Source organism: Humulus lupulus, chromosome 3 (assembly GCF_963169125.1).
Source record: "Humulus lupulus chromosome 3, drHumLupu1.1, whole genome shotgun sequence".
NCBI classification, from domain to species: Eukaryota; Viridiplantae; Streptophyta; class Magnoliopsida; order Rosales; family Cannabaceae; genus Humulus; species Humulus lupulus.
In genome coordinates, this window is record NC_084795.1 from 144844479 (window position 1) to 144916567 (window position 72089).

General features: G+C 36.1%; 1 long non-coding RNA gene across 1 annotated transcript; it reads right to left on the reverse strand.

Annotated features, from left to right (window-relative positions):
• Nucleotides 1-25491: 25491 nt before the first annotated feature.
• Nucleotides 25492-29184, reverse strand: LOC133821395 (uncharacterized). The gene is made up of 2 exons (XR_009887536.1): nucleotides 28733-29184; nucleotides 25492-25767 (listed from the first exon to the last, which is right to left on the reverse strand). It is a non-coding gene; the product is annotated as an uncharacterized LOC133821395 (long non-coding RNA).
• Nucleotides 29185-72089: the final 42905 nt, after the last annotated feature.

Consider the following 72089-nt stretch of genomic DNA (forward strand, 5'->3'; position numbering starts at 1 on the left):
CTTGGGGTTATTTATCTGTCCACATTTCCTCTTGTTTCCAGCTTTCGAAGATGAAGCGTGGTTAGCTTCAGCCTTAGCTAGATGTGCAGCAACATCAGTAGTCTTATTTTCACCTCCTTTACTAGGTCCACCCATGACAGGTTCAATAATCTAAAGCTCGTTCATGAGCTGCGTCAGACCATAGTTGAGTTGAGCACGAACGTGCAGACACAGTGCCATCCGAGAACTTACGGTGCCATCACGAACGTGCAAAGATGGTGCTATCCAAGCATTTACGGTACCATCACGAGCATTAACGGTGCCATCACTAACGTGCGGACACGGTGCTCGTTCTGGGGATTCCTCAATCATGACGAATTCAGAGTTGTCACCAATCAACTCTATTTTGATATTCTGCTTCCAATTAAGGAAGTTTTCTCCAGTGAGTTTCTCCATCGAAAGTTGAGAAAGGATGGGAGTAGACACAGACACTACTTAACTTAAAACTACAAATTACCTATAAAATAGAAATCAATCACATTTGCTCAATAAAACTTCTATTCACACAAAATTCAAGAAATAGCACAACATATACCAAAAATATGTAAGATATGAGAAAAAAATACAAAAAACAATCATATCTCTATTTCTTTAGGTTTTTAACTAATCTATGATATCCCTTTCCCGGTTGGCGAGAGTCAAAAAATATCACTAGTTAAATAGAGTTGTAAACTCATTTAATAATGGACACCATTATTAACAACCTACTATTCGATCAAAATAAGAAAACAAAATCTCTTATTTTATGAGCTAGACCCACGGTTTCAATAATCATAGATTTAGTCCTAGTAGTCACCGTAGGGGTGAGTCTAGTAGAATTTGACCTATAATTATCTATCTTTCGAAATCTAACCTTGTCAAAATAACTAATGAACACCTTCCGTAGGGGGACGAATCAAAGCGCCTCGAGGCCCCATTAAGCTACTGACTATGTTAAACCAACGGTGGAGATCGAATAAAATTCTTAAAATAAGCTCATTATAAAATTAAAATTAGTATTTTTATTATATATTTTTAGAAAATTAATGACTATGGTTTTCCAAAAAAAATTAAACAGATTAAAATTTTTAAAACCAAAGTCCTATAATTTCTTATTAATTCTAAATTGTCACATTGAAACAAATTCAATTAATTTAGAATTAATTTGTTGCTAATCAATATTTAGGTTTAACTAATATAATGAACCTGCACAATTAAGTCCAACCCAGGTAAATGGGCCTTAACAATTTGGCTTGTATGGAGGAGGGCTGGGTCCAGTATGTCGTTCCCACTACAAAGGCCCCCTATCTTCCATACAAGGTCCAAAAGACAGGAATTTAAACCTTCGTTTTATTAATTGTTATTAATTGATTAGGCCCACTATAGTCATGCAAAGAAAATGGGCCTTCACAAGTGGAATCACCCACAAGAGAGGAATTTAAACTTTACATTTTCTAATGGGCCCAAATAAAACCTATCATTTTATGAATATTTTATTTGGCAAAATACCATATATCTAACAAACATATGGGCCACTATATGCATCTAAGCCCAATTGCAAAAATACCACATATAGTGCAAACAGACATGTTATAATTGGATGGGTCTAATCATGTTACTATATGAGCAATTCTATGAATTTATGCAAAAATACCACAATTTATTTCATTTGCAAAAATACCACAATTAATTATCTAGAATTTATCAAAAAAAATTCAAATTAATTAAATTTTTACAAAAAATAAGTCAATTTAAATGAAATTTATCAACAATTAACAATAGTTAATTTAAATTTCATTTATCAACAATCAACTTGGTTTTAGGTTAATTTGAAAAATATATATATATATTAATTTAATTTAAATAGGATTTATCAACAATTAACCAAAGTTAATTTAAATACCATTTATTAAAAAATTATTTTATTAATTGGCTGAAAAACATGATATTTTTCAAAATTTAACCAATTTTAAATTTTAAAATCAATATCTAAACAATTTTCCAAAAATATATTGTGTTGTTACAACTATTATCTAACATTTTAACCATTTAAAAATAATAAAATACAAATAGTTATAACAAGCCTAAAATATCTCAAAAAGTTAAACAAATTCAAATATCCATAAAAATATCTAACTAACAATATTAAATTTCAAATAATTTAAATATTAAAAACTATAGAATAAAAAGATATTTATATTTTCAAATAAAGATTTAATAAAAATATCAAGAATTTAAATGAAAATATCTTAAATATCTGATATCATAATTCTAATATTTTAATATATTAAAAGATTTAAAATTAAGTTGTTAGTCTAATTTTAAATTTGAATTTGAATCTTTGTAGAAAATATCTAATTATTTAAATCTCAACTAACCAAAATATCTTTATTTAAAAAAAAAATTAAATGATGAAACAAAAAAGATATTTTTGGTTTTGATTATAAATAATTTATTTCTACAATTTTAATTTTATTTATTTTTCAAAAAAAAAAAATCAAAAAAAAAAAAAGCTGGATGAATAGTACCCGTATCGGGTACTGTTCACCCGAGTGCTGTGGCTACTGGTGGCGCGCGCGCGGGGCTGGGGTGCACGTGCGCGTGTGTACGCGCTGGTGTGCGCGGCTGCAGGGGCCTGCGCGCGGTGCGTGGGCGGGGCGCGCGCATGGCAGCCAGAACAAAAAATTTTGAAAAAAATTTTTGTGCAATTTTTTCAACCAAAACCATTTTCTAATTAATTTTTAACATGTTTTACACAAAATAAAGCATATATAAAAATTAATAGCATAGAAAACACAACAAAATAACCTAAAAATTGCTAAAATTCACATAAAATTAATATGTTCATAAAAACATGAAAAACCATCCAATTTTTCAAACATATCATATAATCCAATTTTAAACATGTTCATGCATGAAAATAAAGATTACCAAAGGCTCTGAGGCCAGTTGTTGGAAAAGCTTATACAGGATCTTTATTTATTTTCATGTATATCTAATATTATACAAATTAATACGAGATAGCCTAAAACATGTTTCTAAAATTGAATTCAAAAAGAAACAAATAATATAATACTTACAGTATACGCAGCAGAATTAAGAGTCCTTCCTTCAGTTTCTCTAACTCTTGTATCCTCTCTGTCGCAGAGTATTATCAAGAAATTGAACCGATCTTCTATTTTCTTCACGATCTTCCAATGTATCCTTAGAACCACTTAGACTAGTGTGGGCAATTCTCAACACATGAGATAGATATAGAGAGAAGAAGAGAAAATAACAAAGTGGCTTAGAAAAGGACTTGTGTTTAGAGAGAATATAAAACTATCAGAAAATCTGACTTGTGACTTATCTGCCGTCTCTAAAATCTTCTCTCTAAGCACTCCTTTTATAGACTCAATTAGGCCATTTAATTTAATTAAAAAATCAATAAAATAACAGCCATTTTGAAGCCCTAGGTCGAAATTATCATGGGCTATAGGCCCGTGAAATTTCCCATTTTATTATAAGCCCATTGGACTTAAAATCAAGGCCTGTATTATTTTCTATTGATTTAATTAATTAAATAATTATTTAAATCCTTTATCAAATTAATTATTTATAATTTGAACCTTGATTTAAATTTATTTATTAATTTAGATACCAATTTATCTTACTTAATAAATCTGCCATAATTTCTCTTTTCTTCTCAAAATTACACAACTCTGTGAAACTATCCAAAATTGACCTGGTCAACTTTGATAATTCTAATTGATAATTAAATCAATTAATTGAGACTATCTAGATGATTTTATCCAAGGTACAATGGGGACCATGGGCCTATGAAATCAAGCTCCAATAAGTTATCATAAATTTAACAAATAAATTTACTAACTTATTAATTCCTCGTGACTCCACTATAGACTTGGAATTGCACTCTTGAATTCATAGAACGCTCTATAAAAAATATAGATACGCTATTAATTATCCATTGTTACAACCATAATTGTCACTCAATCCTCTATAGACGGTCTACAATGAGATAGGACTAAAATACCGTTTTACCCCTCATTGTATTTTATCCTTAAAACACTTAGTTCCTTGTAAATGATATTTCAGTAAACTAATTTAATTACTGAAATGAGATCTCTATCATTTATCACCTTGAACCAAACTAAAAGGAAACCATCGTTTCACTTCTTCATCAGAAGGTATAGATGTTCATATCTATGATTAACACTCCCACTCAATTATACTACCGAGTTCCCAAGATTTAAGTATGGGCTAGTCCGTAGGGTAAGCTGGTAACGAACAAGTCAAAGAACTAAAATAATACAATCAGTTAGAATACTAACCACTCAGAATTGAGATTGAATTGACCTATGGTCAACTATATGATATGACTAGAATAGATAATAACGGTATGTTTACTTATCTTATCAACTGTCAATATCGGTCCTGTCCGATGTAACAAATACATCCGATCTTATCTACTTTGCTAATGTTCTGGAAAGAACATAACACTGTAATGTGTAAGTAGATCATATCGTAGATTGGCAAGTTAGTGTAAATCCGGTGCACTGACTAATCTTAGGACTAACTTATTTTTGAACATATAATCATATTTATATTCCACTGTGATTACGTCACTATAAATAAGATTAGCTATATGCTCGGGATTTAATAGAAGTTTATATTAAACAAATAATCATGAAAATAAAACATGTGAGCAAAGTGATTGACCAAGTCAAAAAATGATTTCTATTCTTTTATTGATAATAAAATGAGATTACAAAGAATTTGGGTTTTAATTAGGGCATAAAACCCCAACACATGTTAGTAGAACAATTTAATATGGATTTTCTTAATATTGAAGACAATATGTTTGACACAGAAAGTGTTTATAGTATAGAAGAAATAGACCTAGATCAAGTAATAGAATGACAAATTATAGCTCACATGAACAAGAATACTCAGTTAATATAAAAGCAGAATACAAAATATTAAATGAATTTATGGATGTTCAAGAATGTATACACAACTGGGAAACGAATAAGGGAAGCTTGGGAAGAGCATGTAGTAATTATAAACTCTACCCTAGCTATAATAAAAGGGCAAAATGTAGTAACTGTTCTGAAGAAATATGCATTAAATGTATTAATAATTTATATCAAACTAATATATGAGACATCAATCAAGTTAATAAAATTAATAGAAATATGGTAATAGAAGAATGTATTAGAACACTTGAAAATAGAGTAGCATTATTAGAAAAAGAAATAATAAATTACTAACATATTAATAATACGATAAATAATAAAGAACAGCAAACTGAATTAATAGATGTTATACATTTAGTTTTAATTCTAATATTCTATATAGTTTAAAAATAAAAGGATTATTTAGTCATACAGATATAAAAATAGAAATAATCTATTTTATTGACGCAGGATGTAGTTCTGTAGTAATGAATAGTACATTAATACCTAGAAAATATTGGAAAATACCTAGAACACCAAGAATAGCCCAAAAAATGGATACAAATACTTTTGAATACAAATATTACCTTGACACCTGTAAATTTAGATTCTTTACTAACTATAATGATTATAGTAAAGAATACCAATCACGTCAAGTATGACTTAGAGATTTAAAATTGAATAATATAGATATTATTATAGGATTAGACTTTCTATTAAAAAAATGGAGGTATTAACATCACTAAATATTATGTTAATATTTATATAATAACTAATATTATACCTATTCAATTAGGGTTGCTACGAAAGCGTAGTGGCTATCCTAGTAATTGTAACATTTTGTATTTTGAACACCGTTAGTAGCCGGTGGGAGCTAGTGAAGATATTTGTGAAATATTATTTCACTAAATAATTTTATGTGAAATTATGTTATTTCGTGAATTTTATAGTCGTTGTGCTAATATGACAAAGGGTGTAGGCCTATGCAAAGAAAATTGGTCTTTGACCGAGGGGCAAACCATAATAACGGAAAAATCTTAGATTAGGTAAAATGAGGAATACTATGGCATAAAAATATTTGGCAATTGGGACTGTATAGTCGAACAAGTAAATTTAAGAAAAATTGATTGATGATTTAATTCCAATCTACCAAGTTGAAGAATGGAAATTCTTGCCCGGGTCTCTAAGGGCATTTTGGTCAATTTGAGTAAATTACCAAAATTATGTGTCATGTGACAAAATTTATTTTTGGTCACATTTATTTTATTTTAACTTTGAGATATGTAAAAAGTATAGGGTAAAAATTTGGTTAAATTTGGAGACTAAAATTACCAAAGGGCCCTTGAGTGCATTAGAAGTTAATTAAAAGGGCAAGGGCATTTTAATCAATTCAAAAGGAGGAGAGAGAGTGTGATGGGTAGCTAGGCTATGCCCTAATGTACTCAAGTGTCTATGACATCTATCCTAGGAAGAGTAAGAGGCTACCTCACCCATTGGCTAACCCTCAAATCATTCCTCTTACACACCCAATCATTATTTTTTATTTCCTTCTTTTTCCTCAAGAAAAAGAAAAGGAAAATCTCTTCATTCCCCTCCCCAAAACTGAGAGTTCTCTCTCTTCCCTCTCCATTGTAGCTATTTTCTCTCCAAGGAACAAGAGCACCCACTGTCCATTGAAGGAAGGAAGAAAACCCAAGAGCACACTAGGTAAGTGTAAGTTTCAAACCTAGTTCATTCTTTCCTTCTCTTTTACTTTCAAACCCGAAACCCTATGGGGTTTTACTATGCATGCATGTGATTCTAATGGCCATGCATGGCATGGTTCATGTATTCTAGGATTCAATAGTGGTGGTTCTAGGAGGATTGAAAAGATTTGAAGCTTGTTGATGTTTTAGTGAGAACAAAGGTAAAGATTTTACAGTTTTATTAATTTTCCATGTTATATTATTTTATAATATAATGTAATGTTATATTATTTTATAATATAATATTTTAGATTAAATAAATGTGACAAAGGGTGTCACATATTGTAATATATAAAAGAGAGTTACAATATTTAGATACGAGTGAATATCCAAATATGTAACATATTTGATGTTACAATTTTGTAACTTCCAATTATTGCCCATTATTGTGTATATTTTTTGTTACACAATATTGAGATGAATTTCTTAAAGCCATATGTGAAATGGTTGTTAGACATATGATATTAACCCCAATAATGTATTTTGGGGGTTACAAAATCAATTGGGAGTGGATTGGAACCGTATGGAAAAACAACACATTTTTGTGTGCTGAAATTGGTCGGTGCCCCCAGGGATGTTGGTGGCTGCGGCCTGGGAAACAGAGATTGGCCACTCATACTCCTATCTACAGCCACAGAGGCTGACTGACCAATTTTTTAGTTTTTTCCAACCTTTTTGAAGGGATCCAAAAACACAAATAACTCCCAAATCTCATTTTTAATTCCATAAACATCCAATTAATCATTGTGAGGAGTCATGGGGGTTGGTGGAATTTGAAAATCAAAGGGTGTCTCTAAACACTATAACTAGGAGCCTATTGCTCACTTGTTTGACACAATTTTTATCCATTAGAGCACTTGGATAGAAAACACCTAGAGGCTTGATAATTCCATAAAGTAATTTCCAAATCTGTGAGAGATCCCTTAGGGGGAAATAAGCTTTTGGACAAAGGTTTCAAACCTTGTTCAAGTTGGTGATCCCCAACACTCTTCACTTTGGTAGTGTGAGTGAGAGTTGTTTGTTATTTGATTCTTGTTCTTTTATTTTATTCTATTGCTTTTCCTCTTCATATTCTTTTTCTCTATTTACTTATATTTCTTGTTTAGAGTTGTAATATTTTCTTTTCTTTTGTTACATACACTTTTGTTATATTGGTATCCTTTTGTTTAGAGTTGCATTTCTCCATTCTCTTCTTCTAATTCTTCTCTTTTTTATTTGTATTTTCAGTCATAGAGTTGTAACACAATTTAATCAATCGTGTTTATTTGTATTACTTTTTTCTAGAGTTGTAACTATTCTTACCATTTCCATTGATACAACATATTTTTTCCTCACATTCAAAAGCTTACCCCTTTGTTTGTTTCAATGGAAGGTGAAACTATCAAGATCATGAATCAAGACCTAGTGAGGTTGGATAGGAATGATGGATCCTGTTGACGCAGTTTTTCACCAACAGTGTATTATAAATAATAAGGTAGATTAGTGCTTAATAATAAACCATAATGAAAAATGAAATGAATTTACAAGAACACAAATCTTTTACGTGGTTCAGTGGTTAAAATCCACCTAGTCCACGAGTCTATATTATTGTTGTTTTTCTCTCTATTTTGGCAGAGTTTCAGTATTACAGAATAATCGTCCCCTTTCTTGTCCAATATTCTCAGTATTTATAGAGAAATTTCATGGACATGTTTGGGTAACCGCATGAGTCAATTACAAATTTACATATTTAATACATTTAATACATATATTTCCAATTTATACTGGGATATGATTTGATCACAAAATAAATGGTCTCCTAATATCTGGGACATTAAATATGACAGGATGGTCATAAATAATCGTATAAAAGTATCTTAGACTTTGGGTATCCGATGGTACGCAATATATCAGAGATACCACGAGTTGAGTATCTCTTCTAGCTTGTACTTTGACAACTACTCGAGTAATGACAATTGGCGTCTGTTCGGGTTTCGTGGACTGTAATAATTTTCTTGTCACCTTTTTGCCGTTGTTTTGTCTTTTTAACCTTGGCCTTTAGATCTTATACTAATCATATCGGATGGCCCAAATTAATTTATGCAGTTTACATATAAATAAGATAGGCAATTTTTCAGATTTCACCACCTTTCATTTGAAATTTTTCCTCTTCTGCATTTCTGAAATCTCCCTCTTCTTTCTCAGAAATCTCTAAAACTCATTCACTGTATCCTGTTATTCAGGAGTTTTTCCAAGATTTTTCCTCTGCAAAATCTTACGTCTTACTGTCGAAGAACATACTGTAAGTACCTCTGATATCTTGGTTTGGAATTTTTTTTTTACTGGTCTTTTTTGTTCTTCACCATGCTTATTCGCACTATTCACTATAGTCAATATTAGGCCATTTCCAAATGCTTTTAGAGAATAGGTTTCAACTTAGGTTCAATGGGTAGGTCCTTAAATAGCTCTGAAAATAAGACATTCATAAAATTGGGAAATTTCTGGGTAAATCTGCATGGTGAAGTTAGAAAATATCCATTTGAGATATAAGAGATGTAAAATTTTTTTTAGGGTTCAAACCAGGTTGCTTAGGGGTCATGCTTCTTCGGTGGTTTTGCACTAAACCGCCTCCCAAGGAAAGTAGTGGTCTGACCTTCTGACACACGGATCCCTAAATATCAGGGTTCTGTTTGGATTCTGAGGCGCATAACTTAGGGAAGCACATGGCATCATGCGATGGAGCTGAGGCTAACTCAACTCGTATACCAAAAGTAAACCATTCCCCCTCCATACTTCTGTGTCATAACCTTTAAAACTTATTACATCACTTAATAATTAGGTCATTCTGTTCGTTATGCGATCTGATGGCTCCCAAGAAGAACGCATCCAATAAGAACGTACCTAGCTCGCCTGCTCAGCACAAGAACAAGGGGAAGGAGGTCGCCCTTGAGTCTCCTATTCCCCACTTCAGTCTGGTGGTGGAGGAGGTGGTGGTTAACCCAACGCCTTCTTCGAGGCTGAACATATCGTCTCCAAGATCACAATCCAAGGAAGGGTGAACAACATCATGTTGAGCCCAAATATTGAGGTCGGGACCGAAGTTCTCATTGCCCGACCTGCTTTCGAAGGGGAACGGAGCGACGAACAGCTGAAGGCAGGAGCCTTTCTCCCCTTGGACCAATACTTCGTGGACTTTTTGAACTTTGTGATGTTGGCTCCATTTTAGCTCCCCCCAATTTCTTATAGGCTTTTGGCGGGGCTAAAATACTTGTTTTTGAAGCACGAGTGGGAGGTCCCCAATCCGATAGATATATTATATTTTTTCTGCCTCAAGGCTAGCTCGAAATCCATGGCCCTCGGGGGTCAATACAAGAAATTGTCTAGGCTTCCACCCAACGATAAGGACTAGCACCAGGTCATGAATGACGTCACGATGCTGGTGTGTCAGTTGACTGGCGAAGGCCAGACATTGGCCTTAAGGACCCGGGCTACCCTTCTGGTAATCTACGAGCTCCCATCCTCTCAAGAGGAGGCCTTGCCAGCCACCGAAGGCGAGGATGAGGAAGAGGAAGAGGTGCCTCTTGTGCGGAAAAGGCGGGTTCCTGAGACTGTTCAGGAACTCATTTTAGATCATTCCTGAGGCAGCAGCCGCCCCTCCGGCCAAGGTAACACATAGCCCTATAGAGAACTAGATAGGGTTGTTACTAATTTTAGGTTAGTTAGGTTTAACCCAAATCAGCTCACCCATCGTCATCCTCATAACCCAGATCGTAACATAACCCTGCTTCAATGTGTAGACCACCTAGTGGTGCGTCATGACAATAGTTACCCTAAGGGCACAATTATTGTGGACAAGACTTTAAATTTTTGATCTGCCATTTTTGAGGAGTATGGAACCAACCGTAGGACCTGGCCTTCTCTACTCCAGGGCGCCTGTGCCCCTAGATTTAGGCAGTACGTAGATTAGTCCAGCCTTGAGGTAGAACCTGAACTCGAACCTCCTAGGATCTAAGAAATACTAGTCGTAGAATCTACCTCTCTTCTAATAGGCCCACGGTCGGGGGTCGTCATAATAGACTCCTCCCCCAGCCCGGAGGGTAGGATCTTTATTTATTTTCTTCCTGTGTATGTTTTTGACTTTATTTGTGAACTAATCCCCTTTTCTTCTTTTCAGGTGAAGAGATGGAACAAACCAGAGCTCCTTACCCCCGTACTGCCTTCCAGGCCGGGAAAATCGGCTCTGGCCCTGTTGTGAAGAGGCCCAGATTTAAGAAGAAGGCCCCTCCGGCAGCAGGAAATGCCTCAAAATCCTCTGCAAAGGGGAAAGGCATGAGCTTGATAGCTCCAGTGTCTTCTACTACAGCTAGGATTTCTCCTCCTCCTCCTCCCCCTCCTTGATTTGCGCCTCCTTGGGATCAAGTAATACAAGCTGATCCTCTAGCTCCCTCTGGCCCAACTGCGACCATTCGAATACTAGTACATCCCCAGGATCTAGAGAAAATCCCTTAAGCCTTTTGAGGGATCCTTTACGAGACAGGGAGCCCCATGGTGGGGCACACCTATCAGGCCAGCTTGAGAGACGTGAGGACTATCGAGGAGCGGCGCCCGGATTACGTCCTGGAGTCAGCCCCTGGATGAACCTTATAGTAAGTTATCCTTCCTTGCTGACATCTTTCTTTTTATTGCGTCTAAGGATATATCTGACTTGCCTTGTTATTTTGCACTCTGCCCTAGCTCAATATCGCAGTATAGCTCGGGCTAGGGCTAGAAACGATGAGCTCCATGCCAAAGTAAACGCCGCCAAGACTACCCTGACAATTGCTCAAGAAGGCGAGCAGGTTGCCAAAGCTGCCTTTGCGGCTGCTCAAAAGAGCGAGTATGATACCAAGTTGGCCCTCGCCTCATCCCAGGAAAGTGAGCAAGCAGGAAAGGTTTCCTTGGCTGCCCTCCAGGCTCAAACTGTACAACTCCAGGCTGACGTTGATGAAGCCAAAGAAAAACTGCTCGAGGTCGAGGCTGCAGTCAATGAAGAGAAGGTAGCCTCATTGTCATCCATGGAGGATTTGTTGTACCATTGCTGGGCCTTTAACCAGGATGGAAACTTTTCTTTTATGGCTCCCGAGTTGTGGGATCCGTACCTTGAAAAATTCAAGGCTCGGATTTTTCAAGAACCATAAAAAATGGAGGATGCTTCTGCGGCGGGCGAGCAGGATGGCGAGGAGGTTACATCCTCAGAGCGACCTGGAGGATCTTAGTGACACCCTTTTTGCTTTTGTTATTTGTTTGTAAACAATTGCCTTTGGGATTAGTTCAAGGTTTTTCTCCTCGAGATAATTTTTTTTTCAATTTATATATTAAACTTTTTATCTATTTATCTTTCCTTTATTATCTCTCATGTTTATGACTCCTTAGACTTGTACATTCGAGATTTTAGGAATCGATTTTTAGATCGGGATAGATATTTTGAGCTCGGTTATATCCAAACTTTATGTCTTGATTTATATCATACATGTTAAGAATCATGCCTTGAAACCGGTCATATCTGGGATTTTAAATATTTTAAACTTAGTTTGTGTTAGGTTTGTTGATACTCGAGCTTTAAAAAGCCCTTGATCTTAAACAATTTTCCCAACTTTCCAAGTTTTGTACCTGGTTGTATCCAGGGTTTTAAATGATTAAAACTGAGTTTATGCTAGGTTTATTGACATCTCGAGCTCATAAAATGCAATCGAATATTCATTTTTCCCAACTTTCTAAGTATTGGACCTGATTCTATCCAGGGTTTTAAGTAATTTAAACATAGTTCATGCCAGGTTTATTGACATATGGAGCTCTTAAAAAGTCGTCGAATAATCAATTTTCCAAGCTTCTATGTTATGGACCAAGTTGTGTAACGACCCAAAATTACTAATAAGACTTAAGGGACTTGAGTAGTGTGCCTGGAGGGCATATTGGTATTTATGTGAATTACTGATTAAATGCATAATTATGTGATATGCATGATCCTATGGTTATGGATATGTGAAATGCATGTTTATGAGTATTAAATATGCATGTGGGCCCTGTTTAGCTTGTAAGGGCATATTTGTAATTTTGGTCCATTGAGGGCATAAATGTAATTATATGTGATAAACTGTTGAGACCACATTATTATGTGGATATATTTGCAGCATATGGCTCGAGACGGTCCTAGTGAGAGGATTGGCAAAATAGTCACGGCGGGGATTTATACCTGGCTCGGGGGAGCCTGGGGGTATTCTTTGGAATTTAGAGAACATTTTGGCAGTTATTAGACATTTGGGCAAATGATTGGTGATTAATTGGATGACAAGATTAAATGATAAATATTAGGAACACTCGAGGAATTAGCAAGAATTGTGAGCAATGACTTCTATGCCCCTAGATTGAGTAAAGGATTAGTTTTAATTGAGAGGGTAAAATGGTCTTTTCTTAAAATTTAAAGGATATACTCAGAAGTTAGGCTGGAGGAAACAAGAAACAGAAAGGAAATCAAGTGGAAGACTCCCTCATCCCTCTCACGTTCCCCCTCTCCCTCACTTCCTATGTTGAACATTGAGGATAAGGTGATCAAAGGGGCATTAGCTTAGGCTTTGGCTGGAGTTCTCTGAAAGAAAGTTAAGGGGTTTCTTGCTGGGAGTTGGAACTGGTAAACAGGATAGAATAAGGTAGAAATTTCATCTTTGATTTTTCTTATTAGGCTTGTGTTAGAAATTCTAGTTAGCCAAAGTATGAATTTGGTAGTTAGCTTTGAGTGAATTAAACAGTTGGTTTGGGTTCTTTGATGATGATCTCTGCCTAATATATTGGGATGGTGACCTTGGTGAAATTTCTATTTTTTTGGTGATTGAACAGGGTGATTTACTCTAAAATTCGTAGCTGATTTGGGGTTGAGTTAAGAGGACAAATTGGGAAAATTTCTGGGTTGATGGATTGGTGTTCTTGGCTAGCAAGAAGATGAGAAACCTAGGTTTTCTTTGGGGAGAAGGGGCGCGCTGCAACCTGGCCAGAGGGCACTGCAGTGCATGTGGCCTTCTGGCCAGGGAGGCTCTCTGACTTGGGGGCGTGCCGCGACTTGTCTGGCCAAGTCGCGACCCTCCTCCCCTTCAGTAGGGGAGCTTGCTCTCTGACTTGGGGCACGTCCCGATTTGGTGAGCCAAGTCGCAACCCGATAGGGACGCTTAGTGTTGGAAGAATTCTAAGTATTATTAAGGCTCTGGGGTTTCAAAATAAGGGCTCGGGACAATTTCTAATACCCGGTTTAGTAGAAATTGTGGTCCCGGAGGCTAGTTTTGTTCCCTAGGTATTTTGTTTCTAATTGGAAGTAGATAGATATCCATGGCCTTTGTGACTAGGTTTATCGTCAAGGCTTGAGGCTAAGGACCGTGCTCAAAATCAATTCACCTTCTCCGCTCTGAATCAAAGGTAAGAAAACTACACCCGGTTATGTGGTTATGTTGGGACTAAAAGTTTGTTATGCTTGTATGCAATATCATATGATGGTATTATGCAATGTGGACATGAGATAAATGACGTAAGACTGTCGAAATTAATATTGGTGCATAAGGACACGGCTCGGTCACTGGTAGTTGAGGTTAATTAAATAATCACTCAGCTTGGCCTAAGCGAGCCAGAGTCAGTGGGTTGAACAGTGGGCACGGCCTAAGTGAGCCAAAGACAGTGACTTAAACAGAGGGTGCAGCCTAAGGGTGTTGACCTTAGTTATTGAATGATATGTTTACTGTGTTAATCTGATGATTGTGGCATGTTAAATACTTGGTTAAGAGATTGTTGATTTGTCAATTACTATCGCTGACTATGTGAATGTTGTGGACTGTTGAATATTTGATTATACTTTCTGAATTATTTGGTTATCGATATTTATTGTGCTATGATGTTATGGTTTTCTTGCTGGGCCTCGACTCACGAGTGCTATGTGGTCCAGGTAAAAGGCAAGGATAAGAGCGATCAACCATGGGTTGGAGAGCTCTGCGGGTGAGGTGTACATTTTCAACTGCTCGGCCGCCACGAATGAGGGATTGTACAGGGACAGAAACCTAAAATGTGTATTTTGCCATTAGAGTGGCCTCGATTATTTATGACTTTTGGAAATCTTACAAATACGTTCTTTAAACCCTGCTTTTTTTTTGGGATCCCATGTACTAAACGTTTATTTTAATGAGAATTATCTGCTTATGACAAAAATCTTTTAAACCTAATTTGTTTACGACTTTAGGATCACATTTTCATTTAATGACTTGATTAGCAAGTCCTGCACTATTTTAAACACACATTGTAATGGTCTTGGTTATCTAGGGCGTTACAACTTAGTATCAGAGCGGTCTAGGTTTAAGGGTTCCTGAAGACTGGCTAGACATGTACACTCGCCACTACAGACAAGCTCGACTCAGGGTTTTTTAATTGAATACCTGAGATTATGTGCTTAAGTTCTTGATTGAAAATATGAATGTATTAAGTGGTATGATTAATAGGGAGCATGAGAGACTCATAGGGCCTGGCCCTTGACTGTTGTGTGATGAAATTGAGGCGTGCTGATTAGCATTGCTATTGCATGTGGATGAATATTTGGATAATGGTTTGTATACTGATTGTATGTGGTGAGTTGTTTAAATTGAACCTATATGCTGTACTTGTTTATTGGTATATGGAAGGCATGGTAAATGTGAATGTACCTGGTGGTAATGAAATTTGATAATTAAATGCATAGTGTTGTAGATTGGTGTTTATTATGCTTTATGTGTCCATGATTATTGTGGTTGTTTGGGCCTAGTCGTGGGATGGTTATGGGAATGAACATAAGGGCTGAGGGGTTTATTCGGTGATGGCAGATGACTTCAGATTATTTGTGCTCATAATGGTTAAGTGGACTTGGTATCATTATAGTAAGGGTTGCAAATGATAGCTAGGGTTGGAATCCTCCATCTGCCCCTGAATTCGCAGCAGACATTCGCTGGTATGTGGGTAAAGTTGTGAGGTCTGATAGAGAAGATTAGATGGGTGAAACAGCGGGTTTTTCTACCAAAAAGCTGCCTTGTGTATGATGACAGTAGAGGCACCAGTGTTGATTTAACTTGAAGATATAGACAAATAAGAGTATTATATGGAAGGCTTAGAAGGCTTTGTCCTCTAGTTTTGAGGAAGGTTTAGGTTTGCTCGAGAATTGATTAGTGAATGGACATAGCTAATCCTATCTTTGATAATATGAAAGTGATAGGTCGTGACAGAGTGATTTTTCTAAGCATTTGTGGCAGAAGGAGGCTCGGAGATGATGTACTTCGACCCAAAAATGTTGGCAAGGTGGGTTGGGAGGAATTCAGGCAGTGATTTAATAAAGTGGTTATGAAGACGTAGTCTAGGCTGTGGAGACTAATGAGTTTGTGAACATGGTTTAGAATGGTAAGACAATGATAGAGTATGTCAACAAGTTTGGAGAGTTAGTCAATCCGCTTTGGAAGTTGATACAAGTGGATGTAGCTGGAAATGATGACTCATTTAAAGATTAAACTCTGGGATGGCCCAGAGCATCAGGGTCGCTACAGTGCGCGAGATGATTATTTGTGCTTGGGCAGCAGGGAAGGCCATGTTACTTAAGGTATAAGGAATTAGATATGGGGAATGAATGTTGTAGGGAAAGAGATGCAAATGACAGTATTCCCATTTGTGGAATTTAGTAAGGACAGATTCTTGGTAATCAGAATAGAAGAAACCCGAACAGTTCTATGGCTCCTGGTTTTGACAGGAAGGGGTCTAGTATATAAGATAGCCGCCAGGACAATGATGAGATTTAGTGAAATGATTTAGTATGCATTAGGGGCAGGAGACACCATCCAGAAAGATGTCAGGAAAGGGCACATTTTCTTCATGGAATGGTTCAGTAGGTCAGGTTGGACTAGGGATTGTGTAACGCCCCAACTCCTGGGACCGTTACGGTGAGTCTTGAAAACAGTGCTAAACTCGCTAATCGAGTCATTTGGGCAAAATCGTGAACTAAGTATGATTAGCGGTTTAGGGATTAAAAACTTTGGCTAGGATGTAACGTTTCACTAGAACGTTTAATATATACATTGGGATCCCAAAAACATAAATTTAAGAGTTTATTATAGAAAATATTTACAGCAAGCCGTTCTAAGCGGAAAAACAGGGTTCAACCCTAGTTCCACTTTAAACCTCGGCCGTGACGGACGAGCAGCTGCATATGTACACGTCATCACCTAAGCCCTCCAACTCAAGGATGGTCTAGCTTCCTCTTGCCTTTATCTGCACCACATAGCACCCGTGAGCCGAAGCCCAGCAAGAAAACATAATACTTTTCATAAACATTATCATATGATTATCATTATAACCATACTGAGCGTAAAACTTTCAAACCAATGAGTGAACATTACATGATTCAAGAGGGAGAATGGCTGCTAGGTAAGCCACTAGCCTCCAAGCAATTATTTCATTCATCGACCCTCGAGGTCGGTCTTGCATTAATGCTCTTTGAGCCATTCAATGCTGATGGTCGATTAGATCTAATCTCCGTTGGCTTGCGTGAACCACGCTAAGACCGTTCTGTCTAATAAGTCAGCGCTATGTGACGAGTGTCCAGTATCACTGCCGAACCTGACTCATTAGTCATAGCTTCATAGCTGATACCAACACCTTTGCCAAATCTGACTGATGAGTTAGTGCAACGTGACCAGTGCCCAGTACCACTGACGAACCTGACTCATAAGTCACAGCTTCACAGCTGATGCTAGCCCCTTTGCCAAATCTGACTAATTAGTCAGTACCATGCATAAGTAAGCAATGTTATCAATATGTATCATATGCTAGTTATCCAAGAATAGGGCATTCAACATGCTTACTAAACAGTTGCTAGCATAATCATGATCATGCACAAACTTAGAGACTCAAGCTCTGGCCAATCTCATATTCATCACTCATGGCATGCCCTAATCATATGTTTCTCGTGCATCACATGCATCACACTTAATCATCCAGCATGCCTCAATAATAATCATATGCAAATGGGAAAGCTTGCCAAGCATTCATTATGCTATCAATGTTTACATTTAAACATCCAACATGCAGCAATCATAGCCATGCATGTCATACTCAATATCCAACCAACATGCATCATAATAGCCATGCATGCCATGCTCAATAATCAACCAACATGCATCCATAATAGCCATGCATGTCACATACACACAGGGTGCAGTTTTCTTACCTCAGATTCGAGCTAGAACCAATATAAGAACGACCCTTGAGAACGATCAACCTTTAAGCCCTTAGCGGTCACCTAATCATAACCAAATATGGAACACCATTAATAACATGATAATCAAAGGTTTCCACACCAATATCTAGCCTCCAAGAGACCAATCCAAAATTATCCAAGTAGACCAAACTAATCCGAGGCCCATAGCTAAGTTCCCGGGGTCAAAATGAGCAAACAGGGTGAAAACAGGGCAAGGGCTGCAGCCCTAGCACCTTGGGCCGCGGCCCCCAGGGTTCTCTGAGGCAAGGGCCGTGGTGCCCTCCATCAAGGGCCGCAGCGCCCAGCAAGGCCAATTTCCTGACACCTGCTTCATCGAACTAGGGCCGCGGCGCTCAAGAACAGGGCCGCAGCCCCCAACCCTGGGCCATTCCCAAACGTGTTTTAAGCACTCCAAATCCTCCAAAAACATACCCAAACATTCCCCAATCATCAAATCAAAGTTCCCAAGCTTCCCAATACTCCAAAACCCTCAAAACCCAAGGCTCAAACCGACCAAAAACTCAACAATTAACAAAGTCCAATTCTAAGCTTAGAAACTTTAAAAACTTCAAACTTCAAACTTAGATTACCTTTGATTGGGTTGTTTTCCATCAAATCCTTCGGTTAAGAAGCTCCTAATCTTTCCTAGGATCGCTATGCCTCGACCCTCGCTTGATTCCGACTCCTAGAACTCAAGATTTCCTCAAAAATGCTCAAACGCTATAACGGACCGTCAGAGAGAAAACGAAAGGTTTTCTAAAGTACGTTCTTATCTGACAAGCTACTTCAAGATTAAGTAACCTCAAATAACACCTAGTGCTCGGGGTCCCGAAAACACCCCCGGGGACACTATAGTCAAAACTTCCAGAATTTCACCCTAATCTCAAATATTCCCAATCTATCACCAAATAAACATTTCTATTGCCCCAAAATTGACCCCGTTATGACGAAACCGCTAATCCATTATATATGACCGTCTCATGCCGAATAGCTCGAATATATCTCCATAATAATGAAATCTCATTCACAAATTACAGTATGCACCCAATTTACAAATATGCCCTCAACAGGCCAAATTACCAAAATGCCCTTATAAGTATAAATACACCCATATGCATGCATTCACCATCATATACTAATATAATTCACGTAAACATGCATATAATCATTAAATATCATAATAAATCAATTATGGCCCTCCCGGCCTCCTAGTCAAGGTCCTAAACCTTATTAGGAAATTTGGGGCATTACAGATTGTCTAGGATTAGAGAATGGAAAAAAAATTGGGATGCTTCGTTACATTCGAAGCTCGAGGCTAGCTCCTCAGAGGTTACTAGTTGACTTGATAGTTCACATTTTTGGTTATATAACGAGTTAAAAGAAGGTCAGTGTTGCGCATCCCTTAGAAGAGATTCATATATGGAGTTTATGTCTCAAGGCTATTTTATGAGGGGCTTGAGATGGTAGTTTTGTTGAGGATGAATTAGAAACTTCTAAAGAAGAGTTGGAACATAAGTAGTAAAGAGGATTTATGGCGAAAGTAATTGAGCTCGTCTTATGAGAGCCTTGTTATGAGCCTGAGTGAGATCTAATCTGATAAGAGACAACCATGGATAGTAAGGGACATCACTTGAAGTATGTTAGTTGGACTAATGACAAGTGAGTTGGTCAGTAGGGATTTAGATGGGTATGTAAGGAATGGTTGGATATGCTTCAGAATTGGGCTATGGACAGACTCAGTATCAGGGACACTATGAAGAATGGTATTAGTTTGTAGAAAGAATTACTAGTTTAGTTGAATAAGTTTTTTACTTAGGGATAGATTATTTGGAGCATAGTATCGTGGGATTTGTTGTCCTCGCCGTTTAAGGATAAAGAGTTCAAATGCCCAGTTACAAGACATGACAATGTCTTCAGGAATTGGTCTTCGATCTAGTTATTACCAGCCAGGGATCAAGGAAAGAGACATGTTAGGAGTTATTACTTGTATCCAGTGGGGTGTGATGGATTATTTGTAAAGGTTCTTAACTGACTTAAGCTTCAGCAACGCAGGTAAGTAAAACAAGCAGAGAATACAGGAACAGTAGGGATGAGTCATATCCATGTTCGTTAGAGATGTGTTGATCTACTTCCTAGTTATAAGCAGAATGCCGATGACTACTACACTGATGATATTGAGACTAAAGCAGCAGGGTCACAGGTAAGATTCCAGAAGGTATTAGTTTTGTTTCTTCAAGGGTATTCAAAGTCATGCTACAGGAAGAGAATGGGTCAAGTATGAAGAAACTTAGTCGAAATCCACTAAGAAATTATTGAAGAACATCTGAGGGATAAGAAGCACAACGAGACCAGTGACCATGTCATCTACTACATACGTATCTTCAGAGGTAACTATACCAGAGATTAGAATGACAGAAGAACTTAAAGCTAGACTGAATGGACAACTTTGTATCAGACTTTTAGAAGACAAAATAAGGACTGGTTAGCACCCTGTGGTATAAGAATCTGTGTGCAATAGATGGATACGAAAGGGTAACGTGAAGGACCTTGTTTTTGTTAAGACATTATACTGTAAGCGGTGCATCAAAGGCTGAGACACACCTAGTTATAGACTGATGAGATGATGGTTTGTGCCTTGCGAGAGGTGAAAGAATAGGAATGTATCGGTATACATGGAATATTATGTTAATGATGTATGCATAACGTAAGGGATTTGAGTGTTTGGTCATTTGTAAGAAAGATAACCTTGAGACCAAGATTTGGTGAGACTCAATGGGTGATTCATGTTAGAAACCCTTCACTGCACAAGGAGAAAATTTAATTGGGAGCGTATCCTCTAATTGAGTAGATTTGTGTCAGGTGGATAGGATGCCACGAATTATGGTAAAGTCAAGCAAGGATAACGATTGTGATTATTGTTGCATCTGTGATTGGTTATGGAAATATAATCTTGTGGAAATGGTGAAGAACCCTACCAGTATAATATGAGTTAAGACATGAAGATCGGATGAATGATCCGATGGAATTTGGTGTAGAGATGAAAGTCTTAAATGAACATCGTGCTATCTCCTAAGGTGTATGGTGACTAGAAAGTTTAAATGGATGATAAGGTTTACAATATGCGTATTGAAAGGTAAAGTTGTATAGTGGTGGATTGTAAGAGTGGACAGTGGTACAATACAAGTGAAATAATTGGACATGGAAGGTTGCAACTCAGCAGACTGAGTTGGCACATTTTGGTTCGTGTGCACGAGTATCGTGGCATGATAATTGATAGTGCCAATATGGGTGATGGCTTATGAGTGTTACTAGTATCAACGACAAGATGGAAAAATGATCGCAGATGAGATAAACAGACCCTGGGGTTTTGGCAGAGTTGTTATACAAAGAAGGGTTAATGAGATTATAGTTGTAAGAAGAGATCTTATGGAGCAAGATTGTTACTCTGGTAAGAGTTTTATTAAAGGATAAAAGGTAAAGAGCTGGACTTTGAAGTTAAGGTTAGAGGTATGAGATTTATTACCTGATGTGTTCAAATAAATTTCGAGGACGAAATTGTTATAAGGAAGGGATAGTTGTAACGACAAAAAATTACTAATAAGGCTTAACGGCCTTGATTAGTGTGTTGGGAGGGCATAATTGGTATTTATAAGAATTAATGATTGAATGCATGATTATGTGATATGCATGATCCTATGGTTATGTGAAATGAATGTTTATGAGTATTAAATATGCATGTGGACCCTGTTTAGCTTGTAAGGGCATATTTGTAATTTTGGTCCATTGAGGGCATAAATGTAATTATATGTGATAAACTGTTGAGACCACATTATTATGTGGATATATTTGCAGCACATGGCTCGAGATGGTCCTAGTGAGAGGATTGGCAAAATAGTCACGGCGGGGATTTATACCTGGCTCGGGGGAGCCTGGGGGTATTCTTTGGAATTTAGAGAACATGTTGGCAGTTATTAGACATTTGGGCAAATGATTGGTGATTAATTGGATGACAAGATTAAATGATAAATATTAGGAACACTCGAGGAATTAGCAAGAATTGTGAGCAATGACTTCTATGCCCCTAGATTGAGTAAAGGATTAGTTTTAATTGAGAGGGTAAAATGGTCTTTTCTTAAAATTTAAAGGATATAATCAGAAGTTAGGCTGGAGGAAACAAGAAACAGAAAGGAAAGCAAGTGGAAGACTCCCTCATCCCTCTCACGTTCCCCCTCTCCCTCACTTCCTATGTTGAACATTGAGGCTAAGGTGATCAAAGGGGAATTAGCTTAGGCTTTGGCTGGAGTTCTTTGAAAGAAATTTATAGGGTTTATAGCAAGGAGTTGGAGCTGGTAAACAGGGTGGAGCTCAGTTACAATTGAGGTAAATTCTAAACTTTCAACTTTGATTTTTCTTATTAGGCTTGTGCTAGAAATTTTTGTTGGCTAAAGTATGAATTCGGTAGTTCGCTTTGAGTGATATAAATAGTTGGTTTGGGTTCATTGATGATGATCTCTGCTTGATATATTGGGATGGTGACCTTGGTGAAATTTCTATGGTTTTGGAGATTGAACAGGGTTATTTACTCTAAAATTCGTAGCTGATTTGGGGTTGAGTTAAGAGGATAAATTGGGAAAATTTCTGGGTTGATGGATTGGTGTTCTTGGCTAGCAAGAAGATGAGAAACCCAGGTCTTCTCTAGGAAAAGGGGGGCACTGCGACCTGCCCACGGGGCGCTACGACGCGTGTGGCCTTCTGGCCAGGGATGCTCTCTGACTTGGGGGCGCACCGCGGCTTGTCTGGCCAAGTTACGGCCTACCTCCCCTTTGGCAGGGGAGCTTTCTCTCTGACTTGGGGCAAGTCACGACTTGCTAAGCCAAGTCACGACCCACCTAGGAGGTTTGGTCTTGGAAGAATTCTAATTACTATTAAGGCACAGGGGGTTCGAACCTAGGGGCTCGGGATAATTTATACTACCTTGTTTAGTAGAAATTGAGGTCTTGGAGGCTAGTTTTGTTCCCTAGGTATTTTGTTTCTAATTAGAAGTTGATAGATATCCGTGGCCTTTGTGACTAGGTTTATCATCGAGGCTCGAGACTAAGGACCATGCTCAGAATCAGTTCACCTTCTCCACTCAGAATCAAAGGTAAGAAAACTGCACCTGGTTATGTGGTTATGTTGGGCCTAAAAGTTCCCTATACTTGTATGCAATTTCATATGATGGTATTATGCAATGTGGATATGAGATAAACGGCCTAAGAGTGTCAGAATTAATATTGGCGCTCAAGGACGCGGCTCGGCCACAGGTAGCCGAGGTTAATTAAATAATCACTGAGCTTGCCCTAAGCGAGCCAGAGTTACTGGGTTGAACACTGGGCTCGGCCTAAGTGAGTAGAAGACAATGACTTAAACAGAGGGTGCGGCCTAAGGGCGTCGACCCTAGTTATTGAATGATATGTTTACTGTGTTATTCTGATGATTGGGGCATGTTAAATACTTGGTTAAGAGATTGTTGATTTGTCAATTACTATCGCTAATTATGTGAATGTTGTGGAGTGCTGAATATCTGATTATGTTTTGTGAATTATTTGGTTATCGAGTGTTACGTGGTGCCTATAAAAGACAAGGATAAGAGCGATCAACCATGGGTTAGAGAGCTCTAAGGGTGAGGTGTACCTTGTCAAGTGCTCGACCGCCACTGTTGAGGGATTGTACAGGGACAGAAACCTAAAATGTGTATTTTTCCATTAGAGTGGCCTCCATTATTTATGACTTTTGGAAATCTTTTAAATAAGTTCTTTAAACCCTAATTTTTAATGGGAATCCCATGTACTAAACATTTATTTTAATGAAACTTATCCGCTTCTGACCAAAATCTTTTAAACAAAATTTGTTTACGAATTTAGGATCACATTTTCATTTAATGACTTGATTAGCAAGTCCTGCACTATTTTAAACATACAATGTAACGTTCTTGGTTATCCAGGGCATTACATGTTGTATCCGGGGTTTTATGTAATTTAAACTTAGTTCATGCTAGGTTTATTGACATCTCAAGCTCTCAAAAAGCCATCGAATAATCAATTTTCCAAGCTTCTAAGTTTTGGACCTGGTTGTATCCAAGGTTTTAAGTAATTTAAACTTTTCCAGCGATCTTATTCTGATCCACCTCGGGTTATATTCCCCCCAAGTAACCAAAATGTAGAAACTATCTTGGTTGCTTTTAGAAACATGAATTCTCGAGCAAATACAACCTTCAGAAGAAAAATTATTTAAAACCACCTTAATAAGAAATATTATTTAATAATCCATTTGTTATTTAATTAAATGGCTTTTATGATTAAGCCTTACATGGATGATGGTACTATTGATAATACTATTTTAAGAAACAGTCCATGAGACTATTTCTCCATTCAGTCGTGCTATCTTGAAAGTTCCTTCATGCAAAACTTCCACGATCTGATATGGTCCTTCCCAGTTTGGGCCTATTACACCGTCCTTGGGATCCTTATTCGCTGAAAAGACCCTTTGAAGAACCAGGTCGCCCAATCCAAAACTACGCCTCTTGACTTTAGAATTATAGCAACGAGTGATTTTTTTGTTGATAATGGGCGAGCTGTAACTACGAATCCTCTTGTTTCTCATCAATTAGGTCGAGAGACGCGTTAAGTAATTCATCATTCCATTCCTAGCTAAATGTCCTTTCCCTGTGAGTGGTTACCATTACTTCGATTGGAAGAACGGCCTCGCTTCCAAAAGTCAAGGAGAAAGGAGTGTCTCTCGTGGAGGTTCTATGAGAAGTTCGGTATGCCCAAGTACTTGCTGGAGCTGTTTGGGCCATACTCCTTTGGCCTCATCTAACTTCTTCTTACGGCTCCTTTAAGGTTTTGTTCACAGCCTCGACCTGTCCATTGCCCTGTGGATAAGCTACTGAGGAGAAGCTCTTAATAACATCGTATCTTTCACAGAACTTAGTGAAAAGATCACTGTAGAACTGTGTCCCATTTTCCGACACAATATTTTTAGGAAGCCCAAACTGACATACAATACTTTTTACCACAAAGTCCAGAACTTTCTTAGAAGTGATGGTTGCTACTACTACAAAAAAGGCTTTATAGGACTAGCATTGCGAGTTCTTAAAAAGTTTTTAGGACTCACGGGGCGCGAGTCCTCTATTTGAGAGCCTTAAAAACTAAGGTTTTTAGGACCAGCATTGCGAGTCCTAAAATGATGTTTTTAGGACTCACGTTGTGAGTCCTAAAAGAATGTCCGCGAGTCCTAAAAGATCTTGCTGAGTGCCTTTAAGTAAGGTTTTTAGGACTCGCAAATGATGTTTTTAGGAATCGCACTGTGAGTCCTAAAAGAATGTCCGCGAGTCCTAAAATATCTTGTTGAGTGCCTTTAAGTAAGGTTTTTAGGACTCTCTTTGGGTGCCCTTAAAAGTTATATTTTTAATTTTTTTAAAAATTATTTATTGTTATTTTAAATTAAAAATTATGATTTAAATGAAACATTTATATACAAATTAATCTAAAAATTTATAGATTAAAATAAAACTTATTAAAATTATAATCATCTTGACCTTAAAAAATATATAACTAGATTTACAAAGTAAATAATTAACCATTCAAACAAGAATCATTTACTCTAATAAAAATTACAAATATAATAAAACACTAAATTCATTGTCACACAACATATATTTCTTCTTCTTGTCCTTGTACTCACCCTCGTCACTGCCTTTCCAAAGTAAGGATTGGTTGCCATGAATTTCTTTCTAAAATCATCCCTGAAACATGAAAAATCACATTATAATACACCGAACATGAAAAATTATAACTAGATTTTTATTGTAGTGTACATAAATAAGTTTATTCGCAATTGTTACAATTTTCATTTTGATTTAAAAAATATATCCCTTTGAGTGTCCAAAATGTATTAAAATAAATTTGAAAAGAAAATACTAAAAAAATACCAAAAATTTTTTGGACCCTATACTTCCATATTAAATACAGAATAAAAAAAGAATAATATAGGTAAATAACATACATATATATTTATATAAGATAAAGTATTTATTTATCAAAGAAATGAAAAAACATAGTGTAATTAAGTGATATTTTTATTTCACCCTTTTGAATCCCAAGAATAATACTTCATACTGAAATAATAATAGAAAGAAAGAAATGGTGGAGCACTATATATATGAAGAAAAATCTATTGTTTCCATTCCCAATTATCTAATAATTGTTGTTTCTTAATATCTAAGTAAACAAAAGAATGCATAATACGAAAAATAATCAAGATAATTCCTTTCTCATTACAGCTCATTATGTGGTCTTCATTTAACACATTTATGGGGCATCACTAAGCAAGAAAAGCACCAAAAATCTAAAACTGCATCAAATAGTGCAGCAAACCAAATTTTAATAAAGAAGCCAACATAATACATCAAATTGATATTCATGAGAGTAATGCAAATTGATGCAAGTAAGAACAAATAACAATAAAAGAAATAAGAGTCACTCAATACCCTTTTAAAGATTACCGTATTTTGTCTTATGTTCAAGATTAAATAAAAGTGTTGGGCTTGACATGGCAAACCTCTACAGTAATTCACAAATTTAGACTTACATTAGCTTCATCATTATTCCACTTAAACTAAACAAAGCAAACACTTAAAGAAATTTCCTTGATGTGATCAAATATAGATCCTTGATCTCTCTTCTCTTGGTATATATACTAATAATGAATGATCTCATAATATTACCTAATCAAATCCAAATCCAATTTTTTTTTATTATGTTTTTATAATGCAATGCATGAAATCATCCAAATTTTGTGATAAATAGGCTCCAAATCACAATGAGTGATTTGGATTTTAAGATCCAATCAATCACATATATACCAACTAGAATGTGATTACCAAATTTAATGTAATAGTAAAATCATACAATAATTCTAAATTTTTAATAGGACAAAGATATAAATTTTTGGTATCATATAATTTCACTCACATATATACTTAGTATCTTATTATCAAATTTTATGCAAAAATTAAAACAATAATTAATATAGAAGTATGTAAACATATGTAATTAATCCATAAAAAATAATATATACTAAACTGTAAATTAATATAGGAAACCAAACCGTAGCTTATCTAAAATAATAAACCAAATAGTATCCAAGCACTCACACCACTCACATCACTAACTCTTTTGGGAGAGAAAAGATGAGGATTTTGATTAAAATTATAGAAAGACCTATCCTACACTTATAATCTCGAAAGCACAAATCTGTGATCACATAGTTACTCTAAATCGACTCTTTTGAGGCTCGGATTAAGCAAATTTTGTGATTAGTAGCAAAATTGAAATTGAACTTAATTATTAATTAGATGGTCAAATGTTAAATATCCGGATCACAAATTTATCATTATGATAGTTATCATTTTCATATTTCCACACAAAACTAAGTACAAAAAAATCTATAGAAAATCGGGCAGCATATCCCCTAATTTACTAGTCTAGCCATCTATCACAATCAACACCAACATGTCAAAAAAATCAAACAGCACACAGGTTTTCATCCATATATCACCGCAGCACACAAAATTATCAAAACCTACTTCACTAAGACATGCAAGTTCTCAATCTTCTATTATCACTGCACACAGAATTCCCAGAGCCTACTTCACTACGGATGAATATCTAAGATATTCAAAATCCACTAAAGTAATACAATTATCATTCAAAATTGTCAAATAACAAATAGTATCAATATTAGCCTATATTATTTATTATTTATTCACTAAATAGTTGGAATAGTTATGAGGAATAACCTAAATAATCACCTGCTATGAGGAATAACCTAAATAATCACATTCACTAATAGGATCAGATCATACTGTCATATTAAACATGATAAAGAATTAGAACGAGATGTATAAATATAACTAATCACCTGCTGATTGGACACTTATGCCAGTAGGAATATGTTGAATGCAAACTGAAGGTCTAGTTCCACTCTGCTCTTCTTCAAGCATGGAGGAGGATGTTATATTCAAATCCCTATCATCAATTTGAAGGTTGTAAGTGTTTTCAAGGAACAGGGGAGCAATGTCTACGCTTGCTGAGCTACTCTGGATGATTTCCACAAATGTGTCAAGCTGTGAAAATTTTAATCAAGATGAATAGAATCTTCTACTTAGTAGTCAATACTTTTAGAATAGAGCTATGAGACATGACATAGCATTGGAGCATTGTCTTGACTCTTACAGTTTTATTATTTAGAATGTTGGATGAAAAACCAGACTGCATTGTTCTATATTAGAATAAGGTGCAACATTAAATTGGAGTAGTAGTGAAATTACTCTTCACACAACACATCATATAAAAATCTCTATGCACTCACATAGTCTGGACTAAGTTCGTTCCTTAAATCAACAAAGAACAAAAGAATCTCATCTTAGTGAAGAGAGTAAATAAACAGAAGAAACAATACACATCTGTACCGTAAGGGTAGGAAAATAACTAAGGCTCTTGCAAAGTCTTAATGTTTCAGAACTGGAGAATGTATAAGCATATATGTATGTATTGGCTGAAGAACTACACTAGATATGGTATAGCAAAAAAAAAAAAAAAATTATCAAGTAAGACGTGGAAAGTAGCTAGGATTCAAAAAACTTTATAAATAAGCAACTGATATAAAAATATTTGGCCAGAGATTAATAGCAAAAACATAAGCTGTACCTCAAACAGCACAGATTCAACATTAGGACCTCTAATCATGAAGTGGACACCCCTTTCTCCTAAAAGATATCCATACACATACTTAAATTCAAATTCTATAGTCACTGACTTAATGCCGCCACCATTCATCGAAGGACATTTCTCAACCACTCTCCCTTTTCGTCCTTGCTTTCTCCCCCATTTTGTATACATTCTCAACAGTTTACTTGCCCATATCTGGACATGGAATATATAAACAAAGTCAGAGAACAAAAGAGAATGAAAACATAGGAGAGACAATAATCATCTTGTTGAGCTTTTTCAGAAAAATGCCAAATTTCTGTTAGACGTTGCTTCATTTAATTACATACCAAGTTGGACCATGGAATTCCAAACATGTATGTTTTATCTCCAAAAGATCATACATAAAAGGTTAAATATATGAGATAAACAAGGTAAAAAAGATTATCAAACCTCAGCTTTAATAACTACACATGCTCCCTCAATGTCATATGGCCCCTTTAGAAGCTTGGCCATCTCATAATGATCCAAAACCTTGCTTATGTCTAAAGAAGCACTATATGCTTGCTTGAAAAGCCCATAATTGATAGCATCTATCTCGGCCAACTGCATTATTAACTTTGCCTCTTCAACCTGCAGACATAAATTAAATAAGAACAACAAAATAATCATTCCAACTAAAAGAGGAAAAATGGTAAAGATGATTGGAGCAAACTCATATAGACAAGTTCTAAAGAATGTTAGGAAAAATCAACAAAATGCACCAACGCACATTATCCTATATTAAAATATGATATTATCATATTACCAATTATAATATATATATATAAATAAATAAATAAATACCAATCCTATAAATAAATCTGATATCATATATATTATAATATTAAAATAAATATGATATTATATCCTATATATATATAAATCTGATATCATAAATAAATCTGATATGATATATATATATATGAAATTATAATATATATATATTTATATAAGCAAACAAATCAAAAAAATAAAAGCAATATATACCTTGAAGAAAACCCACGGCTGGAACCGTGAGCAGCCAGCACACCCTACGCCAAATACCTACTAGAGTCGAGACCTTGTACTGCCGGCGAGACTACTGGAGCCAAGACCTGCGCCGCCGTGAGTGCTGGAGCCGAGAACACAACTACCGTCGAGCGCCGCTAAGAACCCAGCTGCCGTCAATGCCGTCGTTCACCTGCTGCCGTTCATCTCTTTCAGCAGTTCAGCCTTGGTGTGGTTGATTTACCAGCCATCCATTGCTGTGGTTTTGAGTAATAAAATCCCTAAATGTGTATTTTTTTAAGTGTAACCCTATAATTTCAAAATATATGGTTGTTTTTTAAGTGTTTTACATAAAACATTTAAGGACTCCCAAAGCAAGTCCTTAAAATTATTAAGTAAGACACTTATTTTTTAGCCTAGATATTTTTAGGACTCACATATTCTTTTAGGACACTCATTGCGAGTCCTAAAAGAGTATTAAGGACTCCCAAAGCAAGTCCTTAAAATTATTAAGTAAAACACTTATTTTTATAGCCCAGATTTTTTTAGGACTCGCATTTTCTTTTAGGACACTCATTGCAAGTCCTAAATTGTGTTTTTTCAGGACTCTCAATGAGTGTCCTAAAAAATCCATAAATATTTTTAAGGACTTGCATTTAGGTGCGTGTCCTAAAAAAGTGTCCCGTAAAGGGTATTTTGTAGTAGTGATATAAAGGCTCAGCTTCTACCCACTTCGTGAAATAATTGATTGCCACCACTGCATAATGAACTTCTCTCTTGGCCATAGGTAGGAACCCTATTAGGCCAATTCCCCACACCACAAATGGACATGGGGATAAGATCATCGTTAGCTCGACTGGAGTAGCTCGGGCCACTATGGCGAAGCACTAGCATTTGTCGCATTTATGAACATACAAGATGGAGTCTTTTGTCAAAGTGGGCCAAAAATAGCCTTGCCTCAATATTTTCAATGCTAGCCCCCCCCCCCCCCCCCCCCCCCCCAGCATGATCTCCACAAAAGCCTTCATGCATTTCCTGTAAAATGGTTTTAGCCTCCTCGGGCAAAGCACAACGTAGGAGAGGCAATGAATGACCACGTCAGTACAATGTCCCATCTACTATCACATACCTCAGTGCTTGATATAGTATTTTTCTTGCATCCTTTCTATCCTCAGGTAACCTTCTTGTGGTGAGGTATTCCACTATTGGGGTCATCCAGGTCGGTCTTGTGTCGATCATCTCGACCTCTACCATTTTTTCTGTCACGCTTGGACTCTCCAAGAACTCTACTGGCACTACATTCAAGGTCTCAGCTTCCCTGGTGGTGGCAAGCCTTGCCAAAGCGTCAGAATTAGAATTCTGCTCGCGAGGTATCTGTTCAACAGAACTGTACTCAAATTCGAATTGCTCCCCCTTCACCTTAGCTAGGTAAGCCACCACCTTAGCTTGGTAAGCCTTGCCAAATCTGGTGCATTCAGCCACAAAATCAGCAAGGGCCTGACTACTGATTGAGGTCTATAGTACGTACCATATCTCAAACTGGCTGAGTTCAACTGCCCATTTTAAAAGACGTCTCGACGTTTCAGATTTTTGTAACATCTGCCTTAAAGGTTGGTCGGTCATGAAGTTGATTGAATGGGACTGAAAATATGGCTGGAGCTTCCTCGATGTCAATATCAAACAAAATGCCATCTTTTCTATCAGTGGATACTGTGATTCAACTCGGAGAAGTCTCTTGCTTATATAATACACCGGTTTTTGAGCACGGTCTTCTTCTCGAACTAAAACGACACTGACTGCATTCTTTCTCATGGCCAAATAAAGGAATAGAGGTTCTGCAGACATAGGCTTAGACAATATTGGGGTTCAGATAAGTGAATTTTTAGATCAAGGAATGCCTGCTCGCACTCCTCATTCCATTCAAATTTCTTTTTTCCTCTGAGCAAGTTGTGGAATGGCATGCACTTATCAGTGGATTTCAAAATAAAACAATTCAGAGCTACCACCTTTCCAGTCAGGCTTTGAACTTTTTTATGCGACCTGGGCGAAGGAATTTCTAACAATGATATGATTTTATTAGGATTCGCTTCTATTCCCATCATATTGACTATGAATCCCAGAAATTTTCCCGATGCTACTCCAAAAGTATACTTCTATGGATTCAACCTCATTTCATACCTCCTTGATATTTCAAAGCATTCTTTCAGATCGGATACATGGTTATCGGAAATCTTGGATTTGACAAGCATATAATCAACATACACTTCCATATTTCTCCCAATCTGATTAGCAAAAATTTTGTTGACTAATCGCTGATATGTAGCTCCAGCATTCTTCAGCCCGAAAGGCATGACTTTATAACAATATACGTTAGTTGGGGTTATGAAGCTAGTATGTCTCTTGGTCTGCTGGATTCATCGTAATCTGGTTATATCTAGAATACGCATCCATGAAGGACATTAGCTCGTGACCTGTCGTGGCATCTACCAACTCATCAATCCTTGGCAGTGGAAAGCAATCCTTGGGCCAAGCTTTATTCAGGTCAGAGAAATCGATACAGGTCCTCCATTTCCCGTTTGGCTTTTGGACTAGCATGGGATTGGCAACCCAGATCGGGTATTTTTCTTCACAAATAAACTCGCACTTTAATAGTCGAGCTACTTCATCTTCCAATGCTTCAACTCGGACTGTTCCCAAATGCCTCTATTTTTGGTAATTTTCAGGCACGTTCTTGTCCACGTTTAGAGTGTGTATGATCACATTCGGGCTTATTCCCACCATGTCCTCATGTGACCAGGCCAAGATGTCCAGATTCTTTTGTAAGAAATTGACCAGCTCCCTCTTCCTTTCATCATCAAGATTTCTCCCAATCTTAAACACTCTTGAAGCTTCTTTGGGGTCTATACTTACTTCCTCGAGCTCCTCAATGGCCTAGAGCTCTGACCTGTCTTTGCCCATTCGTGGGTCAATGTCATCATGTAGGACGACGTCGCTATCCTTTGCTTCTTAAGGTTCTTCCGTCCCACAAGTAACTTCCACTTCCAGGGACTCCTCTCCTCCGTTACTTATGTCCATAGCTTGTTGCCCGGGTTGTGATTTTCCCTTCAAAGAAATGCTATAGCATTCCTTGGCAGCGAGCTGATTGCCTCTGACGGTGCATATTCCCGCAGTTGAGGGGAACTTGATTGCTAGGTGGCGGATAGAAGTTATGACTTCAAATATCATCAACGCAGGACGACCCAAAATCACATTGTACACGGCTGGACAATCGATTACAACGAATTCAAGTAGCTTGGAATCGGTTCATGAACCATCTTCCAATGTTACCACTAATTCAATCGTTCCGATGGCAGCCAACCCTTCACCAAAAATCCCATAAAGAATCATTGAGGTCACCTTCAGCTTGGTTATAGACAACCCCATTTTTTCCAAGGTGGACCTACAAAGTAGATTCACAAAACTCCCGTTATCTACTAGTGTCCTCCATACTCTCCGGTTGGCGAGTTGAAAGGTTACGACCAAAGGATCGTTGTGTGGGAATTGGACATGGCTAGCATCTTCTTCTGTAAAAATGATTGGTTGTTTTTCCAATCGTTGTTGTTTTAATAACCGCTATTCCGAGATGAATTCCACTCCATTATAGGATTTCAGTTCGTTAATGTACCTCTTCTAGGCACCTCTCCTCCTAAAATGGTGGCTATATCCCCCCTAGTATCGAAGGAGGGTTGTCCTGATTCGTCCACACTATTAACCCATCTTTGAACTCGTCCACACTATTAACTCCTTTTCTCTGTAATTCTTGCCACAGGTTGCCTCCAACAAGGATTCCTGTCCTCATTTCCATGAGCTTGTAGCTATCGTCGACATCTCTAGCTTGTGCAGCGACATTGGCAAACCTACTTAGATTTGCCTTCAATGATTCGCCAGGTTGTTGCTTTACATTGTCAAATGAATCAGTCTTAACCCGAGTTGTCTGGGAAGCCCTGAATGCTCTCTTGAAATCAGCAGAAAACTTCTTCCATGAGCTAATTGAATGCCTCTTGTATTATTTAAACCACTGCCTGGCTGGCTCAATTAGAGTAGAGGGGAATAAAATGCACCTTAGATCGAGTCTGACGTTGTGGGCCATCATTATGGTGTTAAACATCCCAAGGTGATCAGATAGATCCCCATCTCCGTCAAACTTTGACAAGTGTGCCATTCTGAAGCCCACTGAATATGTGGCCACCGCAATATTTGGAGCGAAAAACTCAAGCTCATACTCTGAGTCACACTCGTCTTTATCTTTTGCAGATAAAAGGTTCTTCATTTTCTCCTCCATCTGAGCTAGCCTCTCGAGGGTTTGATCCCTGGTCTCTAGGTTATTTTGAGGCTGTTCAACAGCTCCCATCATATCATACGTATTTGATGGGTTGTTGTACCTCCAAGCTCGAGCATGGTTTTGTGCGACATTCCCATTATAACGTACTTTCAAAGGACCTCCCTCTTGACGAGTATAACTAAAACTCTCGTCTCGAGCTGAATTTCTTCTCTGCGAATTCAAGCGAACACGCAGATCAGGCTGCGAAACGTATTGAGGGCTTTGTGCCAAACTTAGATGATTTCTCATATCGCCCTCGGGCCTATCAGTTTGACGACTTTCAGTCCAATAACTTCCATTTGTGAAACTTATAGCTTATAGGTGAGGCCGAGGATCCAGATTCTCAACAATTGTCCGTGGGACATAGGTATGGGCAGACAGAGGAGGGTTTCTCCTACTGTCTACATAAGAAGGAATGTCCTGCGTAGGCCGAAGTGGTGTTGGATGTCTAATAGGTAATGGGGGATGCCTTACTGGCGAGGCAATCCTTGTCACATCATTTCGAACTAAATTAGCCCGCCTCTATTCTACCCCATTATTTCTAGCTATCTGCGCTTGATGATCCGATCGTGATGTAGGAGGGTTAGCTGGAAAATTCTGTCTCTGTGAGCCTATCCCAACCATTCCTCGTGGGTTTCCATGGGTATTCCCAGGCGCATGTGAAGAAGACACCAAACTTGGGGTTGCGGTTCTAACTGATCGACTGACATGCTGATAACCCTTATGAGGGCCACTAGATTAAGCATTTTGGTGGTCTCGTGCTGTAGGCACAGAAATTAGGGTGGCATTCTTGACTGACCGACTTGGTTTGGGTCGATTATTCCTTTGGGACTTATGAGACCCACTTTGCCTCTTTCCGACATTAACGTCGATTGCAAGAGGGGGTAACCGAGCCAAAACCTCCTCAATTTCCCTGTTTTCCCTAGTAAGATGGCTTCTTAACTGCATATTTTCCAATTCAACTGCAGTTAAGTAGTCTAGGTTTGGATTCGGTGGCAATGATGCTGAACTCCCATTATCGCCGTGACCCGTCAGTTGCTTTCCCAAATGTTGCTAGACTTTAGGGACATGCTTGTTTGAAAAAGCGGTATGATGGGCTTCCTACCCACTAGGTTGTACAATCTCATTGTCGTGCATTGAGCGAGTGATCACCATGATTAGATTTGATTGGGATTTGGATGAAAAACACTAATTTCCCTCTCAATGAAAGCACAAAACTGTGACGCAATTTTTTGCCAACAGTATATTAAGAAATAATAAGGTAGATTAGTGCTTAATAATAAATCGTAATGAAAAATTAAATGAATTCACAAGAACACAAATCTTTTACGTGGTTCTGCTCTAGTCATCCTCACCACTTCCATTCCACTTTTTATTTCCCCCTTGGTTATTCTGGATAACAGTTTGAGTCGTAGCTGCATCATCTGTCACTGCTCCAATGGACTGGACAGGGATCTGGCTGGTTCCTGCAATAGAAGCTCGTGCCTCTTCCAGGTTAACCCATCTTTGAGCTCGTGCCAAGAACTCGTCCACACTATTAACTCCTTTTCTCTGTAATTCTTGCCACAGGTCGCCTCCAACAAGTATTCTTGTCCTCATTACCATGAGCTTGGAGCTGTCATCGGCATCTCTAGCTTGTACAGCGACATTGGCAAACCTACTTAGATCTGCCTTCAATGATTAGCTAGGTTGTTGCTTTACATTGGCTAATGAATCAGCCTTAACCCGAGCTGTCTGGGAAGCCCTGAACGCTCTCTTGAAATCAGCAGAAAACTTCTTCCACGAGATAATTGAATGCCTCTTGAATTGTTTAAACCATTGCCTGGCTGGCCCAATTAGAGTTTAGGGGACTAAAATGCACCTTAGATCGAGTCCGACGTTGTGGGCCATCATCATGGTGTTAAACATCCCAAGGTGATCAGACAAATCCCCATCTCCATCAAACTTTGACAAGTGTGGCATTTTGAAGCCCACCAAATATGTGGCAACCGAAATATTTGGAGAGAAAACCACGAGCTCATCCTCTGAGTCGCATTCGTCTTTATCTTTTTCAGATAGAAGCTTCTTCATTTTCTCCTCCATCCGAGCTAGCCTCTTGAGGGTTTGGTCTCTGGTCCCTAGGTTATTTTGGGGTTGTTCAACAACTCCCATCATATGGTACGCATTTGATGGGTTGTTGTCCCTCCAAGCTCGAGCATGGTTTTGTGGGACATTCCCATTGTCACGTACTTCGAAAGGACCTCCCTCTTGACGAGTATAACTAACACCCTCATCTCGAGCTGAATTTCTTCTCTACAAATTCAAGCGATCATGCAGATCAGGCTGCGGATCATATTGAGGGCTTTGTGCCGAACCTAGATGATTTCTCAGATCTCCCTCAGGCCTATCACTTCGACGACTTTTAGTCCAATAACTTCCATTTGTGAAGCCTACACCTCGCGGGTAAGGCCGAGGATCTAGATTTTCAACAATTGTCTGTGGGACATAGGTATGGGCAGACGGAGGAGGGTTTCTCCTACTGTCTCGATAAGAAGGAATGTTTAATGTAGGCCAAAGTGGTGTTGGATGTCTAATAGGTGACGGGGGATGCCTTACTGGCGAGGCAATCCTTGTCCCATCATGGCGAACTAAATTAGCCTACCTCTGTTCTGCCCCATTATTTCTTGCTCTCTGCGCCTGACGATCCGATCGTGACGCAGGAGGGTTAGCTGGAACATTCTGTCTCTGTGAGCCTATCCCAACCATTCCTTGTGGGTTTCCATGGGTATTCGCAGGCGTGTGTGAAAGAGACACCAAACTTGGGGTTGCGGTTCTAACTGATCGACTAACATGCTGATGACTCTTATGAGGGCCACTAGGTTACGCATTTTGGAATTCTCGCGCTGTAGGTACAGAACTTGGGGTGGCAGTCCTGACTGACTGACCTGGTTTGGGTCGGTTATTCCTATGGGACTTATGAGACCCACTTTGCCTCTTTCTGACATTATGGTCGGTTGCAAGAGGGGATAACCAAGCCAAAACCTCCTCAATTTCCCTGTTTTCCTTTTCAAGATGGCTTCTTAACTGCATATTTTCTAATTCAAATGCAGTTAAGTAGTCTAGGTTTGGATTCGGTGGCAATGACGCTGAACTCCCAATATCGCCGTGACCTGTCGGTTGCTTTCCCGAATGTTGCTAGACTCTAGGGCCATGCTTGTTTGAAAAAGTGGTATGATGGGCCTCCTGCCCACTAGGTTGTACAATCTCATTGTCGTGCATTGAGCGAGTGATTACCATGATGAGATTTGATTGGGATTTTGATGAAAAACACTAATTTCCCTCTCAATGAAAGCACAAAACTGTTGACGCGGCTTTTTGCCAACAGTGTATTAAGAAATAATAAGGTAGATTAGTGCTTAATAATAAATCGTAATGATAAATAAAATGAATTCACAAGAACACAAATCTTTTGCGTGGTTTAGTGGTTAAAATCCACCTAGTCCATGAGTTTATATTATTGTTGTTTTTCACTCTATTTTGGTAGAGTTTCAGTATTACAGAATAATCGTCCCCTTTCCTATCCAATATTCTCAGTATTTATAGATAAATTCCATGGACAGGTTTGGGTAACCGCGTGAGTCTATCACAGATTTACATATTTAATACATTTAATACATATATGTCTCATTTATAATGGGATACGATTTGATCACAAAATAAATGGTCTCCTAATATCTGGGACATTAAATATGGCAGGCTGGTAAAAAATAATCATATAAAAGTATTCGAGTCTTTAGGGATCCGCGGGTACGCAATATATCAGAGATACCATGAGTTGATTATCTCTTCTAGCTCGTACTTCGACAACTATTTGAATATTCCGAGCTCGTGCTTCACAACCTTCATGTCTGTAGCTCGGGTTAAACCCAGGATGCCTAACACCACATGTAACCATGTGAAATTGGATTTTCTTATGTGGATAATAAGCATATATCATTCCCTTGGTTATTTCTCCGTATATTTATTTGCCAGTTGTACCCGAACTGAGTGAATGACTCGAGCTAAAATTAAGGGTACAATAGATCTAATTTCTTTAGATGGCAAGACAGTTGAGATTTATATTGACCACTCTCAAGATCGCCTAGATCCTAGAGTCCACCCTTGAACCTCTCCCAACGCCATCCAACAAGGACACTCCCGAGGTGGTGGAGAAATGAAGGAAGAAAGAGGAGGACAATCTCCTTTGTAGGGGTCATATCCTCAATGCCCTTTCTGATAGGCTCTATGACCTCTACACCGAGACCAAGTTGGCAAAGGAAATATGGGATGCACTTGAGACAAAATTTAAGTCGGAAGAGGAAGGTACCAAAAAGTTTATGATATCTCAATATATTGATTTCAAGTTCTTTGGTGATAAACCTATTCTTCCTCAAATACATGAATTGTAAATAATTTTTAATAAGTTCAAAGTTTTGAAGATTGAGCTTCCCGAGGCCTTTCAAGTTGGTGCTATAGTGGCAAAATTACCACCAACTTGGAGGAGCTATAGGAAAAGAATCCTTCATAAAAATGAGAATTATTCTTTGGAGGAAATCCAAAAGCATATTAGAATCGAGGAGGAATCGATATGTAGAGATAAACTTGTGGAGGAGTCTAACGGAGAGACTTCCAAAGAAAATGCGGTGTCACAATCAAAACATCCCAAAAACAAAGGGAAATGGCAGAAGGGTAATGAGACATCCTTGGGCCCAATAACCAACCCAAACAATTTTAAGGGCGAGAAAGGTCCTTGCTTTGTGTGTGGGAAAAAAGGTCACTATGGCAGAGAGTGTAGGCATAGAAAATACCAACAAGGACCTAAGGTAAATGCAACTAAAGAGGCGAATATAGCTGCTACCCTTAATGAGGTGAATGCGGTCCAAGGCAAGGTGAAGGAGTGGTTGTATGATACATGTGCAACCGTCCATGTCACCTATGGCAAATAATTGCTCAAGACCTTTGAAGAGTCAAAGGGCAACCATGAGATTCAAGTGGTGATTTTGCTTGGCCAGCCCGACATTAAAACTTATTCTTATCAAATCCAATGTAATTTTGGGAAAGGGGTACTCTTGTGAGGGTATGGTTAAGTTGTGCACCAATGATGTAACTTTCAATGTTATCAATAAAAATGTTAATTCCGCCTATATTTTTTAGTATGATTCTTTATTTTTATGGCATCTTAGACTATCTCACATAGGTTTTTCAACCATGAAAAGAGTAGTAAAATGAAGTATGATTGCATGCAATATTAAAAACTATTGTAAATGTGAAACATGTGTTAATGCAAAAATGATTAAGAAACCATTTCCTAGTGTAGAAAGATCGTCTAATTTACTAGATTTAATCCATAGTGATCTTTGTGAATTAAATGGTGTTTTAACTAGAGGTGGTAAAAGGTATTTTCTTACTTTTATAGATGATTTTAGTAGATATACCTATGTGTTTCTTTTAAAGTGTAAAGATGAAACTTTTGATGCTTTTAAAGTATATAAATTAGAAGTTGAAAATTAACTCAATAAAAAGATTAAGGTGCTAAGAAGTGATAGAGGAGGAGAGTACTTCTCTAATGAATTCAATGCATTTTGTGAAGAAAATGGTATAATTCATGAGTGCACCGCACCTTATACACCACAACACAATGGTGTTGCTGAAAGGAAAAATAAGACTTATCTAGAGATGATAAATTCTATGTCGGTGTTTTCTAAGTTGAACTTCAACTTATGGGGTGAAACGTTGTTAACTGCTTGTCACATTCTTAATCGAATACCAATGAAGAAAAATGGGATGTCTCCATATGAGTTATCGAAAGGAAGAAAACCCGACATAGGGTACTTCAAAGTATGGGGGTGTCTTGCATATTGCAAGAAAAATGAACCTGGTAGAACAAAGTTAGGTTCAAGAGCCAAAAAGTGTGCTTTTGTTGGTTATGCCAACAATAGTAAAGCTTATAGGCTATTAGACTTAGAGTCTAATGTTGTGATTGAATCTAGAGAAGTTTAATTCTTTGAAAACATGTTATGTGACAACAATTCTCAAGCTTCAACATCTCTAAAGGAGAATTCATTATATGATAACAATTCACTAGCATCTACATCCAAAAATTATTCTCAAGAGGAGAAATCTTAAAGGAATGTAGAGCAACCCATTGAAGATAGAAGAAACCAAAGGGTTAGAAAGGAGAGAAGTTTAGGATTGGATGAGATAGATTCTCAACGAATTTATTTCTACATGCTGGAAGGAAATAAAGAGGAAGTCATTAGGAATTCCTATTGTACTTCTTGTTGAGGATGATCCTAAGACTTATAGAGAAGCCATGCATTCAAGAGATAGTGCATTTTTGAAAGAAGCCATCAATGATGAGATGGATTCCATTCTTTCCAACAACACTTGGGAATTGGTAGACCTCCCACCGGGGTCTAAACCAATTGGGTGTAAGTGGGTATTTAGGAGAAAATACCACACTGACGACACTATCCAAACCTTTAAAGCTAGATTAGTAGCTAAAGGGTTTAGGCAAAAAGAGGGTATCGATTATTTCGATACCTATGCGCATGTTGCAATAACAACTTATATAAGAATTTTATTCGCTTTGGCTTCTATACACAACTTGTATGTTCATCAAATGGATGTCAAAACTACATTCCTTAATGGTGACCTCAATGAGGAGGTCTATATCGAACAACCTGAAGGGTTTGTCCTACCAAGATATGAACATAAAGTATGTAGACTTCTAAAATCCTTGTATGGATTGAAACAAGCTCGTAAGGAATGTCATGAGAAATTTGATCAAGCCATCATGTCTAATGGGTTTAGGCAAAACAATGGAGACAAGTGTTTGTATTGCAAAACTTGTAAGGGATATATGATCATTTTTTACTTATATGTGGATGACATGCTTATTCTAAGTGATAGCATGAAAGGGATATAAGAAACGAAGAGGTTTTTATCATAAACCTTCAAGATGAATGATCTTGGAGAAGTTGACACCATACTTTGTATCAAAGTGAAGAAACATAGTGGGGGTTTTGCGTTAGGGCAAGCCCACTATGTTGAGAAATTATTGAACAAATTTAACCATCTCAAGGTTAAAGATGCCAATACTCCATTCAATCATAGTGTAAAACTTGAGAAGAATGAAGGAAGAGCGGTGGATCAATTGGAGTATGCTAGTGCTACCGGGAGTCTTATGTACGCTGCCCAATGTACTAGACCTAATATAGGATTTGTGGTAAGTAAACTTAGTAGGTTTACAAGTAATCCAAGCGTGGATCACTGGAAGGCTATTGGGAGAGTCCTAGGTTATCTCAAGAAAACTAAAGGACTAAGCCTTCACTACTCCAAATTTCCTTCAATCTTAGAAGGATATACAGATGCAAGCTAGATATCCAATCTTGGGGAAAACTTTTCCACTACTGGTTGGGTATTTAAACTTGGTGGGGGTGCAATTTCTTGGGGTTCCAAGAAACAAACCTGTATATCTCGTTCCACTATGAAGCAGAGCTTATAGCTCTAGCTACAACTGGCAAAGAGGCCGAATGGTTAAGGGAACTATTGATATAGATACCCATAATCAAAGAAAATGTATCCACTATATTGATACATTGTGATAGCCAAGCAACATTAGCTAGAGCATACAACAGAGTGTCTAATGGGAAGTCTAGACACATTAGTCTAAGACATTGATATGTAAGAGAATTGATTCAAAGAGGAGTCATCTCAATATCATATGTGAGAACAAGTGAAAAACTGGCGGATCCTTTCACTAAGCCACTAATGAGAGGTTTAGTGGCTACATCATCTCGAGTGATGGGACTTAAACTCCCTAAAGAGATTCACGATTGATGGTAACCTATCTTAACACGAGTTATTTAACTAGTGTTAGGTTAAATAGGTAACAACAAGTCAGTCAAGTGAATATTAGTTATACTCAAAACAAGTCCCATCTGAGATGTTGAGTACTTGTGAGTTACCAAATTGAGGGTTAAAATCAAGAGTTTTTTTAATAGAATTCAGTCTTGTGAAGACAAGTATTTTTGGTAACAAAATACTGTAAGAGTTCTACCTATACGGACCTAGGAGTGGTGCCACCTCTCATGATAATTGAGAGTATTCTCAAGAACGTCCACGAATGGAAAGTGCACATGGCCATTAACGGTGCAAATTGAGACATAGAGGTCTCAAGTGAACATGGCAAATGTGTGTATGTTATCACCGATTTATTATCATGAAAAGATGGTTCAATGCCTAGTGCAACCAAATTTTCAACAAATTTTATGATAATTATACTATAGTAAAGTTTAAGTTGAAATACACTTTATTTTATGCATCAATGCATTGACTTCTATAAGAGAGAGTTATTATTTAATCAAGTGGGGGATATGTTATATTTTAAATATAATGTTGATTGATTAAATAAGTGTTACAATAGATAACTATTTAATCTAGTGGGGTAATATTATATTATTTTATAATATAATGTAATGTTATATTATTTTATAATATAATGTTTTAGATTAAATAAAGGTTATAAAGAGTGTAACATATTGTAACATATAAAAGAGAGTTACAATATTTAAATATATGTGAATATCCAAATATGTAGCATATTTGGTGTTACAAATCAAGTTACAAATTTGTAACTTCCAAATATTGGCCATTATTGTGTAGATTTGTTGTTACACAATATTAAGATGAATTTCTTAAAGTCATATGTGAAATGGTTGTTAGAGATATGATTTTAACCCCAATAATGTGTTTTGGGGGTTACAAAATCAATTGGGAGTGGATTGGAACTATTTGGAAAAACACCACAGTTTTATGTGTTGAAATTGGTTAGTGGCCACGGCCAGGGATGTTGGTGGCCGCAGCCTGGGGAACATAGACCAGTGGCCGTGAGCACAGAGGCTGACTGACCAATTTTTCAGTTTTTTCCAACCTTTTTGAAGGGCTCCAAAAACACAAATAACGCCCAAATCTCATTTTTAATTCCATAAACATCAAATTAATCATGTGTAACAGCCATGGGGGTTGGTGTAATTTGAAATTCAAAGAGTGTCTCTAAACTCTATAAATGGGAGCCTATTGCTCACCTGTTTGACATAATTTTTCTATCCATTAGAGCACTTGGCTAGAAAACACCTAGGGGCTTAATAATTCCAGAAAACAATTTCCAAATCTGTGAGAGATCCCTTAGTGCTTGAGTTATGGGGAAATAAGCTTTTGGACAAAGGTTTCAAACCTTGTTCAAGTTGGCGATCCCAACACTCTTCAGTTTGGTAGTGTGAGTGAGAGTTGTTTGTTCTATTATTATTGTTATTTTGTTTTATTCTATTGGTTTTCATCTTCATATTCTTCATCTCTATTTACTTGTATTTATTGTTTAGAGTTGTAATCGTTTCTTTTCTTTTGTTACAAACATTTTTGCTTTATTTGTATCATTTTGGTTCTCTTCCTTTTTTGTATTTTCAGTCATAGAGTTGTAACACAATTTAATCAATGTCTATTTGTATTATTCTGTCTAGAGTTATAACTATTCTTACCATTTCCTTTGATACAACATATTTTTTCCTAATATTCCACTCATCTCCATCTTCTACCCTAACATTCATTTTTACAAATCTGTAAGCTAGAACCATCAGAGGTAGATTTTTGGTTGGTTGATATAGATCTGGTTGTATAGGTTGTTTTGTTGGTTTTTGGAGTTTATTTAATACTTAAAGGTTAGCTTGGTTGATTTATTGATTTGCATGCATGCATGTGGCTAGGGTATCGCTAGTTGTGTTTATTTTTGCTAGACATGCTGCCAAGTCTTCATAGTCTGACTTCCAAAGGGTCAGAACATACCCTAATACCTCTGTTTATTGAAATAATTTTTATGGTTGCATATTTCTAGATGAGTACTAGAGTTTAGGCTTTGGAAAATCGAAAAAAAGTGTTTTCAAACCTAAGTTGTGAACTTTTTGGCATCTTAATGCAATCGGGAAAATTTATGGGCTGCATGCACTGCCTAGATTATTTTGAATGTTGAACACGTTTTACTAATCCAAAAGACATAAAATGTGGTAAACTATTAGTTTAAATATGTATAAGAATCACACAAATATTTGAGAGGAAAATGCAAAATGCTTAAAGAATAATGGTTTTTCAAAGTTTCTAATAATCTGAAAATGAAATTTCTGGGCAGCAAACATTGCCCAGATTGTCTTACATTTTTAATAGGTTTCCCTATTGAAAAAATTATGCAATTGTGAGAGAAACCAAATTATATATTATTAAAGATCCTGGTATTACTTTAGGGAAAACTGGGCTACGGTGTAAGAGAAATAATTTTTCAAAGAACCCAAAAATTCTGAAAAAAAAAACTCCTGGGCAGTAGGCACTACCCAGATTTCTTTAAATTTTTTAATGGGTTTTGCCTTCCCAAAAATTATGAAACTTGGTGAGAAAATTTTTAAGATAGGTATTAAGATCCTATTAAAATTTTAGGATAAAATATTTCACGGTTTAAGAGTAATAATTTTTCTAAGTTACCTAAAAACGGGGAAAATAGTAATTTTGAAACTTAACAAAAAAACGAGTTTTGGGAAGTTAGTTCTCCTAACCTAAATTGAATTTTTTGACATGTAATTTTTCCTAGTACCCATCATTAGGACGCATAATACATTGATTGGATTTTAAAGGGTCGTGCTTAGAGAACCTAACATTGATTATGAGCTTAAAAGCGGGATTTTTATCACGTTAAAATGAATAGTGAAAAAGTTAGGTTCAAAATTGGAAATGAGTTTGTTATAAAAAATAGCTCAAGTTTTGGATATCTAACAAATCCCAAATTAGTTTAAGGCTATTGAGAATTCATTTTTACCATGTTCTAAACACGAGGTCCAATTGCCCTTTCTTTTTGAAAATGACGTAATAGAGATCCTAGGTTATGGATTAAAGATGGTAAAAATGGGAGTTAGGTTTTATAAAACCGTAAATTGAAAAGTATTATCATTAACGAATAATAAATTGTAAAAGGTTGAAACGTGATATTTTTTAGTAAAGAATGGAAAACTGTAAACTCTGTACTTGAGTAGAAAGTGGGTGGTTTTCTAACATTAAGACTTGTTTAAAACTCCTTTTATAATTAACCAAAGTACGCATAATACGATTGAGAGAGTGTTATGGAGATAGAATATTAAAATGCACAGCATGGTGAGCATGTTGCAGTAAGGACGATTTTCTCAAGAAACCGTAAATTGATTTAAAGCGGAATCTAGTCTTATACACCGTAAAGTGTATAAGAGAAATGTCAGTATAGAGTCTCTAAGAGAACTTTATTGAATGTAGCTATCATAGAATATTAGCTATACGAGTATGCCATAGTTCAATCCAAGTACAATGTATTAATTATAGTAATCGCAAAAAGGGGAAATGAATAGCGAAGTTCAAAGATCCAACTTGGAACTAAGGACTCCTAGTAAGTTAGCATTTATGTTTCTTAACTACAACATGAATATACTAGTGTGTGCTTGTAGTAGTAGATTACACTAGTATTGTTTGGATCGTTAAGACCAGGGTACACTTAATGCCTACCTTTGCAATGCTTATGCATTCTGCGACTTAATGGTAAGTGAGTTTGGGTTGGAGCCAGAACCTTATTATAATACTTTCTGGGTTGGTGCCAAGACATGGTGAAATTATAGTCTGGGTTGGAGCAAGGACATGTAATATAGTCTACGTTGGAGCCAGGATGCTAAGAGCGAATCCGGGTTGGAACCAGGATCCTTTGTGTTTGTTTGAATTGATCTGAATTATATAATTATATATCTTCAATGTTCTGGGATTTTTTGAGTGCAGGTTGTTATCGTATGTATGAAATGAGTTGTTGGGCGCAACTAATGTCTAACTGTAGAGTCCAAAGAACTTTACTTAGCTAGTTAGATAGTAGTATAATAGTAATAATAGTATTATCTTTATGTCTGTAGATTTTTGGTTCAGACCGGGATTTATTTGGACACTCATAATAACACTTGTAGATTTTCTAAGTTTAACCTATAGTCTAGGAATATTAATTTTAACCTAAGGTTTGATTAATATGACTGATATTGAGGATAATATTTATTATACTATAAGGTTTAGATAAGACCCAATAAGATAATAGCACATGTCATGTATAGGTTTAATAATGATTAAGTATTTTGAGGAATAAATTTATTAAGGTTAAAATTTGAATACCCTAGAGTCAGTCAGCAGCTTTGAAAACGTTAGAGGGCTTAGTCAAGGCTATTTACTCAATTCAAATTAAGCTAAAAATGTGTAATTTTGTGTTTAAATATTCAGCGTATGTCGATATATCGCAGCTATAGGGGCGATATATCGCAGTACAAAGATACGAAAAACACGAAACGTTGCACGATTGCCGAGGGCATAGCCCAGGCGATATATTGCCTACAGGGGGCGATATATCGCCTCCTTCAGTGTGTTTTTGAAAGTTTTCAAAAACGTTCTCATTCAAATCCTTAACCTCTTGATAAGTCCAGCATCTTTCTGAACGAGTCTTCAGCCTCTGCTGAACGATAATTCAAATGATTTTCATTTAAAAAGCCATTATTTTTATTCAAGTTAAATGAAGATCTTTTCATTCCTAAACTCTATAAATAGGACCTAGTACCCAGCTATTTATTCATCTATTAAGCTAAGTTCAGAGGCTGCAAAATTGCTAGGTTAGTGTGAGAGTGTAAACACTTGGGTTGGGAATTATAAGTTTGATCACTATAAGCTTACCAAACACTTGGGAAGTAAGGTTCTATTCACATTTCGGTTCAAGGTTTAGATTGGTCATAGAAGTACTCAAGGTGTCCCAAACTCTAGTCCATTTCTGTATTATTTTCTTTAATGTTCTCATAGTCTTCTACTCAGTATTCTAACTTTATTCCTATTCTTGGTTAGGAAATCTAAGTTCTTGAGCACAAAGTTCTTGGTAAGTATATCTTGATAGTATAGTTCCTTCATCACTTTCATCCCTTTTCTTCAATATACTCACCCTGTTATAAATGGTTTTTAGGAGTGTTCCAAGGTCCCAAACCTGTTCTCTTATCCCGGTTATTTTGGTAAGGAAAATAGGATAGGATTTATGTGTTATATGACTTTATATGTTATCTTATGATTTTATGTTATGTAATATGCTATGTTAAGTATGTTTGTAGACTTGGGAATATGACCTATACAACTAACAAGCCCCAAATAGATTATGGGCATATGACTTGCTTAGCTAGCAAAACCCCACTAATCTAATGGGCATATGACTTGTTTAGTTTATGGGACCCCAAGTAATAATGGCCATTATAGTATGTATGTGACATAAGTGTTATGATATGTTTTATGTTTCTTTATGAAATTTATGTATATGGATTATGTGTTAGATTTTCCTTGCGGGGCATTAGGCTCACTCCTTTTATGTTTATATGTGCAGGAAAATAGCTTTAGTGGCGGGAAAGGTTCTTGGTAGTTTTGGGCATGTGTGTTGAGGCGGAATGGATTCAAAGAGCCAAGAGTTTCGATTCGAGGATGAAGTCTTTACTTATGGTTTTATGTGTATTTTTCCGCACTTATTTATGTAATCTCATTTTAATTACAAGTATGTTATGTTTTGGTTTTTAAAACAATGGGATCCCATATCCTAACTTGAATTTTATGTAAGTTTAACATTTCCTTTTTACAAGTTTTAATAAAGTTATGATCTTTTCACTTGTAAGTATTATTAAGGATTAATGTCTATGTATAGTTTTTGTTAATGGTCCAAAGTCTAGAGTAGTTGGGTCATTACACTAACGGCCCAGATTTTCAAGACTCAATAATGCGAAAATATAAACGTTTTCATTTAACAAAATGTCTCAAAACCTCGTATAAAAAAAACTTTTTAAAAGTCGTATGGCCATACTTATTATTTAATACAAACATAGTTTGTGAAGAGTAAACTGAGCCTAGTTTATGAAAATAAAACAACATTTCCAAAAACAAAACAGCTTCCCAAAAGGTCGATCCACATGTACATTCACAAGGTAGACTTCAGCACTCATTGCTCTGCTTTTCCCTTGTTCTTACCTACAACAGGAAACAACTAGGTAAGCAAAAATGCTTAGTAAGTTCAACTTTAAAACAAAAGCATGCGTAGAAGACAGGTGGTCACTGACCAAGTTACTATCCATAGATAACAATAGCTCACAAAAATTAGAATTCTGGATCCATCCGTACCCTACGCAATCAATTTCAAGAACGCAAAAGCATCCTGACAAACTTATGGTTATGCCTGATAACCAATTGAAAACTATTTCATATAAACAGATAAATCCCTGCATTAAAAAAATCCTAGAGCAAGAAGATATAATATATATGACAATATAATTCTAGACCAACGATAACCAATGGTCATGCTTGATAACCAATGATAAATTATTTCCTATAAACAGATAAAACCCTGCATGTAGAAAATCCCAGAACAAGCAGATATATTATATCGCAACTATTTCTTATTAACAAATATATCCCTGTACTCAAAAAAATCCTAGAGCAAGCACATATAATATATATCACAATATAATTCGAGACCAACGCTCGACAATTTCCAACAATTCGGGCGTATCACGCCCTCCAGCAAATTGCTACTTGGTCTCAACACTATGATCTAGCCAATAAATATCCCCATCAAGGGTAACTATCGAGTTACCTAGGGCATCACTACTTATCCAAGAGTAAATCCCTCACAAGGGTAACCATCAAGTTACCTAGGGCATTGTTGCTATTCCAATAGTAAATCCCTCACAAGGGTAACCATCAAGTTACCTAGGGCATTGCTACTATTCAAGAGTGTAATCGAAGTTACGTGGGTTTACAGAGACTTCTATGTTAATCAGTGGTGCTGGTGAGCAGTTGCCCCTAGGGTGTTCAGCCTCACTCAAATTTGGCAACCCCTAGTATCTCTAGGCACTCTCACTAAATGGCCAATATTCACGGCTACTATCCGAGAATAACTTATCAGAGCACTTGCTCGGGTTCTAGCTGTTCAATGATTAAGTAAGCTTGAGGGCCCCTAGGTCCCATTCATTTTGGCGCCCCTAGGTTTAAACCAACAATCCTCACCTCTTGGCCACTCATTGCGGTAGTGAACCGGGGATCAGCCATCTCGGATATGACGGATATCTACCGTTCATATTTTCTGAATCAGCACCTACTAGAGTAACATCTCTATGCAAACTTTCTACGACAGTGTATATATGTGTATGTGTCCCTACACTAACAAGCAATACAATAGTCATTTCATGTTGTAGCCACACAGTAGAAGTTGACTTACTTGGAGCCCTTAGCTCTTAGCAGGATTTCACCCTCCAATGTATAGTCCAGTTATGCTTAGCCAATACTGTAATTATCCATACAGTATACTCGGATTAATTATAGCACTTCATCATTCATTATTATTATATTGGGCAGTTTGGTCATTTTAAAAATCACTTGTAAGGATTAATGATCTTTATTTGGTTTTAAACCCATTCAAGAAATTCATACTAAAAAATTTGAGACTAAACCCTAAGTCTCGGTGAGACCTATCCTATGGTCTTGATACTTAGGCTCAGGTATCGCAATAGTATTTTCCCACAATCTGATAAAAATCTTATTCTTTAAAAGTTCTGATATTAACCCGTACTTTCAACAGGCGATTAAGTATATAAAAGATTTTAGCCGGTATTATATCCAGAAAATACTAATTAAATTCCTTAATAATTTTTCAAGAAAATAATCTCTTAATTAATTTTGCTAAAACAAATTATTAGTGGGGGCATGAGGTTTCTCTCTGGTTTCTCCATGGCAAGACGCAAGAAGATTAACCAGAAGCTTGCTATTAGTTCTATGGTGACTGAATCCCCTTCGATCAAAGAAGTATGCGAGGAGAAGCTTACTGGTTTCGAAGAAGAACAGTCGGCTGTGGTGGAGGAGGTATTCAAGGATACCTTGGTGGATTTCCCTGAGTTCGGGGGAAATATCCCATTAGATACAGATGAGGGAATGTCTGGGGTGAAGAAGACTGATGTGAAATTGAGTAATCAAGTAGATAATGAGAATGATTTTCAAAGTCAGGCCAAAGATAAATGGTCTCAGTTTTGGGCAATGTTACCGAATCAAGGAGGAGCTCGGCTGAAATTTGAGGAACCTATAATTCGAGATGGTGAACAGATTGCTCAGGTTGATTTGGAGGAGATTGAAGTTGAAACTTTATTCTGGAACTCAGTAGTGGTGTGTATGGTCCTTGGAGCTAATCCCCCCTTTGTTGTGTTTGAGGGTTTTATTAAGAAAATTTGGGGTAAACTAGGTATTGAACGGATTACTAGATTGAATGCTGGTTATACTCTTATAAAATTCAGGGATGAAGCTACACAAGATTTGGTGTTGGAAGCTGGAGTTGTCCATTTCGATAGGAAACCAGTTTTCTTGAGACCGTGGTCTACTGATCTAGATGCTATGAGGTTAGTGAAATCTATTCCTGTTTGGGTTAGATTGCCTGGACTTGGGCTGCAATACGGGGATACTAAGTGTTTGAGTGCCCTAGTGAGTACCATTGGTAATCCTATACTAGTAGATAAAGTTACAAAAGATCGATCCATGATGCAATTTGCTAGGGTCTTAGTGGAGGTTGAAATAACGGAGGAGGTTCCTAAATCCATTCAATTTTTAAATGAAAGAGAATAGTGGATGGAACAATTGCTGGAATTTGAATCGTTGCCGACTCAGTGTAAAAGATGTAGATTGTTTGGTCATGCTGAGGCTTTGTGTAATAGAAAACAGGGTGAGGTTTGGAGGAAAAAAGATAGAAATACTGAAGAAGGGCCTAAACAAAAGTCCACTGATCTGAAATCTTTCTCTGTTACTACAGGTTCAGCTAGTGAGTTAATCTCAAAAGATAGCCAGAAAGCAGTTGCTAAGGAGAGGTGTGAGTCCCATTCTATATCAGTTCCTACTGGTACAGATAATGTAATTGTCTCAAAAGATTCCCAGAAAACTGTTGATAAGGAGAGGTGTGATACAAGAGAGAAGCATGATTCAGATTGGCTCAATCCTGCACGAGTGTGGGGTGCAAAGAGTTTGGCTCCTACTTCTCATAATAAGGTTAAGAATTCTTATAGTTCTTTGCAAGATAGGATAATGGAGGTTACGAATTTGGGGCTATCTATAACAAATATGTTCAATGGAGGATCACAACATTCTTAGCTGGAATGTCCGGGGCATTAATAAAAGGGAGAAGCAGAGATCCCTGCGTACTTTTTGTTATTTGAACAAAATTGATATAGGAGCATTTTTAGAAACCAAGTTGTGTGGTAATAAAATAGAGGAGATGATGACTAGTCACTTTGTTGGCTAGAATTATTATACTGGGTCAGCTAATGAAGGAAGAATTGTTTTGGTTTGGCAGGCCAATATTGTATCTGTTGAGGTTTTACAAGACAGTGATCAGTTTATTCATGCTTATGTTAAAGAGTTGGGTTCGAGTAAAGAGTTTTGTTTGTCTTTTGTTTATGGGAGGAATACGATTGAGGAGTGGTTACAACTATGGCAAGATTTATCTGGGTTCTCTTTTCAAGTCAATCCTTGGCTTGTGGCTGGAGACTTTAATGCTATTTTTGATTTTAATGATCGGATTGGTGGTCATGATGTTGCTGCTATGGAAATGGTGGATGCTCAGAGATGGAGATCTATTAGGTTGGTTGATGAACTTCGCACTAGTTGTTCCCATTACACTTGGACAAATAAGCAAGCTGCTGAGGCTAGAATTTATTCCAAATTGGATCGTATATTTAAAAATGAAGCCTGGTTGGACTTATTTCCTCAATCTGAAGCCTATGTTAATTAAGATATGCTTTCTGACCATTGTTTTTGCATCATTAAAACCATAACAGCTTTGAACTTAGGCATTAAACCATTCCATTTTTTCAATATGTGGGCTGACCATGAAGGATTCAGAGAGACTGTGTTGCAGAACTGGACTAAGCCGATAAAAGCTCATGGTTTAGAGAGAATAATGAGGAAATTGGTGAGACTCAAACATGTCCTTTGCCAGTTTAACAGAAGGGAAATTGGTGATGTTGTGCACAATTATATTGTAGCCAAGGAGAACTACCAATCTGCTCAATGTCAGCTCTAAAATCCTCATTCAGCTGATCTTCAAAGAGAGGAAAGGTCTGCATTTGAGACTTTCTCTAGTTAATCTAGATACTATGATAGCTACCTTAGATAAAAAAGCAAAATTAACTGGCTTCGGTTTGGTGATGATAACACGGCCTATTTTCATGCGTGTTTAAAACAGTGGAGGGCTACAAATCGTATCACCTCTTTTATTAATGATGCTGGACAGATTAATGAGAAGTTTGAGGATGTAGTGGCTCATTTTTGAATCACTTTCGTAGTATTATGGGCAGTCATAGTACAACTTCTGCTCCTATTCAGATAGAGTGTTTTATTCATGGAGGCATATTGTCTTTGGATCAGCAGCTGAGGTTGATGAAACCATTCACCAAGAAGGATGTGGAAGCTGCTATGTTCAGTATTAATTCGATTAAAATCCCGGGTCCTGATGGATATGGGTCGGGTATTTTCAAAGTAATGTGGAAAGATTTAGGAGAAGAAATATATGATGGCATCTTGGGATTTTTTTATCATGGAATGCTGCCAGATGAGCTTAATAGTGCAACACTCTCACTGATTCCGAAGGTTGAAACTCCTACTAAGGTTGTGGAGTATAGACCCATAGCTTGTTGTAATACACTCTACAAATGTATTTCAAAAATGCTATGTGGTAGATTGACTAAGGTTCTTCCTCTTTTAATTAATCAAAATCAAGGAGCATTCATTAAGGATAGATTGTTGGCTCATAACATTCTCATCTTTCAGGATATTATAAAAGGTTACACGAGGAAAAACATCTCCCCTAGATGTGTGATGAAAATAGACCTTAGCAAAGCTTATGATACTATAGATTGGCAATTTTTAGAGGATATTCTTAATGCTTACTATTTTCCCAGTCGATTTATTCGATGAGTGATGATATGTTTGATGGGTACATCTTACTCTATTCTGATGAATGGTAGGTTACAAGGGAGCTTTATTGGTAGAAAAGGTCTAAGACAAGGGGACCCTATATCTCCCTTGTTGTTTGTTCTAGTCATGGAATACTTCACTCGGCTTCTCATTCAAGCTTCTTATAGCAAGGATTTCAGATTTCATCCTAATTGTAAAAAGCTTAAATTAGTGAGCCTTTGTTTTGCCGATGATTTGGTGCTATTTTGTAAGGGAGCTTCTAATTCAGTTTAGATTATCAAAGAGTGTTTCGCATCTTTTAGTATTGCATCTGGTTTACCAGCTAATTTGGCTAAATCTCACGTATATTTTGGGGGTTTGGCTGAGGAGGATTCAAAGCAGATTCTGACTAGGCTCCAATTTGTCGAAGGGTCATTTCCTCTAAAGTATCTTGGAATTCCTCTTCGGCCTACTAAATGGAAGGCTGGAGAATGTGCTGTTATCATCAAAAAGATTCACCTGAAGCTTCACACTTGATCAAGTCGTCATCTTTCGTTTGTTGGGCGAGCACAACTTATTAATTCTGTGTTATTGGGCATAAGATCGTTCTGGATGAGTATATTCCTCCTTCCCAAGAGTGTCATTTATAAGATGGATCAATTATGTAGAAGGTTTTTATGGGGGACTAATGACAGTAATAGGAACAGAAGCAAAATGCATCTCACTGCTTGGGATCAGGTCTACTTGCCTAAGAGTTTGGGTGGTATTGGGTTTAAGGAAGAGTCAAAATGGAATAAAGTGTTACTAGCTAATTTTATTTGGGCTATTTCCTCTAAACAAGACATCCTCTGAGTGAAATTGGTGGATGCCATTTATCTCAAAGGGAAGAATTTTTGGGAGAATAAGATCAAAAATGATGTGAGTTGGTACTGGAGAAAGCTTGTCAATTTGAAATCTGTCATCGCTTGTGGTAATCTAGAGGATGCAGTCAAGAATAGCAAAATTAATCTGAGAAAGCTCTATGTTCAGATGCTAAATAAGGAGAGAGTTCATTTTGCCAATGTAGTTTGGTGCAATCTGGCTATTCCTAAGCATATGTTTATTTTATGGCAAGCTACTCTTGGGCACTTACTCACCCGAGATAAGCTTGTTCACTGCCATTTGAGTATTGCTTCTTTACTGTGTTCGATTTGTGAGCTGAAGAAGGAAACTCATTCTCATCTGTTTTTTTATTGTCATTTTTCTCAGCAAGTTAAAGTTGCTTCTTGGCTGGGAATTGATATATGGCCGGTTAAGTATGAAGATTGGTCCTCTTGGATGTTTGGGAGACCTAAAGGTCTTAAGCAAAAAATAGCAGCAGCTGCATTGGCTGCTTCAGTTTATATGATATGGTGGAATCGTAACACTTGTTTATTCAGATTTTACTCTATGACAGCTGATAGTATAGATCATTTGATCAAGTTTTATTTGAAAGCTAGAATTTTTAGACTTCCTAGGACAAAATTTGGGAAAAATGATTTAGCTTTTGTTGAGAAGTTTGACCAGTTGTAATATTTCTAGTTGTGGGTGTTCTGTTAGAGCTTGAGTTGTAATTGTTTTGTTGAGTTTCAATATATTCTCTTTTCATCAAAAAAAAAATAATCTCTTAATTTTTCTTAAGGTTTTAATCTCTAAACATTGTTTTAAGAAATTAGCCAAATTTTAACATAATTAGGAAAACCGCTAATAATTTCTTATCTTGACTAGTTATTTTTCCGAAGTCAATTAATCAAGATTACTTACTAGAAAAATAATTTACTTAATTATTTTCTAAAAAAATAAGGTTTTTAAACCCTCTTTCAATTTATCAACTTATAAATAAATTTTTATTTTTAAAAAGAATAAAAATTATTTAGTAAAATAATTCTTACTTAAACTCAAATTGGTATTTTAGTCAAAAAAAAATTAAGACTTACCAAGTTTTTAACTTGCAATAAGCACATTTATCTTAAGTTCCAAAATCCCATTTTTATACTAAGTGTGAAAACTCCATTTTTCATTTTTTTTTAACTACATACTTTGTTAGGTTATAACTTGAAATTTACTTACCCAATTGCTACCAAAATTCCTCAATTCCATATTTGGTATGCCACTTAGGTCTTTGTGAAATCTTAGACAAAAGGAACATTTTTTATTGGCGAATATTTTCCAAACATTGAGGTAAAAATGACCTTATTTTCAAGTCCTTATCTTTTCCAAAATTTGGCACTTACTAACTCTCAAACCATTTATTATTTTGTTACAAAATTTTACTGTGGAATACTAAGTTATGCCAAGAATATGTCCACTAAATTTTAGAAAAAACTAGGTTCATTTGACCTATAGAGTGGCTGTCCAAACTTGGTCCCAAATTTAAGAATACGAAAAAAAAAATAGTTTTTTACCTAAATTTGAAATAGCATAACTCACTCATTTCTAAACCTTTTTGAGTGTTTCAAAAGCTAAATTTTATGTACTCCATCTCAAAACCATCACAGTAAAATTTAATTTTACAAAATAAATATATAGTGGATGCTTGACCCCTTGGAAGTCAAAACTCAAAACTTGTATTTTTGTTTTAGGGTTATCAACAAAACCCTTAGGGATTTTGGTCCCTATTTTCAAAAATCAACACACAAGCAATATAAAAATTATAAAGCAACTACCATAGCCTTATTACATCACCAATAAGAAACTTTAAGCATTAAAAATACAAAATAATGCTTAAAAATAAAAACCATACAATAACAACCATAAAGAGTAAAATTTTTACCTCTTGTTGTTCTTGCTTTAGGTTTCAATGTTTCTACTAGCTATGAATCCTTCAAAACTCTTTCAAAACCTTAAAAAAAATACTCCCCCAACAACATATGTAGTGAGCTATTGAAATATCTATAGTTAAAAACTTTACAAAAGTCAAGTTTTTTTTTTAAACTTTACCTTAGGGAAACTCTTCCTAGAGCAAAGCTTAAGGCTCCAATCTTTCTTAGTGTTCTTGATGGTTGAAATTGGAGAGAAAGCTTGAGAGATAATTTTTTAACAAGATGATAGTGATTTGAGAGATGGGGTCGGTTATGGGAGGTTGGAAGAGCTTAGACAACTCTAAAATATCTAAAGCAGTTGAGTGTTTTTACATTGACTACTTGATGCCATTAACCCTAATTTAAATAGGGATTAAAACTAAAACAATTTGGTCCACCCAATTAATTTCCATCACATGACAGGCAAAAGCAAAGTGGTAAGTACAAAAGCAAAGTGGAGCAGTGAGCGTCGGAGTCTGCTTGTGGATATGTACATGTAGCCTGACCTGGGGAGGTTTTGATGGAACACCATTTTGAAAAGAAACGTAGGAAACTTGTTATCTCTTTTATGACATTCATTTTGCTTTAACGCGGAAAAAGAGAAGTTGTAATTCCGTTCGCTAAAACTAACAGTGTGCGCACACGATCTTTTTAAATGCTTTTTTATATGGATTTTCTGTACAATGAATTAAAGTAAAAGTTTAGATTTCCGCATGTTTTGGTCTTGTATGTTTTCAGGGTCGTGACAAGCTATATCAGAGCTCGAGTTTAGCCAATTCTGTAGACAAACCCCCATTTACATTCTACAGGACTCATTGCATGTACTATCTTTTCATATCTGTTTCCTTTTATTTCTTTTGTTTACCTCAATTCTATAAATTGTAGGTGCAATGGCAGATTTGCCAAAGATAGTTAATCCAGTCCTAGAGGACACACTCTTCGGGTATCCTCTCGCACAGAGACTCCACTTTCACCAGGCCTTCCATTGCAAATTCCCGCGTGTGTTCACTGGGGAACATGACTCTTCATCTAAAGTGTGGGAATGGACGTACATGATGATATAATCCTTTGGGATATGGAGATTCCACTTGCTTGCCAGGTGGGGCTAGCGAGCCTACACCTGAGAGATGAGGCAAGGACCCAACCACCATCTCCTAACTAGTGTTCTGGGTATCTATCGAGCTCACATTCAGACCACACTTCCTTATGTCCTGATGGCAGGAGAGGTACCGAGAGGAGCAGATGGCATCAGCAGCTCCCACAACAGACGCTACACCTCCTGAGCCACCCCAGACTGCAGAGGCAGCTTCAGCTGATGGTGAGGTGGTGGAGGAGATGGTCGAGCCAGTAGTGGACCTAGTGGGTGATGACAAGGGTGATCCAGAGGGGGATCCCAAGCAGCCAGACGAGTATATGGACCTAGAGTTGGATATGCCAATGGATAGCCTAGATTACATTATGTTGTGAAGGTCTTGTTGATACTTTTTGGTAAAGACTTGGCAAACCAACTAAGTTGTAGGACTTTCATATAGTTATAGCATGCGTATGTAAAAACCCCACGTGTAGCTAGGGTTCTCTTTTGTATTTATCGTTCTCCTAACCAAAATTTTAGGTCATGATCATTTTTTATTTCTATGTTATCGCCTTGAATGTTATGACTATGCTGAGTTGAATCGTTGTGTTTTTCTTTTCCTTGTGTATGGGAAACTTGTTTAATCAAATGTTTTAAAAATTATCGTGTAGAGACTTGTGATGGCTTCTAACACTCGAGCTAGGGGAGGTCAAGCTGTTTATCCACCAGACCCAGCCGAGAGAACGACCATTGACCAAGAGGCAGGTTGTGGCCGAGCTAGAGGAAGGGGACGAGGCCGAGGGAGAGGCCGCAGACAAAGAGCACAGCCAGAACTAAATTTGGCAACTCAGATAGAGGATCTGAGAAGGACTATGCATGAGCAAAATGCAGGAGATGCTCAAATGTTCGAGGCATTGATGCGAAGAATTCTGGAAGTGCCACACAACCCCGTACCCCCAGCACCCTGGGAAGACGTTCTCGAAAAACAGGAATTTCTGGTGCAAGAAAACAAACTCGTGGGAGAAAATCTGCTAGTTGATGCATCTAGAACAGAATAGCCGAAACTAATCTCAGAACAATTTAGCCAGCGAAATTCAACTGTGTTTGAAGGAACTTCATGTTGGGAAAACTTATACAGGATCTTTATTTATTTTCATGTATATCTAATATTAAAAAAATTAATACGAGATAGCCTAAAACATGTTTCTAAAAGAGAAACAAAGAATAGAATACTTACAATATACGCAGTGGAATGAAAGAGTCCTTCCTTCAGTTTCTCTAACTTTTGTATCCTCTCTGTCGAAGAGTATTATCAAGAAACTGAACCGATCTTCTAATTTCTTCACAATCTTCCAATGTATCCTTAGAATCACCTAGACTAGTGTAGGCAATTCTCAACACATGAGATAGATATAGAGAGAAGAAGAGAAAATAACAAAGAGGCTTAGAAAAGGACCTGTGTTTAGAGAGAATCTAAAACTATCAGAAAACCAATGACTAAACTTATTTGTCGTCTCAGAAATCTAAACTGATGACTTCTCTCTAAGAACTCATTTTATAGACTCAATTAGGCCATTTAATTTAATTAAAAAATCAATAAAATAATAGCCATTTTAAAGCCCTGGGTCAAAATTATCATGGGTTTTAGGCCCGTGAAATTTCCCATTTGATTATAAGCCCATTGGACTTAAAATCAAGGCCTGTATCATTTTCTATTGATTTAATTAATTAAATAATTATTTAAATCATTTATCAAATTAATTATTTATAATTTTTACCTTGATTTAAACTTATTTATTAATTTAGATATCAATTTATCTTAATTAATAAATCTGCCATAATTTCTCTTTTCTTCTCAAAATTACACAACTCTGTGAAACTATCCAAAATTGACCTGGTCAACTTTGATAATTCTAATTGATAATTAAATCAATTAATTGAGACTATCTAGATGATTTTATCCAAGGCACAATGGGGACCATGGGCCTATGAAATCAAGCTCCAATAAGTTATCATAAATCTAACAAATAAATTTACTAACTTATTAATTCCTTTTTACTCCACTATAGACTCAGAATTGCACTCTTGAATTCATAGAACGCTCTATAACAAATATAGATACGCTATTAATTATCCATTGTTACAATCATAACTATCCCTCAATCCTCTATAGACGACCTACAGTGAGATAGGATTAAAATACCGTTTCACCCCTCATTGTATTTTATCCTTAAAACAATTAGTTCCTTGTAAATGATATTTCAGTAAACTAATTTAATTACTGAAATGAGATCTCTATCATTTAATACCTTGAACTAAACTAAAAGGAAACCATCATTTCACTTCTTCATCAGAAGCTATAGATGTTCATATCTATGATTAACACTCCCATTCAATTATACTACCGAGCTCCCAAGATGTAACTATGGGCTAGTCCGTAGGGTAAGTTGGTAACGAACAAGTCAAAGAACTCAAATAATACAAACAGTTATAATACTAACCACTCAGAATTGAGATTGAATTGACCTATGGTCAACTATATGATATGATTAGAATAGATAATAACGGTATGTTTACTTATCTTATCAACTGTCAATATCAGTCCAGTCTGATGTAACAAATACATCCGATCTTATCTACTTTGCTAATGTTATGGAAAGAACATAACACTGTAATGTGTAAGTAGATCATATCGTAGATTGGCAAGTCAGTGTAAATCCTGTGCACTGACTAATCTTAGGACTAACTTATTTTGAACATATAATCATATTTATATTCCACTGTGATTATGTCACTATGAATAAGATTAGCTATATGCTCGGGATTTAATAGAAGTTTATATTAAACAAAAAATCATGAAAATAAAACATGTGAGTAAAGTGATTGACCAAGTCAAAAAATGATTTCTATTCTTTTATTGATAATAAAATGAGATTACAAAGAATTTGGGTTTTAATTAGGGCAGAAAATCCCAACAAACTCCCACTTGCACTAATTGAAACTATTACCTTAATTCTACTAATCTCATTTCCTTGATATGCTTATCAAATGTAGCTTCTGGTAGTGTCTTTGTAAATGGATCTGCAAGATTATCTTCAGTTGCAATCTTCATAACCTTCACATCTCCCCTGGCCACATATTCTTGAATAATGTGATACTTCCTTTCTATATGCTTACTCCTCTTGTGACTTCGAGGTTCTTTCGAGTTGGCTATCGCTCCTGTATTGTCACAAAACAACACAAGCGGATTATCCATTTCTGGAATAACACCAAGATCTTAATAGAACTTCTTTAGCCAGACTATTTCCTTAGCTGCTTCTGATGCGGCTATGTACTCGGCCTCCATGGTGGAATCTAAGATTTCAGACTGCTTTACGCTTCTCCAAATCACAGCTCCACCCCCAAGAGTAAACACCATTCTAGAAGTAGACTTCTTGTCATCGACATCAGTCTGAAAATATGAATCGGTGTAGCCTACAGGGTTCAAAACACCACCCTTGTAGACTAACATATAGTCCCTAGTCCGTCTCAAATACTTCAGGATATGCTTAACTTCTATCCAATGTTCCGGTCCTGGGTTTGACTGATACCTGCTTACTACTCCCACTGCATAGCAGATATCTGGTCTAGTACACAACATGGCATACATCAGACTTCCAACTACAGATGCGTAAGGAACTTTTCTCATTGTATCTTCCTCTTCAAGAGTCTGGGGAGACTGCTTCTTTGAAAGATGAATTCCATGGCGGGACGGTAGACGCCCTTTCTTAGAATTTGTCATTGAGAAGTGTTCAAGCACTTTATCTATGTAAGCTACTTGAGATAGAGCTAAGAGTCTGTTCTTTCTATCCCTGATGATCTGGATACCTTGAACATAACTTGCTTCACCCAAATCCTTCATCTGGAATTGAGTGCTCAGCTAATTCTTCACATCTGATAATTTCTTAACACTGTTTCCAATGAGTATGATATCATCTACATAAAGAACCAGGAATACCACTATTTGATTTTCCTTCAGTTGGTAAACACAGGGCTCATCAATATTTTGTTCAAAGCCATAGGTTTTGATTATTTTATCAAACCTAAGATTCCAGGAACGAGAAGTTTGCTTAAGTCCATAGATGGAGCTATTCAACTTGCAAACTTTTCCTTCTTGTCCAGATACTTTAAATCCTTCTGGTTGATCCATATAAATGACTTCGTCAAGCTTTCCATTAAGAAAAGATGTCTTGACATCCATTTTCCAGATCTCATAATCGAGAGGGGCTGCTATGGATAGGAGGATGCGAATGGATTTGAGCATGGCTACCAAACTAAAATTTTCCTCATAGTCCACACCTTCTCTTTGGGTATAACCCTTTGCCACTAATAAAGATTTATAAGTCTCGATATTTCCAGCAACACCTCGTTTCTTCTTGTAGATCCACTTGCACCCAATGGCCCTAAAGTCACTAGGTGCTTCCACAAGATCCCAGACAGAATTTGAGTACATGGACTCCATTTCTTGTTTCATGGCTTCAAGCCATAGTTCCTTTTCAGGGCTAGCCATTGTGGTTTGAAAGACAACATATCATCATCACTAGTGTCACCAACAACCATATTGGTTTTACCATCCAAACCATAGTGAATGGGCTCCTAGAAACCCTCCCACTACGACGAGGCTTCGTGACTGTTTGCTCAGGAACTGTGGTACTTTCTTCATTTAAATCGACTTGCGTCAGTTCGACATGAAGAGTGGGAATTTCATCATCAACTTGCGTTGATGATGATGGAACATTGGCTGGAGTCAATTCTTTAACCATCTCCTCTAAAACTACTTTGCTGTGAGGTTTAAAGTTCTGGTCATAGTCATTTTCCAGAAAAGTAGCATTTGTAGAAGTAAACACTTTCTTTTCTGAATGACTATGGAAAATTCCACCCCGAGTACCTCTAGGATAGCCAACAAACATGCAAACTTCAGTTTGCGATTTTAGCTTTCCCTCCTTTTTCCTCAGGATGTGGGCGGGACACCCCCAGATTCTATAATGGTGTAAACTAAGTTCACGACCATTCTAGCATTCTAAAGGTGCTTTGGGGATTGATTTAGATGGCACGACATTGAGAATGTCGTTCGCGGTTTCAATTGCATGTCCCCAGAACGAAGTTGGTAGAGTTGAGTAACTAAGCATGCATCTAACTATTTCCATTAAAGTTCTGTTCCGGCGTTCCGCTGCACCATTTTGTTGCGGAGTACCTAGGACAGTAAGTTGTGATAAAATCCCATGTTCAGTTAAATGATCTTGGAACTACATATCCAAATATTCTCCACCTCTATCAAATCGCAAGAGCTTTAATGTTTTACCTAATTGGTTCTTAGCCATTGTTAGGAATTCTTGAAACTTTGAAAATGTTTCTGATATCCTATGCATTAGGTAAAGACATGAGTATCTAGAGTAATCATCAATGAAAGTGATAAAATACTCAAAACCACCCCTGGCTTGTACATTCAAAGGTCCACAAACATCTGAATGCATAAGACCAAGAGGTTCTTTGGCCCTATCACCCTTTGCAGAGAATGGACGCTTGGTCAGTTTGCCTTCTAGACAAGATTCACAGACGGGTAATTCACCTAAGGTGAGTTCCTTCAAAGGTTCGTCCTTTGTAAGTCTTTGAACCCTATCATAGCCAATGTGACCTAGTCTCAAGTGCCATAAATACGACATATTATCGTTATCGGTCTTTTGACGTTTATTGGTCCTAGGTTTAGCTACTTTGAATAAATCATTACTAAGAGCGAGGGGTTCGTTAGGTCGCAGAATATAAAGTCCGTTTTCTAAACATGCAATACACAATTGTGATCCATTGAAAGAAATATATATATTAGAACTTGTGAAAATCATTACCAATCATTCTAATTGCAACATGGAAATTAAAATTAAATTTCTACTAAAATTCAGAATAAAAAATACATATTTTAAAATTAAAAATTTATTTCTGAACTTCAGACGAGCTCTTCCTCTAGTTTAGACCGCAACGAACGCTCTGTCCCCAACTCTAAGCTTTAAGCCGCCTTCGTTCACTTCCTCCCACAATTCAAGAAGCTGTAAAGAGTTACAAACATGGTTGGTAGATCCAGAGTCAATAATCCAAACAGAGTTATCATTCTGTAAGGCACATGTTTCTAAGATAAATGAACTATAATCGTTACCTTTGTTTTTCGCTGCTAGAAACTTGGGGCAATTTCATTTCCAATGCCCCTTCTCTTTGCAGTGAAAACATATATCTTTACCTTTCTTGTTTTTCATGTTCTTCCCCTTAGGCGTCTGTGCACGTGGTTGTGCACTCGTCTTTGCAGCCTTTGTAGGCTTGGGGTTGTTGTTTTGTCCACCTTTCCTCTTGTTCCCAGCTTTCGAAGATGAAGCTGAGTTAGTTTCAGCCTTAGCTAGATCAGCAGCAACATCAGTAGTCTTTTTTTTTTCACCTCCTTTACTAGGTCCACCCATGATAGGTTCAAAAATCGGAAGCTCGTTCATGAGTTGCGTCAGACCATAGTTGAGTTGATCATGAACGTTCAGACACGATGCCATCCAAGCATTCACGGTGTCATTACGTATGTGCGAAGACGGTGCTATCCAAGCATTTATGGTGCTATCACGAGCATTGACGGTGCCATCACGAACGTGCAGACACAATGCTCGTTCTGGGGATTCCTCAATCATGACGAACTTGGAGTTGTCACCAATCAACACAATGTTGATGTTTTGCTTCAATTTAAGGAAGTTTTCTCCAGTGAGTTTCTCCATCGGAAGTTGGGAAAGGATGGGAGTAGACATAGCCATAACTCAAAACTACAAATTACCAATAAAATAGAAATCAATCACATTTGCTCAATAAAACTTCTATTCACACCTGTTTCAAGAAATAGCACAACATATACCAAACATATGTAAGATATGAGAAAAAATACCAAAAACAATCATATCTCTATTTCTTTAGGTTTTTAACTAATCTATGATATCCTTGTCCCGGTTGGCGAGAGTAAAAAATACCACTAGTTAAATAGAGTTGTAAACTCATTTAATAATGGACACTGTTGAGTCTAGTTTTTGTCATGTTTAGGTGATGTTTTAAGTAGTCTTTTATTTCATTTTTCTTTCAATTAGTGCGGGTTTATGCTTTGTTTGTTTGTCTTTGTGAATATCAGGGAGAATTGAGTACTTGGAGGAAAATGTCAAAGAAAGGGAAGAAATAACCAAGTTTTTCAACATATTTCATGAAAGGATGAATCTCAACATGATTTGGAAGTGCTGGTGAATTTTTGGGATAAAATCTTGAAAAATTGAGAAATTCCTTAAGAGCCATGGCATGAGCAAAATAGAGTCGCGGCTAGCTGGTGAAACAGAACCAGTGTTTTGGAAGGAGAACCATGGGCCGCGGCATGGCTAAAGAGAGCCGCGGCATAGATGGGCATCAACCCAGAAATCATCGACACGGGCCGCGGCATGGCTGACTAGGGCCGCGGCATGGAGAGAACAATTCCACACGGGCCGCGACATGGTGCATGTAGAGCCGCGGCCCGCCTCTTTTAAAAATTGAATCCTAGGCTTTTATAAGGCGAAAAAGAAAGAAGAAAGGGGTGTACGGATCTGCAAGGGAATTTGGGCTTGAAGGCTGAAGGCTTGGAGTATTCAACATACATGTTTTTCTTCTACATTCTGATGTTATCTTTAATTTTCTCTGTGATTAGTATCGTGATTATGAACTAATTTTTGTTTAGGATTTTTAATTGAATAACTTGAATCCCTATTATGAAATAATGCAATTTCAATGTTCTTCTTCTTCAATCTTCTTCAATTCCATATAGCCTGTGCTTAATGATTGATTATCGATTGGCCATCTATAGTCATTATATATATATTTTAAAATCAAAATATGAGAAGTGAGGTTTGAAACTGCTGTGGTTATATTGGACATAATTGTAATTTGGAACGAGATTATCCATTTTAATTGTGTAACTGTTTATTAAGTTGTCGTGATTAATGCTATCTGGGTGGTTCAATTTACCATAGAAATATAGGAAATTTTCATCTAGGTTGAGTCTATAATTCATAGTATGATTATAGGCTGTTGTATCAACTTGTTAATTGAATTAGGTAGAAAGAAGAAGAACTTGGTATTTGCATTAGGGAGTGATAGGGAGGATAGTTGATGAGATTAAACATCCTAATTATTTCTTCAGTGTTTAAATCAAAGGTTTTACCAATAGTGTTATTCTATTTAATTTTCAATTATTGTTTCTGAATATTATAGTTTCCTTTGCTGTGTTGACAAAAATCAAGGATTTTAATTGATCAAATAGAAAAGAGAAGTCAATTGACTGGTAATTGAGAATTTAGTCCTTGAGGACGATACTTGGTTTCTTTACCAAATTATTACAAATTGTGACTGCGTGCACTTGCATAGCAAATAAAATTCGCAACAGACACCACTATTAATAACCTACTATTCGATCAAAATAAGAAAACAAAATCTCTTATTTTATGAGCTAGACCCACGGTTTCAATAATCATAGATTTAGTCCTAGTAGTCACCGCAGTGGTGAGTCTAGTAGAATTTGACCTATAATTATCTATCTTTCGAAATCTAACCTTGTCAAAATAACTAATGAACACCTTCCGTAAGGAGACGAATCAAAGCGCCTCAAGGCCCCAATAAGCTATTGACTATGTTAAACCAACGTTGGAGATCGAATAAAGTTCTTAAAATAAGCTCATTATAAAATTAAAAAAAAGTCTTTTTATTATATATTTTTAGAAAATTAATGAGTATGGTTTTCCCAAAAAAAAAAATTAAACAGATTAAATTTTTTTTAAAACCAAAGTCCTATAATTTCTTATTAATTCTAAAGTGTCACATTGAAACAAATTCAATTAATTTAGAATTAATTCGTTGGTGATCAATATTTAGGTTTAATTAATAAAATGAACCTATATAATTAAGTCCCACTCAGGTAAATGGGCCTTAAAAATTAGGCTTGTATGGAGGAGGGTTGGGTCCAGTATGTCGTTCCCACTACAAAGGCCCCCTATCTTCCATACAAGGTCCAAAAGACAGGAATTTAAACCTTCGTTTTATTAATTGTTATTAATTGATTATGCCCACTATAGTCATGCAAAGCAAATGGGCCTTCACAAGTGGAATCACCTACAAGAGAGGAATTTAAACTTTACATTCTCTAATGGGCCCAAATAAAACCTATCATTTTATGAATATTTTATTTGGCAAAATCCATATATCTAACAAACATATGGGCCACTATATGCATCTAAGTCCATTTGCAAAAATACCACATATAGTGCAAACAGACATGTTATAATTGGATGGGCCTAATCATGTTACTATATGAGCAATTCTATGAATTTATGCAAAAATACCACAATTAATTTCATTTGCAAAAATACCACAATTAATTATCTAGAATTTATCAAAAAATTCAAATTGATTAATTGTTTACAAAAAATGAGTCAATTTAAATGAAATTTATCAACAATTAACAATAGTTAATTTAAATTTCATTTATCAACAATGAACTTGGTTTTAGGTTAATTTGAAAAAAAAAATATTAATTTAATTTAAATAGGATTTATCAACAATTAACCAAAGTTAATTTATATCCCATTTATTAAAAAAAAAATTTATTAATTGGCTGAAAAAATTGATATTTTTCAAAATTTAACCAATTTTAAATTTTAAAATCAATATCTAAACTATTTTCCAAAATATCTTGTGTTGTTATAACTATTAGCTAATATTTTAACCATTAAAAAATAAAATAAAATATAAATAGTTATAACAATCCTAAAATATCTCAAAATAGTTAAATAAATTCAAATATCCATAAAATTATCTAACTAACAATATTCAAATTTCATATAATTTAAATATTAAAAACTATAGAATAAAAAGATATTTATATTTTCAAATAAAGATTTAATAAAAAATATCAAGAATTTAAAAGAAAATATCTTAAATATATGATATCTTAATTATAATATTATAATATATATTAAAAGATTTAAAATTAAGTTGTGAGTCTATTTTTAAATTTGAATTTGAATCTTTATAGAAAATATCTAATTATTTAAATCTCAACTAACAAAAATATCTTATTTTTAAAAAACAATTTTAAATAAAAAACAAATATGATATTTTTGGTTTTGATTTTCTTTAATTTAAAAAAAAAATATTGGATGAATAGTATCTGTGGGTACTGTTCACCGTGGCTGGTGCGCGTGGGCACGCGCGCATGGGGAGCCCGGCCAAATTTTTCCAAAAAAAAATTTGAGCAATTTTTTAAACCGAAATCATTTTCTAATTAATTATTAACATGTGTTTATACAAAATAAAGCATATATAAAATTAATATCATAGAAAACACAACAAATAACCTAAAAATCACATAAAATCAATATGTTTCATAAGAACATGAAAACCATCCAATTATTCAGACATATCAAATAATCCAATTTTAAACATGTTCATGCATGAAAGTAAAGATTACCAAAGTCTCTGAGGCCAGTTGTTGGGAAAACTTATACAGGATCTTTATTTATTTTCATGTATATCGAATATTAAACAAATTAATACGAGATAGCCTAAAACATGTTTCTAAAATTGAATTCAAAGAGAAACAAAGAATAGGATACTTACAGTAAACGCAGCGAAATGAAAGAGTCCTTCCTTCAGTTTCTCTAACTCTTGTATCCTCTCTGTCGCAGAGTATTATCAAGAAACTGAATCGATGTTCTATTTTCTTCACAATCTTCCAATGTATCCTTAGAATCACCTAGACTAGTGTGGGCAATTCTCAACACGTGAGATATATATAGAGAGAAGAAGAGAAAATAACAAAGAGGTTTAGAAAAGGACTTGTGTTTAGAGAGAATCTAAAACTGTCAGAAAACCAGTGATTAAACTTATCTGTCGTCTCAGAAATCTAAACTGATGACTTCACTCGAAGCACTCCTTTTATAGACTCAATTAGGTCATTTAATTTAATTAAAAAATCTATAAAATAATAACCATTTTAAAGCCCTGGGTCGAAATTATCATGGGCTTTAGGCTCGTGAAATTTCTCATTTGATTATAAGCCCATTGGACATAAAATCAAGGCATGTATTATTTTCTATTGATTTAATTAATTATTTATAATTTGATAATTAAGTCAATTAATGAGACTATCTAGATGATTTTATCCAAGGTACAATGGGGACCATGGGCCTATGAAATCAAGCTCCAATAAGTTATCATAAATCTAACAAATAAATTTACTAACTTATTAATTCCTTGTGACTCCACTATAGACTCGGAATTGCACTCTTGAATTCATAGAACGCTTTATAACAAATATAGATACACTATTAATTATCCATAGTTACAACCATAATTGTCACTCAATCCTCTATAGAGGGTCTACTATGAGATAAGGCTAAAATATCGTTTTACCCCTCATTGTATTTTATCCTTAAAACAATTAGTTCCTTGTAAATGATATTTCAGTAAACTAATTTAATTACTGAAATGAGATCTCTATCATTTAACACCTTGAACCAAACTAAAAGGAAACCATCGTTTCACATCTTCATCTGAAGCTATAGATGTTCATATCTATGATTAACACTCCCACTCAATTATACTACCGAGTTCCCAAGATGTAAGTATGGGCTAGTCCGTAGGGTAAGCTGGTAATGAACACGTCAAAGAACTCAAATAATACAATCAGTTATAATACTAACCACTCAGAATTGAGATTGAATTGACCTATGGTCGACTATATGATATGACTAGAATAGATAATAACAGTATGTTTACTTATCTTATCAACTGTCTATATCGGTCCAGTCCGATGTAACAAATATATCCGATCTTATCTACTTTGTTAATGTTATGGAAAGAATATAACACTGTAATGTGTAAGTAGATCATATCGTAGATTGGCAAGTCACTGTAAATCCTGTGCCCTGACTAATCTTAGGACTAACTTATTTTTAACATATAATCATATTTATATTCCACTGTGATTATGTCACTATAAATAAGATTAGCTATATGCTCTGGATTTAATAGAAGTTTATATTACACAAATAATCATGAAAATAAAACATGTGAGCAAAGTGATTGACTAATTCAAAAAATGATTTCTATTCTTTTATTGATAATAAAATGAGATTAACAATTTGGGTTTTAATTAGGGCATAAAACCCCAACACTTCGGACCCCCTGATGGCAAAGGAATGGGTCAGCGTGCTGGAAAGAATATTTGACTTTGTGGCAGCTACCGAAAGGGAAAAGGTAATTTGTGTGGTGTATATGTTAAGGATGTTGGGAACAGGTTTCCTAATACGCAGCGGAATGGTGGTGGGTTTGCCCAGTGTACAACAAAAAATTTTGTAACATATTTAAACTACCTTTAACTATGCGGATGAATTAATATACATACATTAATCATAAGCAAGAATAGAATAGAAAACATACCTCTTGTTGCCTATCAAGTGCCCTTGCTATCTTTTCATAATTTGAATGAACTTCTTATCCAAGCTGCTCCTAGGTACTCACGCCAAGATCTTCCACAATGTTCTCTACACCTCAAGAAGTGTGTGGGCACTTAAAGAATGAAGGATGGTAAATTTCTGATTCAACTTGATATACTCAACACATGAGATCAAGAGAAAAGGCCTGAGATTGGTTCTTTATCTTTTTCAGGGAGAGATAGAAAAGTATCATTCTTTTCTTTTAGAGTAAATAACCGTCTGCCATTATTTTCTGATAAGTCTAACTTAAATAGAAATATTTGAATTAAAAAAATAAATCTGTAACCAATTTAAAAATTTATCTTTTAATTAATTAATTATCTCATTAATGAAAATATCCAAAAGCTAACTTTTGAATTTTCCATTAATTAATTAAATAAATAAAATTGAAAAATCTATCCCTGAAAAACTGTGTAGTACACGCCACACACAGTTCATGGATAGTGTGTGTCCTGTACCACCCTTATATTTTAGGGATGTTTGATTTTTCCATAATTATTTAATTATTTATTCAAACTACCTTATCAGATAAAAATCCAACAACTTGATAATTAATTCAAATTTGAATTAATTATCTTTTTAACTAATTATCAAATATAATTTATTATTTGAATAAATATCAATCTTTTAAATTCAAATCCAATTTGAACTTATCAGATTATTATATCCAACTCAAATAAAGATATTTAATTAATTCTTCCAATTAACTAAAACAAATTTAAATTTTGAAATTAAATATTTAATTTATTATAATTTCAATAATTATAATTAATTAATTATTTAATATAATTTCTAAAATTACATAATAATTAAATATTAACTCATTTTGTTAATCACAACTAATTTGTAATTTATTAATTAATTACTATTATCACATAGTTGCATATTTGGCCTAGAAGAACAAATTTCTTCTTAAATATGTCTTTCAACTATTTTTCCCTTTATATCAACTCTTGCCATGAATAGTGTTGATAGAGCCGCTGTGGGGACCTATGGACCTATAATTCCAAGCTCCAATAAATTTGAGATTATTAATTAAACTCTTTAATTAAATAATCTTAATTTATTAATCTCATGATTACTCCACTATAAATATGAGACTGAACTCTTGTAATTATAGACATTTCATTTACTGAGTACTTTACAAAATAAAGCGTCCATTGATATAATCATTACATACAAATTAACCCTCTAATAATGCTTCATAATTAATTGAGCATAAAATTACTGTTTTACCATTTCAATTATTTCTTGTTTCCTTAAGTACATTTCATTTTACCGGTTTATGTTAATTCATAACTCAATTATGAATTTGAGCACAATAACCTTTCAGTCCCAAAAGTCAACCTTTCAGAGAACCATTATTCAATCTCTTATGAGAAGGTATAGATTCCAAATCTGTATACTATGTCCCCAGCCATTTACATAAATGAGTTCCCAAAAAAAAAGTTTCTAGCCTGATCATTCTGACAGACCCTAACGAGTGAATCAAAGAACTCATATAACATAAACATGAGTTCATAGTAACTTCAGGATTAAGATTTATTTGTATATGATCATCACTTGATATATTTAATTAATACTTCGAAACAATATTTAACTAAGTATTAATAAACATATCTGGTCAGTTCTATATATTCTCTAATATAAAGTACCTCCACTAAAGTGTCCTACTACACTAGTAATCTGGATCTATATCACATGTATTCATAATACTAGTGGACCGTACTTGTAGTAATTAATCTAAAGATTCCTTAACTTTATTTTACTGTGAACCATTCAAGTTCATTTATCTCAAACACAATCCTCCCGTATCAATACGTGTTTGAGATCACATATATGAACTTAGTAATTTTTCTGATATTTACATAATATTATCACAGAATAATATAGTCCATAAAATATATGCATAACAAATTCAATTTATTTATTTATTTCTTAAAACAATGTCTACTACATATGTTTTCAGGGCACAATTCCCAACTATCTCCCAATTTCCCTAAAGAAAATGAGGCATCTCTCTCATTCCCATGTTTCGTACATGCTCCTTAAAAGATTTCATGGATAAAGTCTTTGTGAAAGGATCTACAAGATTATGCTCTTAAGCTATCTTCATAACTGCAACATCTCCTCGATGAACTATATCTCTTACCAAGTGATACTTCCTCTCGATGTGCTTTCCCCTCTTGTGACTCCGTGGTTCCTTTAAGTTAACTACTGCCCCACTGTTATCACAGTATAGGACTAGTGGCTTATCCACATCTGGCACTACTTCCAGATCGGAATAGAAATTTTTGAACCACACAACCTCCTTAGCTGCTTCACAAGCTACTATATACTCAACTTCCATGGTGGAGTCTGCAATGCTGGTTTGTTTAATACTTCGCCAGGCTACTACTCCTCCTCTAAGAGTAAACACTGATCCAGATGTCGATTTCTGACTATC